The 72,089-nt window shown below is 37.6% G+C and overlaps 2 protein-coding genes across 4 annotated transcripts in view; one reads left to right on the top strand and one right to left on the bottom strand.

Annotated features, from left to right (window-relative positions):
• Positions 1–1,497, top strand: part of LOC149841965 (AP2-like ethylene-responsive transcription factor TOE3) — a 3,140-nt gene extending 1,643 nt beyond the window's left edge. Inside the window, exons 6-10 of one of the 2 annotated variants that reach the window (XM_089998809.1) lie at positions 115–159; positions 235–326; positions 403–563; positions 724–990; positions 1,081–1,497. In XM_089998809.1, coding sequence (XP_089854935.1) covers positions 115–159; positions 235–326; positions 403–563; positions 724–990; positions 1,081–1,305 — 790 coding nt within the window. In that variant the 3' untranslated portion in view covers positions 1,306–1,497. The remainder of the gene's footprint in view (positions 1–114; positions 160–234; positions 327–402; positions 564–723; positions 991–1,080) is intronic. The other variant, XM_089998810.1, reaches the window with a different exon arrangement.
• A 29,777-nt stretch (positions 1,498–31,274) lies between these two features.
• Positions 31,275–62,640, bottom strand: LOC149841964 (uncharacterized). Of its 2 annotated transcripts, none has more exons than XM_089998807.1 (6): positions 62,506–62,640; positions 62,237–62,416; positions 61,457–61,532; positions 45,571–46,227; positions 40,521–41,434; positions 31,275–31,874 (listed from the first exon to the last, which is right to left on the bottom strand). In XM_089998807.1, exons 1-5 carry the CDS (start codon positions 62,608–62,610, stop codon positions 40,521–40,523), a joined length of 1,932 nt encoding a protein of 643 aa, XP_089854933.1. In that variant the 5' UTR covers positions 62,611–62,640; the 3' UTR covers positions 31,275–31,874. The 2 variants fall into 2 exon arrangements, with proteins under 2 accessions (XP_089854933.1, XP_089854932.1); XM_089998806.1 differs by having other exon boundaries at positions 31,275–31,852.
• Positions 62,641–72,089: the final 9,449 nt, after the last annotated feature.

Here is a 72,089-nt window from a genome sequence, read left to right as displayed (position 1 = left end):
TATGCATCTCTTTATCTTTTTCTTTTTTCGACTATCTGTGTCTTAAATTAATCTTCTTGCTTGCACCTGGATGTATTTTTATTCGAAGTTTCTTTTTTTGCATCACCGAAATAGGTATGTCTACTTGGGTCTTTTTGACACTGAGGTGGAAGCAGCTAGGTATGTCTCCAAATTTAGAGAATACCCATGTTAGAAATTGGTTTGATTGTAAAACTTACAATTTTGAATACGCAGGGCTTATGACATAGCAGCAATTAAGTGTAATGGAAAAGATGCAGTCACCAATTATGATCCTAGCATTTATGAGAATGAGCTCACATCTGCGGGTAAGCAGGAGCATAAGAATTTTGCTGTTTCTAATCTTGCTGAAGTGATTCTTGAGTAATTCTGTTGCTTCTTCAGGTGGAGGTGGTCTTGAGCACAACCTAGACTTGTGCTTGGGGAATTCGAATTCGAAACGGTCAGGATCCGAATCAATGGATGGTGATCGATTGGGAGGTCTGGATTTGACGCCGTTGCCATTCCAGACAGATTGGAGAAGTGGGCCAAATTTTAAGTCTAAGGTATATACGGATGAATGCCTTGGCTTCTTGCTTAATCATCTTCTTGGTTGCTTTTCTTAATCAATCCATTTAAACGCCCCCAAGGGAGTGTGGCTTCCTTATAGTGATCATATGATCAAATCCATTACTCGGAACTCTTTTTCTTTCTTGTGTCAATCAGATGGATGAGGTACCAAAATTCACAGAGGAACGCCATGGAAGTCTCCTTCCTTATCCCCATCATCCCCAGCACCAACCCCCTGAGTTCTCCGCCCCACAGGCGCAAATATTTCTCAACCATCCGCAGTTTCAACCTCCATTCCCACTAAAACCAAATGAGCTACCGGGATTCGGTTTGTTCAAAGAAAGAGTGGAGCCCTCTCCGTCCATGGTTCACATAATTCGGCAGCAACTGAACCCCACTCCTCTTCTCGCCAAATCTCATAATGTCAGCGCTCCATTTCCTTCTCCTTGCGTCTTATTTGCATTTGAATTGCATAGAATTGGAAGCCTCTTAACCATTTGTAACAACTTTCAGATGCAGTATCCTAACTGCGATGCGCCAAGGATCGGAGGGCTCTCATTGGCAACGCCGGGCGAGCAAGAGACAGCTTGGTGGGGAAAACAGCAGGCTCACAAGAACACTAGCTGGGCTTCCTCCTCCCCACTCTTTGCAAACCCTGCAGCATCATCAGGATTCTCTCCACAGATCATACAACCAAATTGGCTGCAGAAGAATGGGTTCCATTCTCTAATGAGGTGAGAAAGGAAAACAGAAACAGAAAGGAATGTAGCATTCCCAACTCTTCATGCAATTCCAATGAATTACAATTCACCCCCATGCTTTTTTTATATAAAAGAAAATGGTGGGACTGGGAGGCAAAATTTTGTAATTCTACTAAGGTCATGTTGAGGTGCTAAAACTGCTTTATCAGAATACAATCAATTATCATTTCTTTTTTGTTTTCCGAGAGACATTGATCAACAGTCTTTATCTCCGGTGAGTTGTATTCAATCTAGTGAGATTGTGCACGTTGAGATATCCTCTTGATTGCTTTGTGGGGGTGTGATCTAAAATGTCTGAGGGCCGATGGCCTCAAACGGGAAACAAAGGGAGAGTCGAGGGAAGGTCCGAAGGTGAAAGGAGTGGAAAGATGACCGGCGGGTAGTGCGATACATCGCTTTCCTCAGTCTTGTGTGTGTCAGATCCCGGCAACAGACGTCAGAGAGGTGTCATAATTACAGAAATGGACGTTACCTAAGATCCATTGGAAGTTTTTAAAGAAAAAGCAAATAAAGCAATCATAAAGAAAAGGTGAAGACCTCCCTTCCTAGTTCAGTTTAAGAAAAAAGGTGGTATAGTGTGTTACTGTCTTAGATACCTCTCACCAAATAGTCTCCTACTTTTCTTTTTTCCCATACTCTTGCCTCTCTTTGGCTTCTTTTGTATAAAGAATAATGGTAAATATAAAAATCTATATGCTTTTTAACACAATGGTCGTACGATCCTTACACTGACCACATTCAAAGAGAGGTTCAGATCAGAATGGGTCTGAGTCGATGCTGTTGGCTAGGGTACGGTGCAGAGGTTTAAGGGGTAGCAATAGGATGCCCCTCCCGCTTTTCTCCCCCATCTCTCTTTTTTCTTTTTTACCATTATTCCCGGTTAAAAGCTTATTTTTAAATTGGTAAGTAAACTTGATGGGGGTATCTGGATTTCTACAATTTGATTAACTGGCGATGTTGGGTAGGCTAGATTTTGCAGGGATGTGAGTTCAGTCGTCCTAGATCTCTTGCAGGCAAGAGATCTACCTCCAAAGATACCACCCACCCTCTTTGCTTTGCTTGTATATATTGGCCTATTTACTGACTTTTTCTTTTTTTACCAAATCGCTAAATTTGGTGGGTATTGTGACAAACTGGGATGATCTTGAATGGTAGGGTGTTTGCTGCAGATGGTAACTTTGAGAGAGAGAGAGAGGTATGTGCGTGTCTTGTAAGGAAGGGAACGTGAGACTAATTGGCAAGGGAGTGATATACACGTACTGACAGACGTTTTCCTTTTCTAGGAAGGGAGGAGGAAGAGCTAAATCTAAGTCCGACCGTTTTGGCCACCTCTCCTTCAAAACTTTCTATTCAAAGTAAGGGTATCGAAAATATGCCCACATAAAAAACCAGGTGCCGTACTGTGATCTTTTTATTACTTTATTGTTTTATTCTTTGGAGTTTCTTCTTGGAGGGGATGAAACCTTCGGTCTTTTCTTTAAAAATAAATGAATGGGATATCAGGTCAAGCGTTAGGGTGGAGCAGAGTTTTTTTTTTTCTTTTTGATATTGAAAAAGCAACCCTCGTACGCAATCCATTGGGCCACATAATATCACGCCATACCCACCGAAAGATCCTGTGCTCATTATCCTGTGTCAATGTTTTTAACTCTTTTACAGAGAGAGAAGTCCTGCCTCCTGCCCCGTGAGTTTCTTAAATGACCATATCTCCACGTTACGTGTTTGGCTCTCTCTCTCTCTCTCTCTCTATATATATATATATATACATCCTTTATTTGAAAGCAGAAACGGTATAAAATGATGATCATTATGAAGTTAACCACAGTCCTTTCTTTAATGAGGCTTTTTTTTTCAGAACAGCAGTGATACAAACAAAAGTTGGCCTCTGGATGGAGGAAGGTGGTAGTTCACTCTTTTATCTGAACTGTGTTATCATGCCCTTTCATTACAGTGGTGCAGTATGCATCAGAGATGCATAAAGCGTGGGGTTCTTTTATTGTGGTTGGGCATCTAAACCATCATTAAGGTCATAGGACCCACATACGTAGGTGGAGCTGGATGCCCTGATCATCAGCAACAGTGGAGTTCTATGATTGTACAGTGGTCTCGGTCATGAGGGTCACCCATGGACATATATCATTCAATAGCTCCAAGGAACATAGACCATGTCGCTTCTTAAATTTGATGTACTAAAAACTGGGGCGACGGGAACGATGCGGGAATTTGTGGTCCCTCTCTCTCTCTCTCTAACATCCATAACCATGATTTTGGCTTGCTTTTTAAGAAAGGATTATAAACTTTCCTGTATGCAAGTGAATCCCATATGAAAATGAATTAATACTTTGAAATTCTATTAATCAGTTCGCTTTTCACTATGTAAAAATCATGCCCCCCTTCCCCTGAAAGGGAAGATCAGGTGAAATGTGATTGCACACTTTTCGTGTGCTGATCACCCACCATCTTTGGCATACAGTCAGTCTATCAGCTATAGAGGCCAACACTAGATGGTGGGTGATAAGGTGATCACATTGCACCTGATCTCCATATTTATCTGGGAAGTCGGTCAATTAATTATGGTGAGTGTCATAACATCTGGAGGGTCCAGATGCTATTAGTATGATTCAAAAAAATATATTATCCTATGACATGTGATGCCCTAGGATCCTATGTCACACCTAGCTGTCCAACTGATTTAAATTTTTTTTTTAAAGGCAAGCTGGGGTTAGACCGACCCCCTACCAGTTATAAAACGATATCAGTGGGATTTGAACTGGTGCACTAGCTGCTCCTACCAGACAAGAACAGCCCCGATGGTCCAACTAATATATCTATACAGCTAAGATTAGCCTACATTCCAGGTGGGATGAAGATTAATCATAGCCATTGGTTGGATAGTTAGGATTGACACAAGATAGATCTCGTCATATGTTGTATTGTATGATGGGATACACGTTCGTTTAATTCTCTCTAAGATTAAACTTAACCTTCAACGGGTATGGAGTGGCACTGTGGAGTCGATCCACTCTCTCGGGGTTTACCACTATTGTACTGGTAATTTGTCATGATTCCTTAAAAATCCTATAATTTTTTATATTCTTCTGATGTCCAAAATCACAAATATCTGACGTTAGGACTCTTCTACCTTTAACAACCGCGAATTTAGGCATTATTGCGATAAAATTATATCGTCCGTCGAGTCACAGGTTTTTTTACGTGAATTTCGACCTCACAAACTCGCATAAATTTATTTGCAAAATCTCGGTGAAACTTAAACCACCAAAATCGTAAATATCATAATCTTTGGCATATAATAAATATTTTTGCATAAAAATATTTGTGAAACATCTCTAGCAAATTACATACTTTCACATATATCCTGAAATCGCATAAATTTATGTGTAAAACTCTACTTAAAAGGAACCAACAAAATTGCAAATACGCTAGTTACATATTTGCAAAATTTTTATTATATGTGATTTTTATTAATAGTTGTGATTTTATAAAATCATATGTATATATATATTCATTTTTGTTCTAGGGTTTCTTCTTCTCATTTGTATTCGTAAAGAACTTCTAACTCTTGTGGTGATTTCTGCATTATGAGGAGGTCGCAGTATCATCATTGTGATCGACTTCCCCATCTACAGTTTTAGAAGATGAGTTTTATACAATATATACTTGTGTATCTTCATGTGTATTTCCTAGAAGGTTGTAGTATCGTCCTTATGATCGACTTTCATTTAGGGTTTACTATGTTTATAGTTTTTTTATAGAAATATATATTGTTGCACTTCAAGTTATCTAATTTCATTAATATTTGTTGCTCTTGTGTTGGTGTAATGGGGCTAAGGTTCACTATGTACAAGCATTAAATGGCTAAAGTACACTATCGTGTTTGTTGTAGGCAGTCAATGATGGCATCTAAAATGGTTAAAGTACACTACCATAGGTCTGATTACACTAATTAAAAATCTATAGTGGTCTCCAAAAATATTATCTTTAAAGAATTTGTGGCTTTGATGTCTCGTAAAACTGGATATGCGGCTTTGACCTCCCAGTATAGTTATTCTCCAAACAAACAAAAAATCTGGATAGATGTTGAGGAGCAGAATGATGTAAAATCAATGTTATTTAGTGGTGATGTTTAATTGAAAGTATACAAAGTTAATGAAGGAGCAGTTGACCAATGGAATGATGTGAATCCTGTGAAAAATGTGCATCTATCTTAGGCACCAAATATCGATCTGAGTCCTTTGTTAATTATTCAACTATCTCAAACAATGGATGATATTAATGTTTTACTTGATCAATAAATTACTATAAAGGATGTAGAACCACATGGGCATACCAGTGCCAATGATAATCATCTCAATAATTTGAATAACATGCAGCCTTTTCAAGCATATGACAATGCTAAGTACAAGTTGTGGTTAGATGTAGGTGTGATGATGAATATGATATTTTGATGGTTAATTTTAAATGTTGAAAATGCAATGATGATGCGTGCCTGAAAGTAAATGAAGTGATAGATACAATGAATTTTGATATAGTTGATGAAATCTAACAGTCAATTAGTAATAGCAATGATCATGTTGACAGTGCAGAATTAGATAATATCGATAATGATGAGTATATCATGTTGATAGGAGAGGGTGAAAGTGATGCACCAATAGCATTGGAGAATGTAAACCCTTGGTTCTCTTTCAATGGGTTCTCATATAATGAAGAACAATTTAAAATCATTGAAGTAGAGACATCGGATAAGTACGAGCAATTGCGTAATGAAAGGCTTAATGATTATAAATAATTTCAATGGCTATCAACACACTCAAACGATCTAAAAATTGCATTGAGCAAAAGGTTTAATGATCTCCATCACTGCCACGAGTTTTTGAAAAATTATGTGATCAGGAATAACTATAAAGCAAAAATTTTAAAGAGTTGTAATAACAGAGTCATTATCGTATGCACAAGGAAGAATGCCCATATGACGATTGATTGTTCTTGAAAGATCCATTGCACAAAGGTACGCACAACGAGTTTTTTTTAAGTGAAAATGTATGATAGCGAGCATATATGTGATGGCAAGGCAACTTTATAGTGAAGAAAGTAGATTTCAAGTGTTATTCACAAATGCATAGACGATAATCTAAAGATAACTTCAAGAGAAATTATAAATGACATCAATTACGAAGTAGGTGTGGAGATTACTTAAAAAAGTATGGCATGCACAAGAACACACTAAGGCTACATTATATGGTTCATTTGAATAGTCCTTCAAGATTCTTCTCGCCTATTTTGATCATTTAATGAATGCTAACTGAGGATCGCTAGGGTATATTAAGACCGATCAGAAAGATTGATTTATGTGAATGTTCTTATCCTTTCAGCAAAGGATCGATGGGTTTTTGAAATGATGCCCTCCAGCTCTTATGATAGATGGCACATTCTTAAAAAAAAGATATGCGGGTATATTATTATCAGCCCATAGTATTGATCATTGTAGTGGGTTATTTTCGGTATCATTTATAGTTGTTGATAAGGAATCTAAAGATTCATGGTCATGGATTTTTTAGGTATTAAAGCATAAATTCATACACTTTGATGAGTTTAGAGAAAGAGAAGTATTGACATTTATCTCAGATAGGCATCTAGGTTTAAAATATGTTATGCCTCACACACGACCTACATGTCATGTTGAATTTTGCCTAAAGCATTTGACGAAGAATTTTTTAAAGAAATTTGGTTCACCATTCAGTACACTTTGATGAAGTGCAACTTGAGCATCCAAAAAACAATAATGCAATTATTTTTTGACAAAATTAAGGAACAAAGCATAGACGCATATAATTATATTGCCACAAACGTACATCTAAAACATGGGGCTAACTATCACTTTCAAGCAAAAAGATATGGATGCTTAACATCTAACATAGAGGAGAGTTTCAATTCATGGATTCTTGTAATACGTGACACGCCCCTAATTTCACTTATTAAAAAAATATCTCATGTTGATGAAACTTTTTTAGAAAAGAAAGATTGTGAGGCAACATATGACAAATGTTGTGGTGTCAAAGGTCAAAGAAAATCTAGAGGAACTGAAGAAAAATGCACAACAAATACGTGTGTAAGTAGTGCATTGCCTTTGACAACGGTATGAAGCTTGCAATTGATCTCACGGTTATAGTGTTGATCTTCAGAGGCACTTGTGCTCTTATGAAGAGTGAAAGGTTAGCGAGATTCCTTGCGAACATATGATTGCATGCATTTTGTATGAGGGCAACTTACTGGAAGATTATTGTGATAAGAGGTTTAAAGTTAAATTGCATCAAACTACATATAATCAATATTCATTCTTCCCAATAGAGGATAATGTCTCACACATCGCTCCACCTACTCTTATAGTTGTCTATCCACTAAAAGTGGTTTGCAAAGCAGAGCGACCTAAAGTTAATAGATGGATAACAAAACACAGAGATGTTATGCCATACAAGTGTAGTGTATGTGGTGAGGTTGGCTACAACAAGGGACATCATGAATAACAGTATGTATATATATATAATATTGTTTAATAAATTGCTTTTTGTGTATACATCCAGTGTTTTTTAATTAATTGCTTCTTTGTGTTCATATCCAGTATTTTTTAATTAATTACTTATTTATGTGTATATCGAGTATTTTTTTAATTAATTACTTCTTTGTGTGCATATCTAGTGTTTTTTTAATTAATTTCTTTTTTATGTGTATATCCAAAATCTTTTAATTAGATGCTTCTTTATGTGTATATCTAGGTAGTTTGAGATGTATGGTCGTACACATTCTTACAAAAGAAGGGATTCAAACAGCTCTGAGTTTCGAAGAGCAAGGAATAGTCAGACGTACATGAGATATAAGCAATATCCTGAATCATGTGTGTATAATTGATAGTAATCGTATATAATTTATTTTGTTGTTAAGAATAGGTTAATGAGAAACAAAAATTTATATAAGACAATACCCCAGAGCCGAAAGAGTATGAATTTGGCAAAGAAAATCTCTTAGCAAGTGATGTAAGTGTTAGTTTTGCACGTTAATTTGTTTGTTTGTTTTTTATGTTTGCAGGTAATTTTATTTGTTCTTTTGTTACCACACTGAATTTACTATGTAGCATCTACCAAGATTCGTAAAAGAATCTAAGTGACTCAGAACAAAGACAGAGAAAGGGACAACTTGCTGAAAACTTTTTACTTTACCTCGTATTTCTCTATGAGTTATAAAAGTGATGTTTATATTTTGTTTTACTACTAATTAATAAAAACTAACTAGTAAACCTTATTTGTTCACAGCAAATGGTCGCAACTAAAAGCCAACGAGGTTGGGAAACTAACTATTTGAAAAGCAATGACTTGCCATATTATTTTTTTGATACTGATAAGGTATGTTTTTACGCAACTTTGCATACTTATAAATAAATTTTCATGTGCACAACGGCGTTACATTAGATTTATTTTGTAACTCTTAATTCCTTTCAACTGGGGCAATAAGCACTGGGCTCTTTGGAAAATGAATATGTAGAAAATTGACTTCACGTTATACAATTTCACGTTGAATACATATTTTGCAGATAAAAACCTTAAACAAATAGTATAATAACATAACTAACTCAATAATGTACTCACTTTTTTGTGTATTTTTGTTATTTTATTTTTTGTTTATTTCTGTTATCTCTTTTTTGTGCATATGTGTTGCAGGACATTTGTTTTTAGCACGATTTGGGTTTGACTGTTATAAAAATTGGACGGCGTAGAGGATAGAGGTTATTCTTTAACAAGAGAACAAGTCATTACTTTGTATTTGTTTGTTAATTTATTTTATACGTGTATATGTTTTTTACTTAGTATTTTATTATTTTATAGGTATGATTATGGTATATTTGCCATACAGTATATGCAGTACTTGGACAAAAACTGAAAATTAAACTTCACACATGTATGTATTTATATGTTAGTTGTTCACTAGTTTGAAATATTCATTGTAGTTAGTTGTTTGCTACTAAAGAATTATTTTCAGCAATATGTTACATATATAAGGAATTGTATGATCAAGTTCTTCAAGTACATGAAGGAAAGGGCTTCCAAAGGTGCGAAAGATAATGAAAAGATAGAGACATCTGTTATAGAAGTGTTGAAAGAGTCTGTCCGGCAGCTATGGATAATTTTGCATCTTTGTAATAGATCAAGTTAAACTTATATTTGTAATTTGATAGATTAAGTTAAATTTTGTAATTGAATGGATCAAGTTAAACTTTGACTATAACTTTGCAATGAAGCCCATATATTGAATGTAACTTTATAATTGTTAAACATCAAGTTATCTAATTTCGTGCAAACCAACAGTATTTAGTAATATGTTAATCATATTGATTGTTCAGTTTTTGCAATTGTTAATGCAAAAACTGTTTTGCAAAACTATCAAATTTTTGTCGATTATTAGTATTTTCGCAAATATACTTCACAAGATTTTAAAACATATATGCTAACAAGTATGATATATGCAAATGAGTTGAAAATAGTTGCCAGAATTAGTAGCTGAAAGGAAAGCATGTTGTTGACCACTGGTTAGGAAGAAAAGACAAAAAAATCCTAAATTATGCAAAAATAAGCAGGTATAGGGACCATAACGGGTTTCTATATGATTAGAGAAATTCATAAAAAAATAAAAATATTACATATTTGTCATAGTTTCGTAAATATTTAAGTATGATATTTGTGATATCTGGAGATTCGCAAATAACTTTATGTGAGAGCATGCAATATATGTGAAAATGTAAGCTATTTGTGAAATTTGTGGTAAGTGTTTCACACATAAGTTTATGCAATTTCAGGATATATGCGAAAGTATGTTATCTATGAGAGATGTTTCGCAAATATTTTTATACGAAAATATTTATTATATGCCAAAAGAATATGATATTTATAATTTTTGTGGTTTCAGTTTTACCGAGATTTCATAAATAAATTTATGCGAGTTCGAGAGGTCTAAATTCGCATAAAAAACTTGTGATTTTGGATTTAAGTGGGTATTATTGAACATATTTGATGGGCGGTACAATTTTATCGCAAAAATGCCTAAATTCACATTTGAAAAGGATCAAAAGGTCCTAACAACGTTGGATATTTACGATTTTGAACATTAGAAGAATATCAAAAATTATAAGATTTTTAAAGAATCGTGACAAATTACCCATAGAGTACTGTCATTTTTCAAAAAAAATACAAGTAAAATGAGGCGATTTAATGTGTCGAGTTTGTTTTCACTTAATAAGATGATAGATTAAACCAGTTAGAAATATTCATATCACGCCATGGAAGTGTGAAGTCAAATCCATGCAACATTCTGCAGCATGTAAACAAATAAACTGACCGAGCTTTAAGTGTTCAAGCTTGGCTCATTCTTGTGACAAGCCAAGCCAAGTTCGAGCCTAAAATAAACTCGAGTTAAGTAGCAAAGTTTGTTTATAAAAAAAATACATTGTTTTTAGAGCTGCAAGAAGTAGGTTTACAAAAAGATACATATAAAATATATCTAATATATATATATATATATACTACCTAACGAGCTTGTACAAGTCCAGCTTAGCCACTACCTATTGTTTATACTAAGCTTGTTGAGCCAGTTTTAGGAGTTCGAATAAGCTAAGTCGAACATGAGCCGAGCCACTTGGGGCTCGGTTTGTTTCCGAGCCCTATTCTGCAGTGTATGATTGGATCTTTGGTTCTGGCTGATATTGTTGGGTCTGAGTTGGTTTAACCCATTTAGAAACCATTTAAACCACTACCTACCATGTATAGGCATGGTGGATAAAAACCGAAAAAGTATCTGTGATTTTTTCTTCCTTTTTGGCATGGGCAGACAACCTACCTACAAAGACGAGATTCCTTATCTTCCTTTGTGGGAGTGTCCTTGCATTAAAAGCTTTCAAGTATTCCACATATGTGATTGTCTGTCTATACAAGGTAGAGCCCCATGGGAATTGCCAAAAACCACAATCTCCGAGTCATTTGACTTAAGGACCTTGTTTTTTGACATTGAATTTTAATCAAACTGCAAGATGCCCGGGATCATGGTGCTCTCTCTCTCTCTCTCTCTCTCTCTCTCTCTCTCTCTCTCTCTCTATATATATATATATAGAGAGAGAGAGAGAGAGAGAGAGAGAGAAATGGGTACTTGCTTCTCCCGCTATGTATATTATTTGCTTCTCTCTCTATGTATATACATACATAGAGAGAGAGAGAGAGAGAGATAAATGGGTACTTGCTAAATGGGTTTTTATGTTTTTTTGGTGTTTTTTTTTTTTGCAGTTTCAGTCCCATAAATGTGTTGAGATGGTCGATTTACAAGGAATCCACACCTGGATCATGTATTTTTGATGAAAAAATGATATTTGGAGCTTCAAAATTTTACAAAGATTTTGGACCGTTGATTTTTTAAACTTTATAAAAACTTACCCATGTGTCGGAATCGAACACTTCAAGAGCTGATCCCTATAAAATCAAGTACATAGATCACATCTGTATGGTCAGAATTTAAAAATAAACTTAAAAAAACCTGAAAAACTGATTTAGCATGTTTCATTTAACACGTACCCATTGAGTGAGGGAAACATGGTAAATGGGTTTTTGGGTGCTTGTTTTGTGATTTCAATGTCATAGATGTGTTAGATATAGACAATTTACTAAGAATTCAAACTGGTATCATGTATTTTTCATGAAAAAAATATATCTAGAGCCTAAAAAATTTACAAAGATTTTGCACCTTTGATTTTTTCAAACCTTACCATTGCATCAGAATCGAACCTTCCAAGAGCTAATCTTTATAAAATCGAGTAGGAGATCATATATGTATAGTCAAAATTTAAAAGTAAAACAAAAAAAATCTGAAAAACTCATTTAGTATTTAGCATATTTCATTTAGCATTTTTTCTCATATATAGGGAAATGAAAACTTACAAAATGGGCATGGTGTTAAATAAAACATGTTATTGGATTTTTGGTGTTTTTTCGAAGTTCTGACTATATAAATGTGATCTATATGCTTGTTTTTATAGGAATCACGTCTTAGTGAATTTAATTTCAATCCATGGATGGGTTTGTTATAAGGTTTTAAAAGTCAACAACCTACAATTTTCATAAATTTTTGAGGCTCTAAATACCATTTTTTTCATTCAAAATGCACAATCCAAGCAGGTTTCATTTAACACCATACCTATTTTGTATATATATATATATATATATATATATATATATATATATATATATATATATATATATATATATATATATATATATATATATATATATATATATATATATATGAGAACTGAACATATTAGGTCTCGTTTCCCGTTCTACCCTGTTGTGCCTTACAGATTTGAAGTATTTTATAATATATCTAAATCGTTAGATATGTTTAACATGCTCAATTTAATAAGAATTGACTCTAAGATCATGTTTTTCAATGAAAAAACATGTTTTTATGAGCCACGAAAAACTGGTACATTCATAGCCATCGATTTTAGATCATCCGAAAAACCTGTATATAGTTTAGATTCCGCTGATCCAAAAGCCAGTTCTCACTAAACAAAACCTATGGATCACATCTATTGTATTAGATGTGAGAAAAAATGCAAAAAAAGAAATATATGATTTTTGAGAGGGCAGAACGAGAAGGGGGAAGTAAGAGCGCTTTACTCTCTCTCTCTCTCTCTCTCTCTATATATATATATATATATATATATAATGTTTATTTATTTATGAGTCCGTTAGTAGGACAAAAGCGTTGGAACATTTTAAGTTTTTATGAAAAATGTAAAAATCTCCCATGCATCCAAATGCCATCAATTTGGATCATTAACACCCATCATATTTTACCCTCATTGATTGTCGATGAATCCTAGGTCTCAATATATGCTGAAGAAAACCATTAGATTTAAATTCAAAATTGAAGATTCCCATTTTAATTGTTGCTCTTTCAATGCAGCTGTTGGTCCAACTTTCCCAACAAAAATGGCTAAAAATTTTAATTCACTTTGCACCCATTATGGTAAAAAAAGTTATGAATCCCCTACGTCCACATATTGCAACAGAGCACTGCACATTCGATGTATTGTACCTCTGAAGAACTTACCTAAGGTTGGTAGAAATTTTGTAACTCATTAGACTTGGCCCACATATAGAGTAATGAAGATAACAAAAATATTCGCGCAGAAGTAATATAGGAGCTTACAAAGGCACAATCAAATCACAACACAAGGGTTTACGTGGTTCGGTCAACACGCCCTACATCCACGGGGCACGGAGAGAATAATCAACTATAATAAAAGTAGAGAGTACAATGTAGACAATACAACGTCCAATAGCTTGCCCAAAGCTAAAGAGAATAACAACAAAGAAATCACAGAAAGAGAGGGATACAAGATTATCTCTCGGGTGCACAACTCGAGTCAAAACCCACACTACAACCAACACCTCTCTTTGAGGATCAATGGGTGCTGACGAACCTTCTTCCTTCATCTTCTTTTTTTTACTCTCTCTCTTACTTCTTCTTTCTCTGCACGTTGCACACAACCACTCACTATAAGAAAAATGTCAATTAGCGACGGATAGTAGCGACGGCATTTTTCCGTCGCCAATTAGCGACGGCTTAGCGAGCGTCACTAATCCGTCGCTAAGTTTCGTGATATTCACAGATGTAGCGATGGAAAATGGTCTGTCGCTAAGTCGTCGCAACGTAGCGACGGCTTAGCGACGGACCATTTTTGGCGCAACAACACGCTGCGGTTAGCGACGGATTGGGCGACGGCATTTTTCCGTCGCTACTTAGCGACGTCGTTAGCGACGGACATATTCTGTCGCTAAGGAGTTGTATATATTTACGCCGGCTTAGCGACGGAATAATTCCGTCGCCAATCTGTCGCTAATTTTCGCGTAAATCTGATCAGAACCCTTTTCCCTCTTTTCTTGTTTCCTCTCTCCCGCCCTCCTTATGCAGCCCGACGCCTTCCTCCGTCGCCCGCCGCCTGTCGCCCCGCGTTCCGCCTGAGCCGTTGCCCCGCCGACCGACGCATTCACCGCCGGATACAGGTTCGCCTGCCCTACCTACGTGTTTCAAGCAGGGGTTAAACCCCCTGCCTTTCCGGCATGGGGGGTTGACCTCCTGCCGTGCCAGAAACGCAAGGGTTTAACCCCTGCATTTCCGGCATGGGGGGTTGACCCCCTGCCGGAAAGGCAGGGGGTTTAACCCTCTGCCGTGCCGGAAACGCAGGGGTTTAACCCCTGCGTTTCCGACATGGAGGGTCGACCCCCTGCCTTTCCGGCAGGGGGTTAACCCCATGCCGGAACATGCAGAGGGTTAACCCCTTGCGTTTCCGGCAGGGGGTCGACCCCCCCTGCCTTTTCGGCAGGTCGACCCCGGCAGGGGGTCGACTCACTGGCGGAAAGGCTGGGGTCAGTTAACCCCCTATGTTCCGTAAGGGGGTCGACCCTCTACCGGAACAGCAGGGGAGTCGACCCCTTGCCGAAACAGCTTCCTTTTTTTGTGGCGACTTTTTTTTAAAACTGCATTTTTTTGTGCAGATTTTTCAACGGAACCAGCTCGTGCTCAGCTACCTGTGGTAAGTAAGTGACAAAAACAATGCAAATCGGGTAAATACCCGTGGTGAGTAAGTGATGCAAGTGTATCACATGTTATTTAATTTATTAGATGTAACACTTTATTGTTCTCACACTCACTTAGTTGTTGATATCTAGGGTTGCTTTGTTGGAGTTCGGAGATCATGCTGAGCATGATTTTAATGTATGAATATGAAAGTGTTCTTATTTTTGGAGTATGGAGTCCAAGCTAAGCATGATAGTAGTTAATGAGATATTGAAGTGTGTTTGCTGCAAGTACATGTTTGCTATTTGTTTGATATGAATGATTACGATGTATTGCAATGTTTGATGTAATTGTATCCATGCTTGCATGTAGTTACTTTCAATTTGATTTTGACTTCCATGTAAAATTTTATAATAAAAGCATGCTTCAAATGATTGTATCGTGTCATTAATAGTTTGCACATGAAAATATTAAGTTATCAATGCATGGATCAAAATTCTTGTTATTGTTTGACATAGTATATTGCATGATAAATTTGATATTTTCTTCATTGTAGCATTCTGATTGTCTGCCTCTCAGGTATAATCACATATTCAATTTTTTGTCTGCCTTAGAACACATATGAGCATAATCGAATCACATATATAACTTTTTGTCTGCCTAAGAACACATATGAGCATGTTATAATCACATATTCAGTTTTTTGACTGCCTTAGAGCACATATGAGCATGTTATAATAACATATAGAGTTTTTTTATTGCCTTACAGTACATATGAGCATGCTATAATCACATATAAAGTTTTTTTGCCTGCCTAAGAACACATATGAGCATGATAGAATCACATATAAAGTTTTTTTGACTGCATTAGAACACATATGAGCATGCTATAATCACATATTCAGTTTTTTGACTGCCTAAGAACACATATGAGCATATTATAATCACATATTCAGTTTTTTGACTGCCTTAGCACACATATGAGCATGCTATAATAACATATAGAGTTTTTTTATTGCCTTAGAGCACATATGAGCATGCTATAATAACGTATAGAGTTTTTTTATTGCCTTAGAGCACATATGAGCATGTTATAATCACATATAAAGTTTTTTTGCCTGCCTTAGAACACATATGAGCATAATTGAATCACATATATAACTTTTTGCCTGCCTTAGAGCACATATGAGCATGATAGAATCACATATAAAGTTTTTTGCCTGCCTTAGAGCACATATGAGCATTCTATAATAACATATAGAGTTTTTTTATTGCCTTAGAGCACATATTAGCATGCTATAATCACATATAAAGTTTTTTTGCCTGCCTTAGAACACATATGAGCATAATCGAATCACATATATAACTTTTTGCCTGCCTTAGAGCACATATGAGCATGATAGAATCACATATATAGTTTTTTGCCTGCCTTAGAGCACATATGAGCATGCTATAATAACATATAGTGTGTTTTTATTGCCTTAGACCACATATGAGCATGCTATAATCACATATAAATTTTTTTGCCTGCCTTAGAGCACATATGAGCATGTTATAATCACATATTCAGTTTTTTGACTGCCTAAGAACACATATGAGTATGATAGAATCACATATAAAGTTTTTTTGACTGCATTAGAACACATATGAGAATGTTATAATCACATATTCAGTTTTTTGACTGCCTAAGAACACATATGAGCATGTTATAATCACATATTCAGTTTTTTGACTGTCTTAGCACACATATGAGCATGCACAAATCACATATAGAGTTTTTTTACTGCCTTAGAATATATATCATTTATAATAGAATCACATGTAAATTTTTTTGCTTTGCCTGCCTTAGAGCACATATGAGCATGCTATAATCACATATTCAATTTTTTGACTGCCTTAGCACACATACGAGCATGATCGAATCACATATATAGTTTTTTGCCTGCCTTAAAGCACATCTGAGCATGGTAGAATCACATATAGAGTTTTTCTAGATGCCTTAGAACACATATGAACATGCTATAATCACATATTCAATTTTTTGACTGCCTTAGCACACATATGAGCATGATAGAATCACATATATATATATATATATATAACTTTTTGTCTGCCTTAGAGCACACATGAGCATGATAGAATCACATATAGAGTTTTTTTATTGCCTTAGATCACACATGAGCACATGATAGAATCACATATAGTGTGTAATTTATTTCATTATATTTTGTTTATCAATACTGACTGTTCTTTTCTTGTGTAGGCTGCTAGCGATAATCAGCGTAGTGGAGCTGAAGGGACAGATAAAGACAATGAACAAGAAGACGCACAAAATCTTGGCAATGATTAGAGAACTGTGTTGAAGAAGTTCTATTTTTTTATGTTTCCTAATTGTAATTGTTGAATTGTAAATAATTAAACTTGTTAATTTTAAAGTGGAACGATTAATTGTTGTAGATTCTTGTTATATGAAATTTTTTTTGTGGTTTGTTTTTTATTTACAGGAAATATAAATTGTACAGGAAATATAAATTGTACAGTTCTCGGTATTTAATTTTCAAATAATTTTTTTTTAATTTTTTTTCGTGTTTGCGACGGATTAGCGACGGAACCATCCATCGCTATTCATATTAATCTAGCGACGGCATAGCGACAGAAGTAAATCTGTCGCCAAGCCGTGGTCGCCATTTAATACCGGAGGATTGGCGACGGAATATAGCGCTCGTTATTCGGTCACAATTAGCGACGGACCTGGCGACAGAATAATTCTGTCGCCAGTTAGCGTCAAAATATTCGCGACGTAAGCATACTGTCGCCTCGTTGTCGCTAATCCGTCGCTACCCATGTTAGCGACGGATTAGCGACGGAATGTGGTCGTCGCTAATCTACTGCTTTGTTGTAGTGACTCTACTCACAACACTCTGCTCTTTTCCCCCCCAGCACACAGCCTCTGCACTCCTATTTATAGATGGCATAGAGCCTTCTAGATGTGAACCTTCTAGATGTGAGCCTTCAAGACTCATTCCAAAAACTGAAGGGGTTTTGGCCCTTCAACTTCTCTTGCATTAATGAGAAGCAGTGGGTGGCTATTCCACTTCCCCATATCATTAATGAGGGATAGGGATGGACCCAATAATCTCCCCCTCCAGCCCAAGGAGTACTCCAATACATCTAATCAATTGGAGTCCATGTCGGCCAGCTGCCGACATGTATTTTGTTTCTCCATCGATAAGGCCTTTGTGAGCATATCTGCACCATTATCATTTGTGGAGATCTTTACAAGATGAAGCAAATTTTTCTCAAACACATCTCGGATCCAATGGTACTTGATATCTATATGCTTTGACTTTGAGTGAAAACTTGGATTCTTGACGAGATGAATGGCACTCTGACTGTCGCAGTACACCAAGTACTTGTCTTGCTCTAAACCCAACTCCTTCAAGAATCTTTTCATCCATAGCATATCTTTGCAAGCTTCTGTATGAGCAATGTACTTTGTCTCAGAAGTAGACAAAGCAATACACATTTGCAATTTTGACTATCATGGTACAGCTCCCCCTGTAAAAATGAGTACAAAACCTGATGTGGATTTCCTTGTATCAATATTTCCAGCCATATTTGCATTTGTGTAACCTGTCAAGACAGGTGGTCCACCCCCAAAGCTTAAACAAACTTCGGAGCTTCCTCTAAGATATCTAAAGATCCACTTTATTGCTGCTCAATGATCTTTTCTTGGATTTGTAAGAAATCTGCTAGCAACACCTACTGCATATGCGATGTCTGGTCTCGTACATACCATCGTGTACATCAAGTTTTTGACTGCTAAAACATAAGGAACTTTCTTCATTTTCTCCTTCTCCTCGTCACTTGATGGACTCTGCTCTAAGTTCAGCTTAAAGTGGCCTGTAAAAGGAGAACCAACTGGCTTTGCATTGTTCATACTGAACCTTTTCAACACCTTCTCGATGTACTTCTCCTGTGATAACCATATCTTCTTGATTTTTTTATCACAAAAGATCTACATGCCCAATATTTTCTTTGTTGGCCACATGTCTTTCATTGCAAAGGTCTTACTCAGTTCCTTCTTGAGCTTATCAATTATAGACATATCTTTTCCAAGGATAAGCATATCATTAACATATAACAAGAGAATAACAAAATTCTCACTGAACCATTTTATGTAGACACAATGATCTGAAGTTGATCTATTGTATCCATTTTCAGTCATAAATGAATCAAATTTCTTATACCAGTGTCTTGGAGTTTGCTTCAGCCCATACAAGCTCTTTTTCAACCTGCGGACAAGATTTTCTTTACCTTTGACTTTGAAGCCTTCTGGTTGCTCCATGTATATCTCCTCCTCCAAATCACCATGGAGGAAAGCAGTCTTCACATCTAGCTGCTCAATCTCTAAGTTCAGGCTAGCAGCAATACCTAGAGCAACACGAATAGAAGACATTTTAACAACATGAGAGAAAATCTCTTTAAAGTCAATACCTTGCTTTTGACCAAAGCTTTTCACAACCAATCTGACTTTGTACTTTGGTTGAGAACTTTGTTCTTGAGTCTTTAACCTGAAAACCCACTTGTTCTTCAAGGCCTTTCTGTCTTCTGGTAGTTCTACCAAGCCATAAGTGTAGTTCTTATGCAATGCATCTATCTCATCATGCATAGCTATTAGCCACTGCTCTTTCTGCTCACACTCATGTGCTTCCTGGTAACTCTTCGGTTCACCTGCATCAGTAAGCATCACATACTCATGTGGAAAATACCTTCTGGAAGGTTGTCACTCTCTGAAAGATCTTCTCAGCTGGGGTTCTGGAGGTGGTTGTTCTCCAACTTCTTCCGGCTCAACATGGCTTGCAGGTAAATCAACATCAGCCTCTGCATCATCTTCCTGCATTGCTCTTTCTTTAACTTATGCCACTGGAGGAATAACTGGATCCAAGTGGATAGATCTACCTGCAAAAGTCTAAATTGGCACCTCTTTCTTGATATCTTCAAGTGTCTGGTCTTCAAAGAATACCACGTCTTTGGATCTGAATACCTTCTGCTTCTCTGGATCCCGTATCCTGTAGTTGAATTTAGCATCACCATATCCCAGAAAAATGCATTGCCTTGCCTCATCTTATCATCAAGCTTGGACCTATCTTCCTTGGGGATATGTGCAAATGCCCTACATCCAAATACCCTCAGGTGCTTATAAGACACATCATTTTCTGACCACATCCTATCTGCAACATCATTTGCTAAGGCATGAGCAGGAGACAAGTTGATCACATCAACTATTGTCCTTAAAGCCTCGCCCCAAAATTTCTTTGGCAGCTTGGATTGTGCAAGCATACACTTGATTCTCTCTGTAATTGTACTAATCATCTTTTCTGCAACTGCATTGTGTTGTGGGGTACCTGGAACTGTCAACTCATGGCGAATTCCATAAATTTTATAATATTCATGTAATTGACCTGTGTACTCAACACCATTATCTGACTTGATGCATTTTAGTTGTTTTCTTATTTATCTCTCAACCATAGCATGAAATTGCTTGAATACATCAAGAACCTGATCTTTGGTTTTTAGAGGGTATGTCCAAACCTTCTTGGAGAAGTCATCTATAAAAGTAACAAAATAAAGTGCACCACTGAAAGTTTTCACATCAGTAAAACCATTAACAGTTTTTGTTCTTAAAGGACCACAAACATCAGTATAAACTCGTTCCAAAATATGAGATTTTTTGTGAAAGACATTTCTAGCAAAAGATACTCTATGTTGCTTACCAACTAAGCAACAAATACACGAGTTTAGATATGTGCCTTTTAACTCTGGAAGTTGCTCCCCCTTAGCAAGAATCTGCAAGCCCTTCTCACTCATGTGGCCTAATCGACTGTGTCACAAATCAATAGAAGAGTCATCAGCTGTATTAAATTGTCCCTTGTATACCTTGCCTTGCATCTTATAAAGAGTATAACACCTCTTTTCTCTAGCTTGAACCAATGATCCGCTGCTGAGTTTTCACTGTCGTTGGCTAAAAACACTGTTTTTGCCCTTTTCAACAAGCTTTCCTACTGAAAGCAAATTCAACCTTAAGTCTAGAGCATGTCTGACATCCTTGAGTACCAACATGTACCCAAGACTGGTCTAAAGATAAATATCTTCAATCCCTACAATTTCTGATGTTTTTGTGTTTCACATTCGGCCAACACCAAAATTATCAGTCATGTATGTACTGAAATACTCTCTCTGTGGTGTGCCATGGTACGAGACTCCTGTGTCTATGACCCAATCTGTATCCTGGTACACACAGATACATGGATCACTAGTAGTAGACAAAATCACAAGCTCACCTTCAACTATAGTTGTGGTATCTTCTTTGGTTTCTGATGTTTCTGTCTCTTTCTCTTTTTTCTGATTTTTCTTTGGCTCTTTGCTCTGATTCTAGAAGTGCTCTTTCTTTCCACAATTGTAGCAAGTGATGTCATTCCTTGACCTGAACTTGCTCCTATATCTGCGGTCATTTTTCCTGTCTTTTGACCGACCCCTGCCTTTGGATGAACTCACCATCAATCCTTCACCAGAATCCTCATTCGGTGATGGTCTTCTTCTAATTTTATTTGAAATGAGCGTACATGTGACCTCTTCCATATCCAATGTTTCTTTTTCATAAATTATAGTTGTCACAAGATGCTCATAAGATGGTGACAATGAGGTTAGTAACAACAAAGTTGTATCCTCATCTTCAAGTTTAACATCCAGACTAAACAAACCAACAATAATCTTATTAAACACACTAAGATGGTCAAGAATGGGAGTATCTTCCTTTATACAAAGACTATAAAGTTGTTTCTTGAGGTGTAACTTGTTGGACAAGTTCTTGATCATATAGAGGCTCGCTAGCCGCAACCATAATTTCGTCGTTGTTCTCTATTCCATCATGTTACATATGACTTCATCTGATAGACACAACTCAATCACACCGGCGGCCCTTAAGTCAAGATCATCTCATTCATCATCAGTCATGGTCTTCGACTTATTCGCCTTCCCAACAAGGGCCTTGTGCAACCGTTGTTGTGCAAGTAGAGCCTTCACCCTTCTTTGCCATAAGGAGAAGTTTTTTTTGCCATCAAACCTCTCCACCTCAAACTTGAAGCTAATTGACTTGGAAGACATGATTTTCCACGAACCTGATCTGATACCACTTGTTGAGTAATAAAGATAAAAAAATTATTTATGCAAAAGCAATATAGGATCTAACAAAAGCACAATCAAATCACAACACAAAGGTTTACGTGGTTCGATCAACACGGCCTACATCCACGGGGCACAGAGAATAATTCACTATAATAAGAGTAGAGAGTACAATGTAGACAATACAATGTCCAATAACTTGCCCAAAGCTAAAGAGAATAAGAACAAAGAAATCACAGAAAGAGAGGGATACAAGATTATCTCTCGAGTGCACAACCCGAGTCAAAACCCATACTACAACCAACACCACTCTTTGAGAATCAATGTGTGGTGACGAACCTTCTTCCTTCATCTTCTTCTCTTTACTCTCTCTCTTACTTCTTCTTTCTCTGCACGTTGCACACAGCCACTTTGCTCACAGCACTCTGCTCTTCTCCCCCCAGCACACAGCCTCTGCACTCCTATTTATAGATGGCATAGAACCTTTTAGATGTGAACCTTCTAGATGTGAGCCTTTAAGATTCATTCCAGAAACCGAAGGGGTTTCGGCCCTTCAACTTCTTCTGCATTAATGAGAAGCATTGGTGGCTATTCCACTTCCCCATATCATTAATGAGGGATAGGGCTGGACCCAATACCACATGGTTTGGATTGAGGACTCCTAACTCTGCTCTAGTTACCAAACAACAGTTTAAGGGAGTGTTTGGATGACACCTAAAACCACGTTTAACCGGTTTGGGTGTCGGCCAAGCCTAATTTTTGCAAAAAAATGAGTTTTACTTCGGTTTTGTGAAAACGAGTTGACCCCTAAGTTGATAATGCATATTGAAAACGAGATGTTATCCTGATCAAATATTGGATTCATGTTTGGCGTTTATACTTTTTATTTGGATCTTTAGCTTGTATATGGATATAGATCAAAGGTGTAGTGGTAAAGTGCTTGGGCTACCAATGAGAGATTATAGCTTCAAGTCCTAGTGCAGCCAGTTCTTTCTAAAGGTAGAAGGTTAGGATTGTCTCCAATCCGCCCCTCCCCAGCATCTTGGAACATAGGGCGGCATTGGGTATAGCCCATCTATGTATTTGATTTTTCGGAAATGAAAACCTACAAAATACAAAACCTACTAAATGAAACATGATAGTGGATTTTTGGTATTTTTTCAAAATTCTGCCCCCCCCCCCCCATAGATGTGTTCAATTGATTTACTAGAAATCGATACTTGGATCATGCATTTTGGATGAAAAAAATAGTATTTGGAGACTCGGAAATTTATAAAAATTGTAGGCTGTTGAATTTTTTAAGCTTATAAAAACATATGCATGCATTGGAATCAAATGTTCCAAAAAGTTATTCCTATAAAAACAAGCATATAGATCACATTGGTCAGAATTTCAAAAAAATACAAAAATTCTTGAAATCCAATAGAATGTTTCATTTAGTAGGTTTTGTATTTTGTAGGTTTTCATTTCCTTTTGATTTATATTTAGAATTTAAGTGTAGAAAAAGGAAGTTTAGCCTGATTAAAAAACTTACAAAAATTAGGATGTTTGAGTAAAAAAAGGAAGTTTATCCTAATTAGAAAGCTTACAAAAATTAAGATGTTTATGTCTATCAAAGTTAGAACCTCTCATCTATAAATAGATAAGAGGTGTACAATCATGTAGGCTGAATGATTTCTAGATATTGTTAGTTGTTACTTCTTAATTTCCCTAGGTAATTGAATTTATAGTTATTTTCGATTTTTTTTTAATATTCTAGAGCAATTTTGTTTTTTTATCGTATACATGAACTTCAAGAGCAGCCTTCTTGCAGCCTTGCATCGGGTGAGCAGCAAAAGTTGAAACCAAATCCAAAAAGTTTAGAATTTTAGATACTTCATGATAATCAAACTGATGAATAGCATCATCATTGGTGGCCATGACAATGGCTGTTGATTGATCATAACAATGGATGGTGAAGATGTTACAGCATTTTACGGTGATTCGGCAGATCACTTTATCTGCTCTTCACGGAGACAGGCATGACTACCATCAGTGCTTTCACCATGTTATCCTAATTAACCGAGGTTCTACACAAGGCTAAACTCAAGAATTGGCCAAACAACACCTGTCCGAGCCCCCAAAATGGTAGCTGGCTTGGGGAGAAGGTGTTGACTCTTTCGGCTCAGGTTCGACTTTCATCGATGTGTGAGTACCTTTAATTAACTGGTGGGCTCCGATCGAAAGGGCTTGGGCGTCAGTAACCTCGGGGTTTTTCTGGCAGCCGGACGAGACCATTAAGCCAGGTTTCCAGTTTTCAGAGAGGGTTCCTTGTCATCAAGAAAAGATTTGTCCAAACGACTGACTAAATCCTGACAAGTTCAACATGCCTACTTTCGAAACGAGACAAAACTCAATATAAAAGCACTATGGAACCAGTCCATTTTGCCGACAACTTAAAAGGACTTCATTAACACGTTTGGCTGTTTCATTAATTATGAGAACTGGACGACACCCTCTTACTTTTCTTCAGTTTTTTTTTTTTTTTTGAAAGACAAGCTGGGATTAGGTAGACCCCCACCCCCAACACCAGTTATTACTCAACGTACCACTGGGTTTTGAACCTGGAACATCCCACCACAAGGAGACGTGCACTGACAGCTCCTACTAACCACCCGTTGGTTCAGTTTTTGTTATTTGATAACTCGAAGAAGCCACCGTTACACGCTGACTGTGGCCCTGTTTTCATGTGTGCAGTGTAAAAAGTCCATGATTTCTCTTCCCTGCCCACCAGGAATAGTTTGCATTAGCTTTGACCTTGCGGCAAGGGACATGCATTGTAGGTATACTGCTCGTGACATTCTTCAATTTGGATGCCTTAAGCCGATCCAATTGTCATGTGTGTGGAGCCCTTGTGGGGACTGTTTTTTGAAGTCTTTCTTTTTCTTTTTTTATAGCAGAGAGTGCTACCTGTTATAGAAAGATACCACTGGGATTTGAACTTGCAACGTCCCAACACAAGATTACATGGAATAGCTGCTCATACTAGACAAGCGGAACCTCCCTTGGTTATTTTATGAAGTTTTACTCAATGAACATGTAAAAAACTCAAGCAAGCAAGGGCACACAGACACACATGCAAGCATTCTTTTGTTGGTATAGTTATTTTATTAGTTTAATGCTGCAGTTGTTGGGGTTGTAGCCTCATAACGAAAACCAAGGGAGAAAGAAATTTAATTTCGATATCAAGACTCTCTCTCTCTCTCTCTCTCTCTCTCTCTCTCTCTCTCTCTCTCTCTCGTTTTGGGAAGTTTTTCATAAAAGCATCACGTATGTAGCCTCGTCCATTGATAAAACAGCATAACAAAATGACAAATTTTAACCCTCCTCCCCCAAGGCTGCTCCTTTGCTTTGCCTACCCTCCGTAAATTGAAGAACCAACACCTCTCTCTCTCTCTCTCTCTCTCTCTCTCTCTCTCAGGGTGGTGACCCATTGCAATAAAGACCCCACCAACTTTACAATAAGTGGGACCATCCTGCAACCTATATAGTTTAGGTGTGGATGCAGACTTCTTGTTGGCTAATTTATCATGTTTCCAAATAGAGAAAATGGTTTTCGTTTGCGAATTCTTATTGACCCATATTTGGGTCTAAGCCTCATTTTTCTGACACTGACTTGTAGGTTTCATACTTGGAAATAACGGCCCCACAAACAATAAAGGCATCCATTAATTTTCGATTCCTGTAAAGCTATGTTCTTTTATTAGTTTCTCCTGTCTGCCTTTTGGTGAATTTTTTTATCTCCACAAATTTGACTGTTGGTTCCTCTTCCTGCCATTCTACCATCCATGTATATGTACCTACTGTTTCAACTACTAGTTTTTTTTTTCTTTTTTCCTTTTTTTTGAGTAATTTACATATAAGCACCTAAGGTATGACGAATTTATGCACTGCCTCAGTTTCCACATATTTAAGATAAATGTCAACCTTTTAAGACAATCTCCTGAGTTACTTCTTATATAACCTAACTCTAGTTATCTCTTTAAGAACGACACTTTTATCTTTTTTCTTTAAATTATTGAATGTTTTTTCATATATTTTCTAGCAAATAAGTAATTTTATATGGTAAAGGTGACAAAGCAGACATTTGAGCAACATAGGTAGGTTATTCCTCGTAGGGATGCTTCTCCCAATCAAAGTCGTTTGTTATGATGTCATTGGAGTTGCCCTAGAGCCTCAGATAAGGATAAAAAAATCTAACAGTCTAAGCTAGATAGAAATTTCTTGTTCACATATAGTCCCCTAACATGTGAGAAATTTACATTTAGATGCCTCAGTTTTCAAATATTTAAGATAAACACCTACATTTTCAAAAGAATTGCTCAGATTAGATGACAGACCGAGTTACACATTTATATTATCTTGCTCTAGTTAACTCTATAAAATGGCACTCTTAACCTTTCCTTTCCTTTTTGAATGACACTATTGTAGCCCTTATACATACATATATATATATATATATATATATATATGAGAGGGAGAGAGGACCTTTATATGCTATGGTCGCCCTTACCTACAATGCCTTTTTATTTTTTCCATTTTTTGGTCATTTTTCATAAAAATAACCTTACAAATGTGATCTACATGTTTCACTTTGTAAGAATTGGCTCCTGAATCGTCCCATTATGACATTTAGGATTTTATAAGACTTTAAAAATCAAAGGTATACAATGTGTGATACTTTCTTGGATCATAAAATTGTGTATTTCATTGAAAAAACAAGATACAAAAATCGGTTCTCACTATTTTGAACATGTTGAATCCATTCATGAGGTTGGATTTTTTCAAAACAACATGTGCATAGAAGATCCAAATTTAATTGTACATATTCACACCATTACTAAAACATTACCCATATATATAAATATATATGGGCATTGGGCCAGCCCAAGCCCGTTAAGAGCTCGGCCCATCGAGTTTTAAGTGTGGCCCGGCCCATTTATTAATGGCCCAGGTTTTGGCTCGGTTCTTAATAGGCTAGGGTTTGAAGAATAGCCCATTTGCTCAATGGACCAATATTCAACTGGTCAGTCCAGTCCGACCCAAACGCATTTCTTGGTTAATTTTGAATAAAGTACATAAATTAATTCTTATAATACCAAAAGTAATGAATTAAATGAAAGATTAATGCACGCATCTAATTATCTTTATATTTCTCATATAATCAATGCAACTAATGAGGTAAATTGTAATAGTTATCAAGTTACTATGCAACCAGCTACTAAAAAATTAATTACGTAGCTCAGGCTCATCGGGTTGGCCCGGTAGCCCACTGGGCTGACCTGGGCCAGGCCTATGTATGACCTACACCCGTCCCATTGCCCATCCCTATATATATCACTGAAGTGATTAAAAGTAATTAAATTCACTATACATTAGCTGCCTATGTGAAAATTACCCATCTTTATATTATCATTTCTCTCTTTTTGGATCCAAAACTTTATGTAAGGACCAATTATTGACATGGGCGATTAGTTATCTGCCAAAAGCAGGAAAATAACAAAAGAAGCAAGATGCCAAGTAGAAAATGCACAAGCCAACCTTCATAAGATCTGTCAATAAAAGTAAATAGAGAAATATCCAACCACATTGACCTGATCTAAAAATGACATGGATGCAGAATGACCGATTTCTGATTTCTGATCACCAACTAGCATCCACTCAATTTAATTTAGCTGGAGAACTCAAGATCTATCTTTATCTCTAGCAGTAATATTTGTCAAGTATGGACAAGAATCACCCAGTTGTGGGACAATGCCTATATCATGTCATCATCCTTTTTAATACAAGAAAGATGAGTCCAACCGACATAAAAATTCTGACAGTTGTTGGGTGAGGTCAAATCGAGAGAGAGAGAGAGAGAGAGTATCGATATACGGATAAAGAGTGGATATAAAAATTCTAGTACCGTCTTTAGGTTTTCCAAGCAACATTAATTACATAAGAGAAGAAAAATAAGTCTATCACAGTTTGGAAGTGTAATATGGATTATGCAGACTATGAATTTACCATTGAGGGCAAGAGAATGGATTTTGTGTAATGATAAGAAAATATTAGAATGAATTACAAAACTTAATGAGTACATCTCGAATTATCATGTGCAAAACTCGAAGAATAGTTATTTTTTTATGTAGATATGGGGTCATCAAAATGGTCTATTATTAATGGGGAGTTTTTATTAGAAAACTTTCAAACTCATATTTGCAGGTGTTTTTCGCTTGATATAAGTCAGTAAATGTGTTAATCATAGTTTATTCAGCTGAAAACATGTATTAAATTAGGCAACTTTCAGCCTCATATGTATTTTTAGGAAAAGAAAAAAACAACAGCTGAGATCGCACCTAAACTTAATAATATATTCAAGTTTTTCCATTAAATCAATTCGATCCAAAAGATGTTTGGTAAATAATGACATATTTTTATTGGTTCAGATGAAACAAAAAACACTTGCAACTATGATTTTTGAAGGGTCCTAACAAGTGACCTAACTTTTTGGGGGTATGATGATCCATGCACTCTGCAATGCAACTCTCATAATGCATATAGAGTTTAGTATTGGTGTTGACCTAATGGTTTTATTAACAAAAGTTGATACATAACCACTTTTTAATTTTTCACCATTTCCTGACATGAGGGATAAAAAAAATCAAGATTTGCTACAAATAACTCTAATAAACTATAATGACAATTATATTTATATTCCCATGGTAATTTTGCTTTTATGCTTAATTCATCTGTAGACCCTGACGAGAGAGAGAGAGAGAGAAATAGAGATTTTGGACAGTAATGTAACATTGCAATCCCCAATAATATCCCTACATTCTCCTTATTCTCTCACCTTTTTATTTTATCCCAACTTTTAGAGAATTGATAAAGTGAAATACACTCTTGATATTAGATATCCTTCTACTTCGGTGTCTTGTCTAAATGGGCAAGCAAAGTTTATAGTGTAGAACAAGTGGCCATACCCTTCATGGAAAGTCAAGACAAAGTTGGTGGTCAAATCAAGAAACAAGTTTGAAAAAGTTGTATTTCTTGATGCGGATATTGGATCAAGATGCATTGAAAAGCATATTAGGACATTATGAGGTGCTAAAGGATTTGAAGGACATTATGCCATTTAAAACCTTCGATTGTTATTTTTTCTAGGGCCGAAATTTATTTTTAAAGTGTTATTTATTTCTTTAATAGTTTGTGGTTTTGAGTAGTTTGGTAAATTAAGAAGTTTACTCTAGGTTTTTGGTTTTCTTTTAATGCAAAAAAAAATGTGATTTAAGAGTTTTATTTGTTGGTTAAGTTTCCTGTTCAAATTAATAGTTGAAGTCTATATACGTGGGTGTAATAAACTTCCTTATAACCAATCCATTTTTAAATGCGTAGGGATAGGGGGTCCTAACACTAGCCCAACTGTAGTCTTCTTTTTCACTGGGGTGCAATTAAAACCACAGTTGGGGCTAAAGTGAGAATGCTAAGGGTGAATCGGAATACTCATAGGAAAGGCTTGCCCTCTCTCTCTCTCTCTCTCTCTCTCTCTCTCTCTCTCTCTCTCTCTCTCTCTCTCTCTCTCTCTCTCTCTCGTTTGGATAGGTGAAAAGAAAAACACTGATTTTCTGATTTCCAGCTCACAATCAGTTGCCCTAAAGGGGTTAGGCATAGTGGGATGGGACTTAGGCTGCTAGGCAGATGGTTTAGATTCAAATCCCATGGTGTCACCCTTTGCACAAGCAGAAGCGCGGCAACTCCCTGGGGGCAAGGGGTAAGCCAACGGAAGTTTTAAGGTGACTGAACAATGATCATAAGTAAGGCGGAGTCTGATTCTATGGGCGGTTTTTCTTTGTAAAAGAATACAATCTTTTTTTTAATGAGGAACAGGGAAACCACCTCATGATCACCTAGTCGCCAGCTTACAGTCAGTTGACTCAGACCTTTTTTGCAGCATCAGTTAGCGTAAAACCCAATATCCACTCAGTACGCCCACTTTGGCCTTGCTGCGAGAGAAATGCATTGCACGTTTTGAACTCGTGATGTCTCTTTAACTTGGTGATTTCACAAACCACACCACCTAGCCAAATGAGCAGAGCCCTCATGGGCCTTTTTCACATTCTCCTTAAAAGCATTTGGTGCATATTAAAGCCATTCACAACAGGCAACAAACAAAATGAGATGACCCGTTAATGAAATGAACGGAGAGAGAGAGAGAGAGGCCTATGAGCAAACTCCTTGAACAAGATACCTCACACGACACACTTGGTGGAGCATTTCACCCATCAGTTTGAAGAATAACTTAAAATTCAAACCAGGAGAAGAAAATGTTATAAACAGCCAAATTTCTTGGCTTTACAAATGTTTGTAACATAGATGCAAGATGGGCAAAGCAACCAGGTCACAGATGAACAAGGTCTGACAAGAACCAGATCAGATAAATTGGACGCCATGAAACCACTTGATTCCTGCCTCTGCAAATTACAACCACAACTTACTCGTGCTTAGTGAAACTTGAGAAAAATGCAAGTCAGTGAAACACGAGAAAAATGTATCACTTGTAACTCACTTGAGAATGATTCTCCCTAGAATCCTATCAAGTAGGTCTCTAAACTGACCATGCGACCAACAATTACAGCTTTTGGATTCTCGACTACGATTGCTCATGGCACATGTGACTGAAGCAAACACACCACCCAAACCATACTCTGATAAGATTTATGTGCTCAGCCAGTCATCCTTCAGCAAATGGTTGCTTCAGCTTTTAACACCGCCCCCCTTCTGTGCTTACCTCTCCCGATAGACATCTCCAGCTTTCTCCTCCAAACATTATTCCTTATTTTTCATTTGTATTTCGTTTCATAGATCTGATAAGCACTATACCTGAGCGTGTACCCTTGGCAGATAAAACTTATATTTGTTTTAGTTAAAAATTAGCTACGACATCTTCATTCTTTTATTTTCAGTTCTAACAAAATGCCAAAATACAATTTCATTATTGTTTGATATCAAATATAGGTATACAACCTTTTCCTGCATAAAAAAACACCATGAGAGTCGAGTCGAGTCCACAAACAACTCATGGTAATGATAAAAATAGTGATGTTAATAATAATCAAGAAGTTTTTTTTAATGAAATAATAATCAAGAAGTCAAGTTCGAAATTAAGCTTGTACGATACAAAGATCAGAAGCAAAAACAAGCCAAACTTGGTAGGCTAAGCTCAAGGTAAGCTGGAACTCGAGCTTGAACTTGATATTTCTTAACAAACCAAGTCTGAACCACCAAAAATTTGATTCAGATCCACTCCTTTGCACGGTTGAATCTGTCAAGGAGAGCATGCTTCGGTGCAGATAGGAAAGTCTGTACCAAACAGCTGCAGCATAACCCACATGAAGAACCTTCTTGAGTCACCAGCCCATGGACCACAAATGGCCAACAGAAGATGCATCAAGAGCATGGCACGGTTTCTGCATAGAACGATCAGAGGCTGTGGCCTATTTCAAACTTTCTGACATATCTCTGGCACGTCCTAAACCTGTGAGTTGCTTCCATGTAGCAGCCACATCATTTCCATACAAAACAGTAAGCGCAGGCATGCTGAGATCACTTGACAACAGTAGGAAGAACTGTTTTATGTTTCACCTCATCATCGCTTACAAACCTGAAACCAGCATCTTCCACTGCCACAACAAAACATTCAAGCTGCAAATAAAATTGAAGCATTTACACAATAAACCAAAGGATTCAAAGTTAAACTTAAGAACATTGGAATTTGTAATCAAGGTGGTAAAGAAATCAATAAAGGTTGATCAAGATCGTCAAGTACACTATACAACACCTTTGAAGTAGTTGTGCTTCCTTCTCAACCAGCAAGCACATAGTGAAACCTCATATCAAACCCAACTACAAAGACATTTTGTGAGAACCACCCTTTACTATTGCAAAACCACGCTTACACATCTCTTGGTACATGTGCAGGAATGTGTAACATCAGGGCTTGTTTGATGGAACATCCCGGGCATCGCGCGGGATGCTGCTGCCATCAAACAAAGGAAGCGGCGGACCCACACAATGCATGTCCGCCGCCGCGTCTCAAGAACGTATATTCACCATTCCACCCCCAACCCCTTATTACGAAAGTAACAGGGACGGGAGGAACAAAAAAGCAAAAAAGAAAATCGGGGGGAGTTACCCCCCAACACTTTGTTCAAAGTCTCGCTGCCTCACCCTTGACCCCGGAACTCCGCTCTCTCTCTCGCCTCTCTTACCCCCGACCAAGGAGCTCCCCTACGATGGTCCCTAAGATGAGTGACGCCTCCCAACGAGCCTGTCTCCAACGACCCTCTTGAAAAGAAGTCTTTTTTGGTTCTCTAATCTAAGTCGGGTCTGGACCCGATTTCTGTAATGGATCGGATCCAGATCCAATGTGATGAATGTCTGTTGTAAATATGTATATTATTAGAGGGTATTTTAGTACCCTAAAAAGGTTATGTATTAGTTATATATTAAACCTCTAATAGAATGAAAAACATGCTGGAATCGATTGACGTGTTTTGCAGCCTCTTCTTCTCGTTTTCTCTTTCCTGCACAGGTGAATGCAGAGGTCTTCACTTTCCAACATGGTATCAGAGCAGCGTTGAATGTTGGGCCTGAGATTGCTTTCCAGAAAGATTGCCCCTATCCAACTCTGCGTGAACTCTGTGTGCATCTTCTTCCTTTCCTCCCTATTCTACTTCGGCCCTGGTAAGAACCCGACTTCCTTTCAGATCTGGTAACCCGACCTCTGGGTACGTCTCCTCCTTTTCAAATCTGGTAACCCGACCTCTGGGTATGTTTTCTTCTCCTTTTCAAATCTGGTAAACCTCTCAGCGTGCGTTCTCTTATCTTCCTTTCTGTTCTGTCGATGTGTGATTATCTTCTTCAGAACTGATTGTCCTATAATCAGTTAACTGATCCCAGAGGTGTTCACTTAAATCTGCATATTCAATCGTTAAGATTAATGCTTGTGGTGTTTCTTTCTTTTTTTTGAATTATTAATTGTCCTATTTCATGTTTATCAGATCTGAAACCACTTCCACGTTTTGATATTCATTATTGAAATGCTTTAAGTCTGGATACTATACATTTAAAGATCAATATTGTGCTGCCACAGTTTGCAATATTCTGTTTCACTTTTTCATATTCCTCTGTGCGATTTTCATGTCGTGTCTCGAAAACTGTTTAATCAGTTACCTATCTGGTCATACCCGAGTATAATAAGTCTGTTTTAAAAAAAAAGGGGGGGGGGGGGCAGGATACTCGGGTGACTGAATTTTGTTTGATTCAGACTGTTCTTTTCATTTTCTTTACCAATGGACTCAACCTTCCCACAGTCAGGCCTTTCCTCCAACTTCCTTAGCCAATTGGTCTCTGAAAAGCTGAATAATTCCAACTTCTTGACTTGGAAAAGGCAGATTGTTCCTTTTATAAGGAGCCAGGATCTCTCTGGTCATCTGGATGGATCAGTCTCAATCCCTCCAGAATTCACCTCGCAAAAAAAGACAGACGATAAAGGGGCACAATCCATCGTTCTTCTCAAAAATCCAGATTATGTCGCTTGGATGAAAAGGGATCAAGCATTAGTGGCATACATCACATCAACACTCTCACAGGAAGTTCTTGTTGCCATTCCCGATGATTGTTCAGCCAAAGAGTTGTGGGACAAGTTAGTTCAGACATATTCACAGATCTCTAAAGCAAGAATTGTGTTTCTCAAGCGAGAATTTCAAATGTTGAAGAAAGATTCGATGTCTATTATGGAGTACCTGAATAAAATGAAAGGCATTACAGATCAGTTGGCTATTGTGGGATGTCTCGTCAGTGATAAAGACAAAGTGCAGCAGACCTTGAGTGGATTAGGGTCGGACTATCATGTTCTGGTGACATCCTTGTTGTGTCTCCCGGAACTTCCAAAAATTGAAGATCTTCGTGCAAAACTACTACAGTATGAAATGACCCTAAAAGGGTTCTCTGAGGACACCCATGTTCATTCAGGAACTCAAGATGTGCTGGCCACGGGACTGACTTATGGCAGAGGCAGAGGAGGAAATTCTGTTCGAGGAAAGGGAGGACAAGGGAGAAATGTCTTTAGTGGTCGTGGTATCCTTCCAACGCCCAATATACAAGGACAAAGGCCTATTCCTACCTGCTTCCTATGCAATAAGAAAGGACATATTAAGGCAAATTGTTGGTTCAATCCTCAAAATAATGGAAAAACTCCACAAACAGAGGCTAAGAAGGATGGAGAAGTAAAAGAGTTGTTATTGGCAGCCTTAGCAGGCTTAAATATGAAACAAAATGATAAAGGCATTTGGTACGTCGATTCCGGAGCAGCGACACACGTCTCAGGTGATGCGGGTAAACTCTTAAATCTTAACCCTTATGTTGGTAAGAGTAGCATAGTCACAGGAGATGGTTCTCATCACTCCATCTCGCATATTGGAAATGCCATTATACCCATGTCCAAGTCTTCTCTTAATCTTTCAAATGTTATTCATGCTCCTAATATCCAAAAGAACATTGTTTCTGTCTCAAAACTTGTTGATGATGTTAATGCCTCAGTTGAATTTACTCTCTCTTCTGTTTATGTCAAGGATCTTCGCACGAGGGAGACATTCGCTGAAGGAAAAAGACGAGGCAACATGTACATCTTCCAAGAAAATCCTTCCTTCGTTGTTCATTCTGTTGATTCATCCTTAAAGCCTCAATATTCGTCTTTTTTTTCTTCCAAATATGTGTTTGCCATATCTGAATGTAATAAGTCAACTCTTTGGCATAGTCGTTTGGGTCAGTGTGGTCGTCATTTTATTGAAAAACTTGTCTCGAATAATTTCATTCCTAAGTCCAGTATGGGTTCAGAAGCCAGTGAAATAAAATGTCTTAGTTGTCATTTATGTAAGAGTCATGTTTTGTATTTCAATTTAATTAATAAGAGAGCTTCAAGGCCTTTTGAGACCATATGTTCTGATGTTTGGGGCCCTGCCCCATTTGCTTCTGTTTCTGGTAGCAAATATTATCTCATTTTCATTGATAGTTATTCCCGCTATACTTGGATATTCTTCATGAAACATAAATCAGAAGTTTTTGGATTGTTCCAAAATTTTCATTCCTTGATCAAAAATCATTTCTCTACCAATATACTCAATTTCTAATGCGATGGAGGAGGGAATTCTCTTCCAGTGATTTTGTTAGTTTCCTTCAACATAATGGGATAAAGAGAAGAGTGTCTTGCCCACATACACCTCAACAGAATGGAATTGCAAAGAGAAAGCATCGACATATTGTTGAGAGTGCAATGAGCATGATGCACGGGACTAATTTACCTATCACTCTATGGACAAAAGCTTTTCACTCCACAGTTCATGTGATAAATCGATTGCCCATGACCATTTTAGAAAATAAGTCTCCTTTCTTCTCTTTATTTGGAATACATCCTGACTACCATGAATTACGTGTGTTTGGATGTGTTTGCTATGTTCACGTTGACAACTCATTGAGAAATAAGTTTCAGGACAAAGCATTGAAATGCAGGTTCGTGTGATATGTTGAAGACTATAAGGGGTATAGGTGTTATGATTCATTGAGCAAACGCGTCAAAATATCGAGGAATGTCGTTTTTGACGAGATGAACTTTGACAATCAGCCCGTTGATCCAAGTTCCCATATTGCTAGTTCAGGTCCAAGTGTTGAGGTGTACGATCCATGGTTAAATTCAGAACTCTTCTCTAATGCTAGAGAAGATTGTCCTGCATATTGCAGCCAGAAGGAAATATGCCAGGAGTCATCAAATATATCCCAAACAGAAGAGGTTACCACACAAAACTTGGAGCCCGTAAAGTATAAAGGTATTGTATACACACGGCGAGAAAAGGAGCAAGAGCCTTCATCCTCTTCTTGTGATAATGATTCTGGTCCTTCTACTTCTGCTCCACATATGTTGGACAACATCAGAAGATCCACGCGGGCCCGACATCCGCTTGACAGGTGGGCTAGTTATAAAAAAATTTCATTGGATTTTCAATTGTTCCTAACATCCATAAATAAAGAGGATGAGCCCCTCACTTTTTATCAAGCTGCCAACTCTAGAAGATGGATCGAAGCAATGAATGAAGAGATGGAAGCTTTACATGAATGTGGTACCTGGGAAATTGTGCCTAGACCACTAGATAGGAATGTAGTTGGGTCGAGATGGGTATACAAGATAAAATATAAACTAGAAGACGGCGGCAGAAGGTCGCCGACCTCCTCCCTCCCCTCTCCCAGGTGCGTTGACCGAGTCTATAAAGTGGACGGGCTCAACCCAAGTGTGTTGACCGAGTCCGACACTCATTGACCAAGTTTGCCCCGTGTCTGAAGCTGCACCCGTGTCGGGGCGTGTCGACGCGAATGTGTCGACCCTCTAGCCGAGTCCGTGTGACATAGCTTGGGGGCTATGGATGAAACACATATTCCAATAAACGTATCAAGGGAGAACAAATGAAGTTTCGAAATAGAAAAGGGTCACAAAATGTCCTTGTTGTGGTGGGGTTTGACATGCGATTTCACAATGTGTTTGCTGGGTGGAAAGGAAGCGCAACTGATGCAAAAGTGTTGTACAGTGCAATTGATGATCTTGACCAGCCTCTAATAATACCCAAAGGTAAGTAAATACAGAATATGTGCATAAATTACATTGATTAAGAATTTTTTAATACATGATAAACCAAATATTTGTATGTAGGCAAATATTATCTGGAAGATTCTTAATACCCAAATATTATTGGGTTTTTTATTCCACACAAAGGATATATTTATCACTTGTCAAAATTTAATGCATATGGTGCAAAACCAATCGAGAAACCACAAGAGTTATACAACCATAGATACTCCTCATTGCAAACAACAGTAGAACGTGTTTTTGGCTTGCTAAAAGCACGGTTCCCAAATTTAAAATTGTTCATTTCTCACTCTGGTTAAAATTGTTCATGTGGCATGCATAATACATAATTTTCTATTAGAAAATAACTTAGATGCCGAACAATTCACATTTGATAATGATAATGATATCATACTTGAACCTGAATTTGAGGAGAAAAATTTCACACTAGTTAATTGTGGTAGCGATAGTGACAAACGTTTTTATTGGCAAAATCTTGTTTTTCAAAAACTCGTGAGAAATTGAAAAAAAATCATAAATCTCGCATTTTTTCGGCAAAATCTTGGCAATAAAAAAATAAATTTAAAAACATAAAAAAAAATTATAAGAAAATATTAATAAAAGTATACGATAAATAGTCGTTTAAAACGTAAATATCACATTTAAATCACGGTATTTATGTTTTTTTCATAAATCTCGCGAGAAATTGTCGTTTTAAACTTTCAGGCAATGTCTCACAATATTATCGCGAGATTTTCATAAATCCCGCGATATTTGTCACTATGGTGGTAGCAACAAGGATCTAAGAGACACAATAACTCAAATGTAGAATGATTGGTCACACAGTAAGTATATTTGATAACTTTATTAATTATTACATAAGTTTCATAATTGCAATTGCATGATTAGCAAAAGTGTTTTATGTGTACTTGATTGATAACATCATATCTTTAATTTATTATCGGTCTTGAAGAGTTGAGATGATGATGCCTCATCGTAGATATTACATTGTATTCGAGGAGAGGGCTAAGAGGCATCTACGACTCTTGAGAGACATCCTAACCACAGGTTCTCAGATATAGTGGGTCAGTGTACAGATCATTCACCAGCTTTGAAGAAGTTACTAGCCAGTTGCAGGAGTACAAGGCGAAGACAAGGTGGGTGCAACAGCGAGAAGTGCACCAAGGAGTAACCAAATGATGTTCAAGAGGACTCCGCATTTTTTGTTGTTATGTTACTCTTCTTGGGTTTTTTACTTTTTTTTAGTATCTTGATCTATTTTCCTGACGGAGGAATGTACACTTTTTTGGGGCTTGAGTGGATGGTTGACATACTATTATACTCTCTTACATACTATTGTTGTATTGCTTCATTAATAACATTTTGGATTTACGTATAATATGATACTCTCTTGCAGGAGTACATGTATTTACAAGTTTATTTTGGATTGAATGACATGAATGAATGAATGATATTTTCTTGCGGGTTGATTTTTTAATAAATGGAATGCATGTATTTATGAGCATGTTGATTTTTGAATGAATGGAATGAATGTATTTATGAGCATGTTGATTTTTGAATGAATGGAATGAATGTATTTATGAGCAGGTTGATTTTTTAATGAATGAAATGAATGTATTTATGAGTAGGTTGTTTTTTAATGAATGGATGAATGTATGTATGAGCAGGTTGATTTTTAAATGAATGGAATGAATGGAATGAATGGAATGAATGGAATGAATGTATGTATGAACAGGTTGATTTTTGAATGAATTGAATGAATGTATGTATGTTCAGGTTGATTTTTGAATAAATGTATTTATGAGCATGTTCATTTTTCAATGAATGGAATCAATGTATGTATGAACACGTTGAATTTTGAATGAATAGACTGAATTTATTTATGAACAGGTTCATTTTTTTAATGAATGAAATAAATGTTTGTATGAGAAGGTTGATTTTTGAATGAATAGAATGAATGTATGTATGAACAAGTTAATTTTTGAATGAATTGAATTAATGTATGTATGAGCAGGTTGATTTTTGAATGAATGTATGAACAGGTTGAATTTTGAATGAATAGACTGAATTTATTTATGAGCAGGATCATTTTTTAATGAATAGAATGAATGTATGAGCAGGTTCATTTTTTAATGGAATGAATGTATGCATGAATAGGTTGATTTTTGAATAAATAGAATGAATGTATAAATGAGCATGTTGATTGATTTTTGAATGAATGGAAAGAATGTATGCATGAGCAGATTATTTTTTAATGAATGGAATGAATGTATGTATAAACAAGTTGATTTTTTAATGAATATAATGAATTTATTTATGAGCAGGTTCATTTTTTGAATGAATGTATGAACAGATTGATTTTTGAATGGTTGCGTATTTTTTAACATAAGTTTCATATTGTCTTGTGATTTGGATCCAATTCGAGTTCCATATTCGGAGCAAAAATCTGTGATTTTAGATATATATTCATAATTGGATCCAATATGATATCAATTATAATGTTGGGATATCGAAAAAAGGTTGCATATTTGTTTTACATAAGTTTTATATTATTTTGGTATTTGGATCCAATTCGAGAAAATTTATAACATTTATATATCAAAAATATGGTTTGCGTATTTGTTTTACATAAGTTTTATTTTTTTCGTATTTGGATCTAATTCGAGATCCATATCCAAGGTTAAAATCCATAATAAACTTGATAAAACATGGATAATGGTGGGTGGATCGGGTAGTACGATACAAAACGAAATAATCTAACCAATTATCTATGTCTGTCGAAGTTGTCCACACATCATAATCAAACAACGGACATTTGGAACTCAGCTTTCCTGTACGGTCGAAACAAAGGTTGGAGTTGGTACAGTTGTTACAGAACTTGTGTTTTGTCCATTTTGTTCATTCATTCCGTCCAATCCTGAACAAGACATCAAACAAGCCCTCATAGCCTACAAACAAAATCTATATAAACAATATCAATATAAGTTTATATATATATATATATATATATGTGTGTGTGTGTGTGTGTGTGTTTTGAAGACACTTTCTCATACAAGTGATGAAGTTGCATGATTACCTTGAAATATGAGCACAATCTCGGTTCTCTCCTAATTTTTGTCAAGGTATCATCACTATGTCTGCCTAGTAATGGTGACCAATGCTACAAATTCCTTGGAGCACCAAACTGAAATATTGCTAATTGTTTGGCCCGAGCATTGGATTACATATTGCAGTGCTCGATTTCGCTTATTATGACCCACAGTTAAGAGAAAATTTGCAATGTTCTTCAACCCCTACATAATGAGCATCATGCAATAATCCTCTACCGCATATAGTGTTGCATAATGTTAAGTCTGTTTCTTGTTCCATATAAAAGAGGTCGAAACAATTGTAATTGCACTTCTGCATACACAAATAGGTAACAAACATAATCATACCATAACGTGAAAAAACATGCCACAAATTATGAAAATTGGATATCATATAGTAAGATAAACATACATGTCATCAGCTACATATGCCTATTATATGATAGATATTTTACCTACATTCATACATCCACAATTGAAGCACATAATGATAACAATCATCAATCAACATAATGATAGCATTCAACAAACAATAATGTGTAAAGGATTAAGAGAGATGCATACCTAAACTCTGGGTGTGAGTTTGTTGTCCAACCACTCGACCCTCAAATCTGGCTCTAAGCATAAGAATACAGTCGCATTACTGGGGACTGTCAATAAATCCAATGCCTTCATGCGCAATTTTGCATCAATCTGTCCATTCTCCACCATTTCTTTTAGGAGAGTGTTGCATTTAGTTATCAGGTTGTATGGTGAAGCATCGCTGATATTCTGCACATAATTGCAAATGCTGCCTAGCATGTCTGAAAACTGGCTTTTACCTAATGATTTACGCTTCCTCCTAGTTGTTGGCCTCGCAGATGATGATGGCTCACTGCGGGGTGGACTGTTCAGTGGGGTCTCATTGCAAGGGATGTAACTATATGATGCCCTCTCCTCAAGCCCTTCCACTTGGACACCATGCCCCGTTGTTTCTCGTGGTGGTGGTGGTGGTGGTGGTGGTGGTGGTGGTGGTAGTGGTGGTTGATGAGATAGAGGACCCGTGTATTCACCTACAGTAGTGGATTCCCCAAAGATTTCAAGGCCATGTTCATAGTACCTCCATTTTTCTGGATTCTTATATCTCTTCCTATCTGGGTATTTCTTTACATACTCGGCCCATACTTTATCATCCACGACAACCATTTTTTTTTCAGCATTCCATCCAAACCCACTAGTGTTCAACATGTGATTCAACACAGACATGTTAGGTCTAGCACGCTTCAACTTATTTTTTATTTTGTCTAACGTAAACTCGGGACCAAACTTTTCGAGCATTCTCTTCTCCACCACCTTCATGGCTTTATCCTTCAAACCTCCACTTGTTTTAGTTCCAGGTAATCGAGCTTGTTCTAGCATGCAATCCAACAAGTAGTCTGCTTGATATGCCTCCCATGAAAGTTTGTCAGTGGAGGGTTGCACTTCATCATCTCCCATCACTGATGAACATGTGCATTCAAATATACAATGACACATTGACAACACACAGGAATCAAGCTACAAAGCAATTAAGAAATGCAGAATAGTGCTACAAGCTCCACATATCTTGAACAAACCGTATATGTTTCCACCCACGTATTGAATTGAATGCCAAAATTTTAACACACAAAAGACCCTACAATCCATTTATCTTCACCAAACATTACATCAAAAGGGCAGGCCAACACACTTTGCATGCATATAAGTAATAGAATGCGAAAAAATTAACAAATACACAAAAGCCCCCTACTTCAAGCCCTACAATCCATTTCTCTCCACCAAACACTACATCGAAAGGGTTGGCCAACATATTTTAGCATGCATATATGTAATAGAATGCCAAAACATTAACAAACACAGAAAAGCCCCTTCAAGCCCTATAATCCATTTATCTTCACCAAACATTACATCAAAAGGGTCGGCCAACACATTTTTGTACGCATATAAGTAATAGAATGCCAAAAAATTAACAGACACAAAGGTCCCTAACTTCAAGCCCTACAATCCATTTATCTTCACCAAACACCACATCAAAAGGGTCAGCCAACACATTTTTGCATGCATATATGTAATAGAATGCCAAAAAAAATAACAAGTACAAAAAATCCCGTAATTTAAAGCCCTAAAATCCATTTATCTTCACCACACTATGTCAAAAGGGTCAGCCAACACATTTTTTCATGTATATACGCAATAGAATGTCAAAAACTTAGCAAACACACAAAAGAATGCCAGAATATTAACAAACAGAAAAAAACCTAATTAAAGCCCTAAAATCCATTTATCTTCACCAATCACTAGATCAAAAGGATCAGCACACACATGTTTGCATGCATACACGTAATAGAATGCCAAAAACTAACAAACACACAAAAGCCCCTAACTTGAAGCCCTAAAATTTATTTATCTTCCCTAAACACTACATCAAAAGGGTCGGCCAACATATTTTTGCATGCATATATGTACCTACTTAAAACATAGCAAAAGAATGCAAAAATACCAAAAAAAAAACTAAAATGAAACCCTTTAAATCTACTCATTGTGGGTATACCCTAACTCAAAGGGTCGGTTAACAGAAAAGAAAGAGGGAGACGGAGAGAGACAGAGTGATAGAGAACATTTGAGAGTCAGAGCAACATCGAGAGAGAGAGAGGGCTCACTGTCGAGAAGAGGTGTGGCCACCGCTACAGAGGAGTCATCACTGGCAGGGAGAAGAAATTAGAGGGGGGAGAAGAGGGGTAGGCTGTCGGGCATGAGGGGGGAGGACAAATGAGAGGGAGTGTCCAGAATTACCCCTGATTCCCTTTTTTTTTAACCATTCCACCCATCCCAGACAATGTTGGTCTGAGGGGTGATTATATATACACACACACACACACACAAAATAAAAAAATAAAAAACAACCAAGCTAACCATCATGTGAGTGTGTGCACACACACACACACACAAGCTAATCATGTGAGTGTGGTGATATTCCACATGTATCCATTCAGCTTGAAACCCAAGCAAACTCCGATAAATTAGGTGTTAAACAGAAACTGAAAAGGTAGATGAGATCATAGTTACATATGAAAGAAGAGGAAATAATCATGCAGACAGAAAAAATAACTAAAAAAGTAGTTAACATCTTCATTTACCAACAAAAGCAGGACTGTCTGATGAAGTGAAGGGAAGCATGCATAAGCACAGGAGAACCAATAGAAAAATGACCTGGAAATTGAAATACAGACAAAAATCTGTCCACAAAAAGAGGAAGCCATATATCATGAAGAATTTTAATATGCATTTTTGAAGGTCACCCTGAGCAAGAGTGGCTGATGACAAAAATGAGACAACCAAATTGCAGTTTTGATTTCCCTTCATCAAACTTGTACTTAGGTTCAATTTTAGACCCAAGACCACACCGATTTAAATCAGGTTCAATGCAAAGTTCAAGACATAAATTTCACCATCATACAGGTCATCAGAACCAGAGTTACTTGGTTCTCTAACTTTGGGATACAAACCACAACCCATAATTCCAGGCACACCAAAATGCATATTTAGTACAAATGATCTCACCCTAGCATATCAGGTCTTTGCACTTTGGCAACCTATGACCACAAGAAAAGATTCGGATCACTGTAATTGGGTCAACCAGGCCAGGGTCTATATCAGGTTGAGTGCATAATCAGCCATATTTATGTTGCGCCGGGTTTATAACATAACCAGGTGCCAGACAGAATGGGCCTATAACAGGCTGGCTCTATTTAGATTTGAAGATGGACGCAAGAGGCTGTGTGTGTGTGTGTGCTTCAGTTTGTGAGATGGGAGTCATGGCACATGCTTGAATCAGGTGCAGTTCAATTTGAAATTTTATAGAACCAACTGGGTTAGATTTTGTATCAAGATCTACAGGTCCATCCAACTAAGCACCAGTTGAACCAACTATGTCAGATTGTACGCTCGAGGGCTAGCAATCTTATTCATCAGAACCATCAACATATTGATCCCCAGGATAGAAACTTGGTGGTGATCTTACAGCTAATTTATTGAGCAGACAAACTGAATCGGTGAAACCCCAAGTACTGTCAGCACTATAAGCGGGTGTTTGTTACAAGGCACCATGATGGAATGCCCTCTGCCATGAAAGGGAGACTGGATGAAAAGTTATTCCCCAAGGGCGGGGGGAGAGAGGTGAGACTTGATTTTGACTAGAAAATGGCTATCTGCCATTTAATAGGTGTGTCCCACCACCAAATTCTCAAAGGGGTGTTTGTTTCACCCCTGGTGAGAAAGAGGCACCCTTTCCTCCAAAAGAGGGCTTCTTTCACATGCAGTGGGGTAAAATAAACACCCCACAATAGAATCCAAATATTTCATGATCACGTCCACCAAGAGAAGTATTTGTTCAACCAAAACTTGTGTAGATAGAGTTAACACTTAGGGTACATTTGGTTGTCTTTGAAAAGTAAAAATACTGTTCAAAAGAGATTTACTTTCAAAATCTCATGAGGCCTCATGAGAAAGTGCATCTCACACAAATGAGATTCACTTTTTAATTCTCACTTTTGGGTTGTGCAAACTCACTTTTTATGAGGATTTGGTTGCTTTTGGAGGTACTGTTCAAATGAGATTCACTTTCTTAAGTGTATTAGGAAGTGAATCTCATGTGATCGAACCAAACATACCCTTAACAGCCAACATTTATGTGTTAAAAAAAAAAGAGTTGAAGAAAAAGCTCATGCTTCCGGTAAGACCCAACTCCTCAACACTCCAAAACTGATTCTTCAGAACTCAAAGATTCCAATAGGATGAAAAAACTCTAATGCAACCAAGAAACCTCTTTCTACCCTAGCTTGCATGATCAAAGTATGACCACCAGGAGCATAAGCCAAAGCAGTACCAGACCAGAGCATCCAATTTTCAATGTCACAAAGCAAATGATATAGGCAGCGGAAGCAATTTCAAAAAAGGAGAATCAGTTGAATGACCATAGATCAAAACACCCAGCTTTTATCAAAAGCGTATCTCAGGAGTTTTCAAATGCAAGTGCTGACCGGCTATTTATCTAGCTCCAAGCTTATTAAAATTCTGTCAACTATACCATCAATAATTGACTGCACAGTATCCAAAAAGTCAGCATTCGAACAACTTTTGCAGCAAGAAAACAAGAAAAAAAGAATCCAACATTTACTCTTTCTCTATGTGTCTCATAAACAGATATGCAAGCACACATCATGTACATTTACATACACACACAAACATGCATACATGCAAACAACCCCATGCATACACAAAAGTACGGAGGAGGAGACAACTCTTCAGTATTACAACTTGGCTGGAGGAAGTGAGAAGCCGAAAAATTAAAGGGACTTGATCTTTCAGCTGAAACATAAATAAATAAGTACAACAGGATTTAACATGGCCAATCTCATGTAGATGAGAGAAGCTTATCAACAAAATAAACAACAATGATGGTATGTGCACAACAGCGTGCATATGCATATTACCATTACAGATAAAGACTAGACTAAATAAGGTTGTTGGGATGCATCACTGATATTCTGCACATAATTGCAAATGCTACCTAGCATGCCTGAAAACTGGCTTTTACCTAATGATTTACGCTTTCTCCTAGCTGCTGGCCTCGCAGATGATGATGGCTCACTGGGGGGTGGACTGTTCACTGGGGTCTCATAACAAGGGATGTCACTATAAGATGCCCTCTCCTCAAGCACTTCCACTTGCAGACCCTGCCCTGTTGTTTCTCGTGGTGGTGATGGTGATGGTGGCGGTGGTGGAAGAGATAGAGGACCTGTATGTTCACCTACAGTAGTGGATTCCGCAAAGATTTCAAGGCCATGTTCATAGTACCTCCATTTTTCTGGATTCTTATATATCTTCCTATCTGGGTATTTCTTTACATACTCGGCCCATACTTTATCAACCACAACAACCATTTTTTTTTCAGGATTCCAACCAAACCCACTAGTGTTCAACATGTGATTCAACACAGACATGTTAGGTCTAGCACGCTTCAACTTGTTTTTTATTTTTTCTAATGTAAACTCGGGACCAAACTTTGCAATCATTCTCTTCTCCACCACCTTCATGGCTTTATCCCTCAAACCCCCACTTGTTTTCATTCCAGGTATTCGAGCTTGTTCTAGCATACAATCGAACAAGTAGTCTGCTTGATATGCCTCCCATGAAAGTTTGTCTGTGGAGGGTTGCACTTCTTGCACTTCTTGCACTTCATCATCTCCCGTCACTGATGAACATGTGCAATCAAATGTACAAGGACGTAAATTGGCAACACAAAAATCAAGCTACAATGAAATAAAAAAAAATGCAGAAACGCACTACAAGCTCAACTTATCTTGACCGAACCCTACAATTTTTGCATGCACATATGTAACAGGATGCCGAAAAATTAACACACAAAACCCCCTAACTTCAAGCTGTACAATCCATTTATCTTCACCAAACACTACATCAAAAAGGGTTGGACAACACATTTGCATGCATATACATAATAGAATGCCAAAAAATTAACAAACACACAAAAGCCCCTAACTTCAAGCTGTACAATCCATTTATCTTCACCAAACACTACATCAAAAAGGGTTGGACAACACATTTGCATGCATATACATAATAGAATGCCAAAAAATTAACAAACACACAAAAGCCCCTAACTTCAAGCCCTACATTCCATTTATCTTCACCAAACACTACATCAAAAGGGTCAGCCAACACATTTTTGCATGCATATACTTAATAGAGTAACAAAAAATTAACACGCACACAAGACCCCGTAACTTCAAGCCGAAAAATTCACTTATCTTCACCAAGCACTGAATCAAAAGGGTCAGCCAACACATTTTTGCATGCATATACGTAATAGAATGCCAAAGAAAATAACAAACATGCAAAAGCCCCTAACTTCAAGCCCTACAATCCATTTATCTTCACCAAACACTACATCAAAAGGGGTCAGCCAACACATTTTTGCATGCATATACATAATAGAATGCCAAAAAAGTTAACAAACACACAAGAGCCCCCAATTTAAAGACCTAAAATCCATTTATCTTCACCAAACACTATATCAAAAGGTCGTTTTTGCATGCATATACGTAATAGAATGCCAAAAATTAGCAAACACACAAAAGCTGCTAATTTAAAGCCCTAAAATCCATTTATCTTCACCAAACACTACATCAAAAGGATCGGCACACATATTTTTGCATGAATACACGTAATAGAATGCCAAAAAATTAAAAACACACAAACCCCTAATTTAAAGCCCTAAAATCCATTTATCTTCACCAAACACTACATCAAAAGGGTCAGCCAACACATTTTTGCATGCATATGCATCTACTTAAAACAAAGCAAAAGAATGCAAAAATGCCTAAAATGAAACCCTGAAAATGCACTCATTTTGTCTATACCTTAATTCAAAGGGTTAGTTAACAGAAAAAAAAGGGAGACGGAGAGAGACGGGGCGATGAGAACATTTGAGAGAGAGAGAGGACTCGCTGCCGGGAAGAGATGTGGAAAACACTAGAGAGGAGCCGACATTGTGAGGGGAGGAGAAATGCGAGGGGGAGAAGAGGGGTAGGTTGTCAGGAGTAAGGGGGGAGGCCAAATGAGAAAGGGCATTGAGTAAACCGGCGATGCCCTTTTTTTTGCATGTTTCACTTGTCCCGGATGTTGTTCGTCGAGGGGTAATTTTAGGTGGTGTTTGATCATGCATCTCGTTGGACGCCGTGATGATCAAATGTTGGATGTGATAGATGCGCGAAAGGCGCATTCATGGAACGATGAAACATCGTTCCACCCTCCCCTTGTTACGTCAAGAACCGAACGGCGAGGATGCTCAAAAAAATCGAGCAGGATCTCTCTCTCTCTCTCTCTCTCTCTCTCTCTCTTTTCTTGTTTCTCTCCCCCTTTTCTTCTTTATTCCTCTTATTCATTCCTCTCTCTCCCTTCCCCTTCTTCTTCGCATCTTCTGATTAGGGTTTTAACGAGGGCTTTGATTAGGGATTTTTTCATTGATTAGGGATTTTTTCATTGATTAGGGCTTTGAATCAAATAGGGCTTTCCTTTGATTTGATTAGGCCTTTTTTTATTTGATTTTCTTTGATTAGGGATTTGAATCAATATCTTTAATTAGGTCTGTTGATATTGATATTTAATTTGATTAGGAAATTTCTTTGATTTGATTAGGGTGTTTTTCTTTGATTTTCTTTGATTAGGGCTTTTCTTGTATTTGATTAGGGTTGTTTTTCTTTTATTTTCTTTGATTAGGGTTTGAATTAAGGCTTTTTACATTTAATTATACGGTTTATTTATGATTTCTTTGATTTTATGGTATATTTTTCTTGTAGTTAGGTTTTTTTATTTATGGTTTATTTATGGTTTATTTATGATTTATGTTCTTGCATTTTAGGGCTTTATGATTTATTTATGGTTTTTGCATTTGTATATAAAAATATGAATTCTTATTTTTCTTAAATTACCCAAAATTTAATCATGTTTCATACTTGGATCCAATTTAACATCCATATTTGGTGCTAAAATCCATACTTTTTTTATAAACTTTCATAATTGGAGCCAATGTGGCATTGATTAAAGTATTTATATATCAAAAAATATCAATTTTTATTTTTTCTCAAATTATCCAAATTTTAAACATTTTTTGCTTCTTAGATGCATATCCAGAGCTAAAATCCATAATAAACATGTTAAAACACTCGTATGGTTGTGCCGATCGAGTCATACAATCCAAAATGAAGTTATCCGACCCATTATCCATATGTATCCAAGTTGTATGCACAGCGTAAAAATCAAACACCAGGCACAAAGAACACAACTTTTTGTCCAATTGAAACAAATGTTGGGCGTAGTACAGTTATTACAGAATAGACAGAACATATGTTTTGTTGCTCCATCTAATCATGGACAAGCATTAAAAACACACCCTTACACACACACACACACACACACCAAAACAGACAGGCTAATCATCATGTGAGTTTATGGTGATATTCCACATGTATCCATTTAGCTTGAAACCCAAGCAAACTCCAATAAATTAGGTGTTAAACAGAAATTGTAAAGACCAATGAGATCACAATTACGTATCAAAGAACAGTAAATAATCATGCAGACTGAAAAAATAACCAAAAAACTAGTTAAGACATCTTCATTTACCAATAAAAGTAGGGCTATCTGGTGAAGGGAAGGGAAGCCTACATGAGTACAGGACAACCAATGGAAAAATGCCGTGGAAATTGAAATACAGACAAAAATCTGTCTGCAAAAAGGAGAAGCCATAGATCATGAAGAATTTTAATATGCATTTTTGAAACTCACCATGAGCAAGAGTAGCTGAGGACAAAAATGATAAATTGCAACTTTGATTCCCCTTGATCAAACTTGTAACTGGGCTCAGATTTCGACCCAAGACCACACCAATTTAAATCAGATCCAACGCAAAGCTCGAGACATAAATTCCACCATCACGCAGGTCATCAGACCCACAGTTACTTAGTTCTCTAACTTTGGGCAGCAAACCACAACCCACAATTCCAGGCACACCAAAATATCCTTTTAGTTCAAATGATCTCACCCTAGCATATTAGGTCTTCACACTTTGGCAACCCCATTACCACAAGAAAACATCAGTATCACTGTAATTGGGTCAAACATGCCTGGATCCATATCAGGTTGAGTCCATAACCAGCCATATCTATGTTGGGACAGGTTTATAACATATACAGGTCCCAGACAGAATGAGCCTATAACAGGCTGGCTCTATTTAGATTTGAAGATGGACATTTTGGATTATGCAAGAGTCTATATGTGTGTGTGCATGTATGTGCTTTTGTGCTTGTGTTTTTGAGATGGAAGTCATGGGGCATGCTTGAATCAGGTGCAGTTCAATTTGAAATTTTATAGAACTAATTGGGTTAGATTTTGTATCAAGATCCACAGGCCCACCCAACTAATCTCCAGTTGATCCAACTATGTCAGATTGAGTAAACCCATAAAATCTTATTCAGAACCATCAACATATTGATCCCGGCGGGTAGAAACTTGGTGGTGATCTTACAATAAACCAATTCATTCAACAGACAAACTGAATCGATGAAACCCCAAATACTGTCAGCACCATAATGGGGTGTTTGTTACAAGGCACCATGATGGAATGCCTTTTGCTATGAAAGGGGGACTTTGGATGAAAATAATGAAACGTGATAATGGATCTGGATCCAGATTCACGTCATCAAGTCATCCAGATTCATGACCTTTCATGTCTTTTATAATATTGTGTGTTTCCTGTTTTGTCCCTTAGTTAAATATTGTGTTGTATATTAATGTAAGGGGTAATCTTGTACTTGTATCAAATCAGTTATACTTTATTAAAAGGAAATCCCCCACATGCCCAAAAATGGGGAATCGTGCAGTGGATTTGTGCAGTCCTTTTTCTTCTCTATCTCTTCATCTCCTTCTCCTCTTCTCTGGTGGTGCAGATCTGAATTTACATGGTATCATAGCAGGTTCGGTCCTGATTTATTCATCAAGGTGAGTTCTAAAAGTCTTGGCTACTTCCTTTTCCCATCTTCATTCTTGACTTTCTTCTTTTTTGGTTTCCCTTTCTTGAAAAACCCTAAACCAAACCTTGTGCCTGGATTTCTTCTTCATTTGATCTTGCTAGACCTCTAATCTGGAAGTTTTTCTGCATAACATCTTTGTAACGCTGTGATTCTTGCAGCGTATTTGACTTTCTCATTGATACCCTATTTCCTCTTCCCGTTGATACCCTTGACTGCTGTTCATATCTTTAATTCAGTTATTGTTTCCTGATCTGCAAAAAATGTGCAGATCTGTGTATCGTTAAGGACTGATTTTCTGAAGTATATTTTCAGTTCTGAACTGTTATCAGCAGCAACCTGTTTGAGAAAGAAAGCATCTTTTCCTACAATTATTGTCTTCTTGAAAATCATGAAATCCTTCTTAAAAGGTTTCTAAGATGCATTATGGTGCGATTTTTGCAAACGGTTATTTTAAAACAAGAACTGTACACCAAATAATAAGACATAATATTTCACTTGAAAACCTCACTTTATTAACACTTCAAAAGAAAATAAAAGCATTACACTATTTCTGCAATTACAATGTGATAAAAGTAAACACGATTAAACTGAAGGCAAATCTTAAACTAAGCTCGGGACTCTCTCTCTCTTCGGGCTCAATTAAAGAGGCAATGATAGATATCCTCCTCCGCAAGTAGCAACTTCTAAGAGAAAATACCTGCAAAACAAAATAGCACAACTATACCTATACTAACAAGACTATTATTAAAATAACCAGGAAGCCCGCGGGACTAGCAATGAAAAAAAAAGCTAACTAAATTTGAGAACTACTAAAAGGAAATCAAATAATCAATAATAAATCTATCTAATTTAACACTACTCAAAAACTAAAACAAAAACAAAAAGATTATACTACCGGTCACAACTAAAAAGAACACTAAATAAAAACACCTTTGTTTTTCTTGACAAAAATCAACGCACACACATGGATCAGACATAACTAACACTAATATATTGAATAACATAAAGCAACACCCGAAAATAATAAAAAAAACTAAATTATTCTACCCGATTTGCAAATAAAGAAAACCCAAACTCGGCAAGACCTGTCAACTTTGGACAGAAGATGGGCAGGGTCAAAACAGATCAGAATCTCCTCAAATTTGGCATAGACCTAGCCAATATCCTCTAGTTACGTGTTTGCCTTGTTCCTTTACGAAACTCTACAAAAACTCACATGAAATGACGAGCTAAAACGTGAAATTCACTTTACCGATTTCTATTCTTAATGATAAAGCAATTAAAAATTAATTAAAACAATGCAATTCAATCTAATTAAATACTAATCAGAATGCCGACTAGACTAAAATCAATTCTAAACTAAGAAATAATCACTAACTTGATGACAAAATGCTGAAAATTAATTAAAAATACAAAAAGAAACTAAACCACACGATATAATCACCTACCGCTAACGTGAACAAGAACTCGACCAATATCGACTAAATTAATCCTAAAAATGATGATAATGACAGAATCTAATGCAAAACAGCAAGATGAAAATAAATTTTAATCTAACTAATATAGAATTAAAATTAATAAACGACCGAAATTAACTATGACACGTCAAAACCGCAGGACACGCTAACGTCGATTGATGTTATTCAATTAATCTATTCTACGTTAATTCTAATCAGTTTAATCTCATTAAAAATTCTAAAAAAAACTGAAAAACAACTTAATGAATAAATCAATTTAATAAACTAACAAAAAACTATACACTAAATCTACTTAAATCTATTTTATACCTAACTACAAGCAGTGGGTGAGAAGACTTACCTCAAGGGCTATCCGACGAGTTTTAGAAAGAAGAGAGCGGTTCACCTTTCTTCAAACTGCATACCCACGTTTTCCTCTTGCTGCAACGTTGATATCATTTTGCTACACATGTCCCGGAGCTAAGTCTACAAAAGGGAAGATCGATGGAGAAGAAAGGATGGTCAGCGGTTGCTAGACGGGATTCTCGGCCGCCGGCAATGAAGGTAATTGGTGTTTTCACGCCAAATCCGATTTAAAGCTTCAAAAGATTGTACATGCAGCGATTAGATACAAAATACAGCAAGAATAATAAAGAGAACGCGAAGAACGTGAAAAGAATCACGGAGAAAACCAAAAAGAAAAGGAAGAAAAGAAGAGAAAAATGATAGAGAAGAAAAGAGGAAGAAGAAAACGTGAAGAAGAAAAGAGGATGGCATGGCTTCCAAGGCTACGGGACAAGTTTTAGGGTTGTTGTAGCTTTCTCTTTATATAAAAAATTTACCCTATTTCCTAAAACAGCCCTTAGTTCAGGCTATTTTCAAGAACCACCTTCAACTTATTAAAATTTGCAAGTTACCTCTAGGCGGCATCTTTGAGGGTAATTCAATCTTTTCTCACCTTAAATCTTTGAATCTTGGATGGTTCGAGTATGAATCTGATCCAAGGTCCATGGTGAAGGCTTTGGGTCAGATCTGGATCCAAATCTCCTCGAAAACTAATCCCATGACCTTGAAATAGCTCTATCTCTCTCATTTTAACTCGGTTTCAAGCAAACTTCTAACTGAAACCTCTTTGCACCAAAAACATCACAAACATGGATACTTAAGCCATAAAACAACATTAAATGCATGAATGTATGATAAAATGATATGCATTTCATGCATTATCACATTATTCCTCTTTCTTGCTTCCTAATGGATTTTTTTTTCGCTCTCTATTAGTTTCCTCAATCAACTTGTATCTGGAAAATTAACAAATTCTAATTTTTTTACCTGGAAAAAGACAAATTATTCCTTTCATTCATAGTCAAGATCTTTCGAGTTACCAAGATGGGTCGGTAAAGATACCACCAGAATTTATTTTACGGGAAGAAAATGAAGAAAAAAGGGTTGTTGTTCCAGCATCTCACATTCAGAATCCAAATTACATACTCTGGATGAAACGTAATCAAGCACTTGTTGCTTACATCACATCCACATTATCTCAAGAAGTTTTGATATGCATTAATAATGACTACACCGCTATGGAACTCTAGGCCAAACTGGTAGCAAACATATTCTGAGGTCTCAGAAGCGAGAATCATATTTTTAAAGAGAGAATTTCATAATCTCAAAAAGGGCTCCATGACAATTATGAAGTACATTAACAAGATGAAAGAGATCACTGACCAACTTGCCATGGTTGGGTGTGAGATTTCGGGTCAGGATAAAGTGTAGCAGGCTCTCAATGGGCTTGGGCTAGAGTATAATGTTCTCTACACCACCTTGTCATGATTTCTTTTGTTGCTCTCCTTTGAAGCAGTGCGTCCCAAACTACTTCAGTTTGAGATGAATTTATCTGGCACAACAGAAAGCTCTTCAGTTGCAGCAGAGAGCCATAATGTTCTTATTTCTAGAATGCAATATGAAAGAGGTTGAGGAGGCATGCAATAAGGACGAGGATGTGGACGTTCAGAAAACCAAGGAGGTCATGGACTATTTCTTCTTCCAAACATTCTTCCCTTCGCCAATCAAGGTAAAAAGGTCCCTACTTGTTTTATCTGCAAAAAGTGTGTCAAAGCCAACAGCTAGTTCAAGGATGATTTGAAGTACAACACTGAGGCAAGCATGTAGGGAAAACCTCAAAAAAATAAGCCAGGAGGATCAGGAGCAGAGTCACAGTTATCAGTGGATAAGCAACTTTTATTGGTTGCCATTGCAAGGCTGAATTTCAAGCAAAACGATCAGAGAGTTCAGTATGTAGACAGAGGAGCAACAAATCATATCATCTGGGACGAAGGTAAATTCAAGAACTTGATCCCTTATTTTGGAAAAGATAGGGTTATCATTGGAGATGGTACTCACCACCCCATCACACACTGAAAAAGTTTTTATTCTTAAGTCTAATTCTAGTTTTCAGTTATCCAATGTCTTTTTTGTTTCCAACATTAAAAAAAAAAAACCTTGTCTTTGTTTCTAAACTTGATGATACCAATTCGTGTGTTATTCTTACTCATTTTGTTTATGTGAAGGATCTTCACATGATGAGGACGTTCGTTGAAGGAGATAGACGAAGAAACATGCACCTTTTTAAAGAAGATCCATATGTAGAAGTCAAGAACAAGTTCGTCGAAGATTCTACAAGTTCTCCTTATTGCTTCATTAATAAGTCTTAGTCAAATAAGTCATGTGTCTGGCACAGTCGTCTTGCACATTGTAATAAAGCTTTTATTGAAAAGCTTGTTTCTAGCAATTTGATTCCAAAGTTGAGTTTGAGTCAAGAGTAGGATAGTCATGTTTGTCCAAGTTGTCAGATGTCTAAGAGTCATGTATTACATTTTTCTTCCATTAATAAAAGAGCTTCCAAAGAAGGCGAGAAGGATATTTATAGGCTTGCAAAGATGAAAGATAGGAAATCGAAGAATCTGGGTATGGTTAGATGTATCAAAGATGAAACGCAAAGGGTTTTAGTCAAAGATGAGGAGATTAAGGAGAGATGGAAAGATTATTTTGATAAGCTATTTAATGATAGTCATGCTCAGGATCTTGGAGACTTCTCCATTCCTTTTCATGAGATAAATCGTGACTTCATGCACAAGATTCAAAAGAAAGAAATTGCAGAGGCTTTGAAGAAAATGAAATCAAGAAGGGCAGTTGGCCCAGATGGTATACCTATCGAGGCTTGGAAATGCTTGGGAGAGAAAGGTTTAGAATGGTTGACAAATCTTTTTAATTTGATTTGGCGAACAAATAAGATGCCTAATGAGTGGAGGAAGAGTACTTTGGTGCCTTTATATAAGAATAAGGGTGATATACAAGATTGCACAAACTATCGGGGTATAAAACTCATGAGTCATACTATGAAACTTTGGGAGAGGGTGATTGAGTCTAGGTTGAGGAAGGTTGTCACGATATCGGAGAATCAATTTGGTTTTATGCCTGGAAGATCAACTATGGAAGCTATACATCTTCTTAGACAACTTATTGAAAGATATAGAGAGAGGAACAAAGATTTGCATATGGTTTTTATTGATTTAGAGAAGGCATACGATAGAGTACCTAGGGACGTTCTCTGGTGGACAATGATGAAGAAAGGTGTTTCTCTCAAGTACATTAGTATAATTAAAGATATGTATGAAGGAGTAGTAACCAATGTCTGCACTTGTGGAGGGGTGACAACCAATTTTCCGATAACGGTTGGGTTACATCAAGGATCTGCTTTAAGCCCTTTCCTATTTGCGATAGTGATGGATGAGCTTACGAGATCAATTCAAGAAAATGTACCGTGGTGTATGTTGTTTGCTGATGATATTGTTTTGATTGATGAGTCTAGAGCTGGGGTTAATGCTAAGTTAGAATTATGGAGACAGACATTGGAAGCTAGAGGTTTTAAGTTGAGTAAGAGTAAGACAGAATACATGGAATGTCGATTTAGTAAGCAACGAAATAGAGATGAGAGTGTAGTGAAGCTTGGTGAGCAAGAAATACCGGTGAATGATTATTTCAAATATTTGGGATCCATTATTCAAAAGTATGGAGAAATTGATGGAGATGCAAATCATAGGATAAAGGTTGGGTGGATGAAATGGAAAAGTGCAACTGGAGTGTTGTGCGATCGTAGAATGCCATTGCGGTTGAAGGAAAAGTTTTATAAGACGACTATTAGACCCGCTTTACTATATGGTACGGAATGTTGGGCTACCAAGAGACATCATATTCAAAAAATAAGTGTAGCTGAGATGCGGATGCTTAGATGGATGTGTGGAAATACAATAAAAGATAAGATTCGGAACGAGGAGATACGTAAGAAGGTAGGTGTTGCACCCATTGAAAGTAAGATGCGAGAGAATCGTTTACGGTGGTTTGGACATATTCGGCGAAGGCCTAATGATGCTCCAGTTAGAAGGTTGGAGAAATGGGAAAATATATTAGTTAAAAGAGATCGGGGTAGGCCGAGAAAGACTTGGATGGAGATGATAGGAAAGGATATGAATGCTTTGAACCTCACCGAGGACGTGGCATTGGATAGAAATGATTGGAGGAAAAGGATTCATGTGGAAGACCCAAAATGAATTTCTTTTTTGGTTCATATCGCTGACCCCAATTGTTTTGGGATGAAGGCGTAGTTGTTGTTGTTTGTTGTTGTAATAAAAGAGCTTCCAAGTTATTTGAAATTGTTCATTTCAATGTATGGGGATCATCTCCCAATGCTTCTTTGGGGAGTTGATATGATGTTACTTTTATTGATAATTACTCATAGTATACCTGAATATATTTCATGAAACACAAACATGAGGTTTTTTAAATCTTTAAAAACTTATGCTTTGATTCATAATCATTTTTCTCTCCCTATTCACAACTTTCAGTGTGATGGTGGGGGTAAATACTCTTCGAATGATTTTATTTACCTCAAGGAAAATGGGATCAATCGAAGAGTATCTTGTCACCGGACGCCTCAGCAAAATGAACTTGTTGAGAGAAAGTATAGGCACATTGTTGAAAGTGCTCTAGCCATGATGCATGAAGGGCATGTTCCTTTATCGCTTTGGACAGAAGCTTTCCATACCGCAATTCACATCATCAACATGCCTATGAAAATACTTCAGGACAAATCACCACATTATGAGTTGTTTGGAAAGTATCATGATTATGATTTCTTGGAAGCATATGGATGTAATTGTTATGTTCACATTAATGCCTTTTTGAGAAACAAGTTTGATAAGAAAGCATATCTTTGCAAATTTGTTGAATATGCTGACAATTATAAAGGGTATAGATGTTATGATATTGAGAACTTGTGCATTCGAATTTCAAGGAATGTTGCCTTCGATGAGTTGAGTTTTGAGCCCAAGGACAGCAATCACCAAGGGATTCAGCCTCAACCACTTCAAGTCTATCAGCCATGGAAGTGACAGTCTATTATGAATGGAACTCAATACATTCAGCGAGCAGCACAATGAAGAAATTGTAAGTGAAGAGTATGAAATTCAGGGACAGCATAATACAGGGCAACAAGACAGCAGCATGGCTCCAGAGATGGCAGATTCAAAGGGCTTGTGTATAGCCGCAGAAATAGAGAGACTCCTGACATTAACTTACAGCAGAAAAATTCAGCATCTCAGGATGATCAAACGATTCAAATAACAACGAGATCTGGTAAGATTTGACATCCTATTGAGAAATGAGTGAGCTATGAGAACTTTAACATAGAACATCAAGCATTTCTTATTATTGTTTCAGGACAAGAGGAACCCAAAGCATACAACCAACCATCCAAATCCAATAGATGAATTGAAGTCATGAATGAGGAGATGAAAGCTTTGTATGAATGTCAAACATGAGACATTGTTCGAAGGCCTTTAGATAAGAATGTTGTTGGATCAAAATGGGTATTAAAATCAAGTATAAACCAGATAGCAGCATAGAAAGATATAAAACTCGGCTTGTAGCGAAGGGGTTCACTCAGGAACATGAGCTGGATTATGAGAAAAATTTTAGTTCAATGGTGAAGATGAGAACAATTTGAATCATCCTTTCCCTCGTTGTAGATCATGCCTGGATTTTAAATCAATTAGACGTTAAAAATACATTTTTTCATGGAGATCTCAAAGAGGAAGTTTATATGGAGCAACCACAAGGGTAAAGTGAGAAAGACTTCAGCAGTTATGTATGCAAGCTGAATAGGGCAATATATGGCCTAGAACACGCCTCCAGATCGTGGTTCAAAAGTTTTTCCTTTGAAATCCAAAAGCATGGTTTCTATAGATCTCATCTTGATCACTCACTCTTTATTTATAAAGGTGAAGGCTGGATAACCACATTGTTAAATTATGTAGATGACATAATAGTTGCAGAAAATTTAAAGGAACACATTGCTAAAGTTAAGGAAGTCTTGAGTCACAAATTCAAAATGAAAGTCCTAGGGAGGTTGAAATACTTCCTAGGAGTGGAGGCTGATAGGGGAAAGGACACTAATATTGACTCAGCACAAGTTAAGGCTGGAAGGATTGCAAACCATTGTTAGCACCCAACTCATTGCATCAAAAACTTAGTTGCAATGAGGGAGAAGTATATGATGATCCTACTGAATACATAAGTGTTGTAGGTATGCTCTAATACCTTACATTCACTCGACATATGTTGTTTAAGTTGTGAATCAAGTTTCACAATCCATGCATTGTCCACGAACAACTCATGTTGAAGTTGTTAAAATAATTCTTAAATATTTAAAAGGTACCCTTGGAGATGGACATTGCTATAAGAAAAGCAATAGAAATGAAGATATGCTTATTGTAATAACTTTCTCATATGCAGATTGGTTTGGAGATCCAAATGAATGAAGGTCAATTTCATGGTATTGTATTTTTATTGGAAGAAATCTTGTTTCGTGAAGCAATCAGAAACAAAAAGCAGTTGCCCGTTATAGTATAGAAGTTGAGGACCGAGCCATAGTTGTAGCTTCATCAGAAGTAACCTGGATTATATACTTGTTGAGTGATTTGAATCAGCAAATACTGAGTTCCATTTTATTCTGTGATAATCAAAGTGTGGTTAAGATTTCTCTTAATCCAATTTAGCATGGAAGGACAAAGTATATTGAGGGAGACCATCATTTCATCATGAGAGAGAAAATGGTGGAATTGAAGCCAAATTTATTGGGACAAAAGAAAAAGCGGCAGACATGTTCACAAAAGAATTGAGCAAACATCAATTTTGATACTAGAAAAGCAAGTTGTCCATGATTCTCACCATATACAACATGAGGGAGGCTAATGAGACATTATAATGGATCTGGATCCAGGTCCACGTCTGGATCCATATTCATGTCATCAAGTCATCCAGATTCACGGCCCTTCATGTCTTTTATAATATTCTATGATTCATGTTTTACCCCTTAGTTAAATATTGTGTTGTATATTTAATGTAAGGGGTAATCTTGTACTTATACCAAATCAGTTATACTTTATTAAAAGGAAATCCCCCACATGCCGCACATTGGGAAATTGTGCAATGGGTTTGTGCAACCCTTCTTTCTTCTTCTCTATCTCTTCCTCTCCTTCTCTTCTCTGGTGGTGCAGATCTGAATTTACAGAAAAGAAATTTCCCCAGGGGAGGAGGTGTGACTTGATTTTGACTAGAAAATGGATAGCTGCTATTTAATCGATGTGTCCCACTACCGAATTCTCGTAGGAATGTCTGTTTCAACCCTGGCGAGAAAGAGGCACACTTTCCTCTGAAAGAGGGCCTCTTTCACATGAAGTGGGGTGAAACGAACACCCCTTAACCTATGTCACAGGGACTCGGCCAACTAGGTGCCGCACCCGCGTCAATGCGACGCGGATGCGCGTGCAGCACCCGGTGTCGGTCAACCTGACCCTGGGTGTGGTCAACGCACCTAGTGTCATTTATGTCCAACTTTTGGACTTTATATATATCATTTTTTATGTTTTTGCGGCACCCTTGCACCCAAGTTTTTTGAAAGTGCCGCACACCCGCACCCGCACCCATGTGACATAGCCCCTAACATAATCAAAAGGAGGGAACTCAAAAAAAGATATTTACACGTCCACCAAGAGAAGTATTTGTCCAACAAAAACTTATTTGTTTAGATGGAGTTAACAGCCAACATTTCTGCTTAAAAAAAAAAAGTTGAAGACAAAGTTCACGGCTTACGGTAAGACCAAAGTCCCCAACACTCCAAAACTGATTCTTCAAAACTCAAAGATTCCAATAGGATGAAAAAACTCTGATGTAACCAAGAAAACTCTTTCTACCCTAGCTTACATGACCAAATTATGACCACCAGGAGCATAGACCAAAGCAGTACCAGACCAGAGCATCCAAGTTGTCAATGTCACACAAGAAGTGCTATAGGGAGTGGAAGCAATTTCAAAAAAGGAGAATCAGTTGAATGACCATAGGTCAAAACACTCAGTTTTTATCAAAATCATATCTCAGGATTTTTCACCTGCAAGTGTTCTTTGGGCTATTTATCTTGCTCTAAACTTATTAAAAACCTAGGTCTACTATACCAGCAATAATTGACTGCACAGTGTCCAAAAAGTCAGCATTCGAACAACTTTTGCAGCAAGAAACAAGGTAAAAAAAAGGAAGCCCACTATTTCTCTGTGTCTCATACACGCAAGCACACATCATGTGCATTCACACACACAGCATGCATACATGTGAAACAAGTAACCCCATGCATACACAAAAGTACAGAGGAGGGAGACAACTCTTCAGTATTACAACTTGGCTGGAGGCAGTGAGAAGCAGGAAAATTATAAAGGGACTTGAGCTTCAGGCTGAGACATAAATGAATAAGTACAACAGGACTTAACACGGCAAATCTCATGTGGATGAGAGAAGCTTATCAACAAAATAAACAACAACGATGATGGTATGTGCACATCAGGGAGCATGTGCATATTACTGTTACAGATAAAAGCTAGACTAAATAAGTTCAAAATGTTCCCCCAAAAAAAAAAATCTTATCTAATCTTTGTCTCTTCAAAGTTAAAATTCTCAATAAGTTCATTTAATATTGCCATACAATTTATCCTCCTCTCTACAGTTTCTAAATTAACAAAAGTCATCCCGTGAAAACCCCAAAAAGGTTAGCCAAGAAGCACTCATTTCTTATCCATCTTCTCATAAGCCATTTTCACATCACAAGAGCAATAACAAAAACATGTACATACACGAATATCCACTTAATAATTATGATATGTTTTCTCAAGAGCAGTTCTACTTGGCAAGCTAGCTAGCTTTCAAATTCAACAAACCCCAAAAAGCAAAAAGTTATTTGAACCAGATGTTCCATAGAGCTGAAGAAACTCTCCAAATAAAGCAATAAAGTTGAATTTTGATAACATACCTCTCTTCAAAAATAGATCCTTCTTTGCCATCTCAGTATGCAAAACTGACTTTGTCTCATTATCGAAAACCATGTCCTGACACATACAACACAAGGAAAATATAATTGTTCAATTATTAGACTCTTAGCAATACGACCATCATTTAGAGTCATATGATCTAGCACATGGTACACGTTGTAACACTATAAACATATCGAAAAAAGTGAAATCTCGCAATGCTGTAGCCATTTATACAAACTAATAGAAAAAAAAAAACAAATCGCAGAAAACCTAGTTCCCCCGAAACTTGCTCATCTATATGAAAGTTTTTTTCCAACACAAACACCAATGACCCAGTGAGAATATGGGCAAGACTAGAGCGTAAATTTGGACAGAATATCTAACAATTGGCCTTTCAACAAATAGGTTGTTTTTCAATATCCTCATTCTCACAACTGAAATAATCAGATATACGAACAAACAAACGTAGACTAACCAAATCCACAAAATACAACCCCAATGACTCATTGTAGATTATTCGTGTGCAATTGCATATAAGGTACGTTCCATCGGTTTCTTGAATTGATTCAGCGTCTTTGAACTCGAATTCAGCAACCAGATTAGCGGCGACTTGGCTGCAACACTAAGCCCTAACATATAAACGATAATCCGACACACATCCTCGCGCAATTAACCAGAGTTTACAGGAGGAGCAAAATGCTCAATCAAGAATCAGAAGCGACGGGGCGATCAACAGCGGAACGCATCGAACGGGGAAGCTCGGAATCGGTCCAGCGTACCTTAAGGGAGTCTTGGGCGGCCATCGCAAGCTGAGGAGTGGAGAAGAGGGCGAAGCCCGTGGGCTGCTCGCCCTTGGAGTCGATATGGGAGGCCTCGTAGCCCGGCAGAAACCGCAGCAGGTTCTGGAGCTCCCGCTCCTTCACACCCTCGGGGAGACCCGATATGAGGATGGTCCTCACCTGAACAACGCAGCGAGCAAGAAACACCCTCGATCGGGAACCCTATGAGAAGCAGGATAGGGAAGGAAAGAGAGGTTAGGGTTTCGCACCTCGTCGTGGGTGGTCTGGGATCGCGCAGGATTCTCCGGCTGGGTTGTCCGTGCCGGCGACGGAGCCCATCGCAGCGGGTACGGAGGCGTTCGCTCTCCCGCCATCGTCCCCCACAAACCCTAGAGAGAGAGAGTTGGCGCGTCTGCTTCTCTCTGTACGTTGCAAATGTACAGGCTGCCTGGGTGCGGGTTACCGGTGCAGATGGGCCGGATTCTGTCGGACCTCAGATCCGATCCAATATATAGTTATAGGATATTGGACTCAGTATAAGATCCGGATTAGGTTTTTTAGCTTTGGAATTGTGTCAGTACTTTATCTTGGGGCTACATTCATATCCGAACCAAATCCATCTGTTTGAGCGTTTGGGAGCTGGTTTGTGTAGCATGAGAAAAAATAGTGGAAAAATATTAGAAAAAATGAGAGAGTGGAGGAGGAGGAGGGTGGTGGTGTGTGGTGGGGATTATTAAAAAAATATATTTCACTTTGTAGGAAACATTCATCCACCTCTGAGAGAAATGTTTACTATCAAAAATTGTACCTTTTAGAAAAACTCTCTCGGTGAAAAAGCTTCTCATGTTTGGAAGGGTCGGGAAATCCATACAGTTTTTTCATTTTGCATCACTTTTCCTACATTTTTTTTTCTTCCAAACACGCCCTCAAAGAAGTGGTCCATAATAGTTGTTCTATACCCAACCATGCTGGTCAGTGCTTAATCTCTCTATCAAATTCAATACACTAAAGCCTTGTATTTGAGTGGAGAATAAAGAGGCTTTTATGAATCTCTTCAAGATCTTTATCAAGCTGAGGTGAGGACAAGTCCCCAAGTGCAAGTGCTACTACAATCATCAATTGTGCCCATTAAAGCAAAATCTAGCAGCCATTGAGAATGCAATAAGACACTTAGTGGAGTTACATATGAAACAAATTTTTTTTTCTTACGACAAAAAATCACTCATAATATGGCTAACAGAGTGTGATAATAATACCAAATTCTTCAATATTGTAGTACAGTACAATAGGAAGAGGAGCCTGATCGCTAAAATTAGTGATGAGCAAGAGCATTAAGCTTATAATGATCATGAGGCCATTCAAAAGCACACTCGTAATTACTATCAAACATTCTCAATAGAAAATACAAGGGCGTTAAACATCAATTCAATCAGTTAAATAAAGGGGATAATAGTAGGTTAGTGCATGATGCTTATATGTGAAAAGCAGTCCCGAAAGCAATAAAGGAATGCATTTTCCTTTTATGCCGAAGAGAACAATATTGTAAGAGGTTGAGATTAGGGCTGGCAATCGGGTCTGGTCGGCGGGTTGGCGGGTCGGGTTAATGGGTTGGCGGGTCAGAATACCTCAATACGAATGGATGTGGCAAACACGACTCGTTTATTAAACGGGTAACCCGACACAACACGGTGACCTGACACGAACACGACCCATTTATCAAAAAATGAGGTGCCTTCAGCGGGAGAGACGAAACATTGGGCTTGCTTTGCTTGGGTGCCAAACCAAGAGGAGGAACAAGAGGGAGGAGAGAAGAGGGTGGTGGTGTGCGCCTGTGCAGTGATGGCAACGAAGTGGAGAGGAGAGGTCTCGGGCTCTCGACTGCAGCTGGGTAGGAAGGAGTTAGGTGGGTGACTAAAGTGTAAAGTTAGGAGTTAGGGTTAGATAAGTTAATATATATACATATATATATATATATATATATATATATATATATATATATATATATATATATAAACGGGTTGCGGGTTGACGGGTTCGTGTAAACGGGTTGACCCGCCCGCCTAACCCGTTTATTAAACGGGTTTGCATACCCCTAACACAAACATGACCCATTTAGTAAACGGGTTAGGTGGGTCGACCCGTTTATCACACAAACCCGTTTAAGCCAAACCCTAACCCGGCTAAGAAGCGGGTTGGCGGATAGGGTCAGATTTTGCCACCCCTAGTTTGAGATTACGAACTTGGCAACAACTCGAGCCTCATGGGTCTCCAACTCTGCCTATTGCTTTCACCTTCATATCTGACTTATGATTTGATTCATAAAGAAAAACAAAAGCAAACTATAAGGAGAACGGAGAAGATAACTCTGTCAGACTCTATGTCTCAACAGAATTCGAGCAACCAGCAAAAACACAAACAATTTGACTTGGCTTATGAAATATTTGATTGACGCATAACACACCTGCCTCTTGATAGAGATAGTGTTGCATATTAGATTGGATCAACAACTAGACTTCTTTGTTGGTGATTTAGATAAATGGTTGTGAGTTCTTAACAGCCCCATGGCCTTTTATTGGATTAGATGTTTTTTATTGCATGGTGACAACTTGCTAGTTTTAACTTTGCTTGTTAGATTAGGCATTGAAACAAAAAAGCACTATACAACCCCGACTTGAGTGTTTTGAATGCACCTTGAGTTGTTGATGAGGTGTTTGCATATCCTATGAAGAACTAAATTCATTATTTTTATTAATAACAACAGGTTTTTAAAGTTTGAAGATGCATGTGGGAGTTGGGTTATGATTAGGGGTGGCAATTTCTGACACGACCCGCCAACCCGCCTCTTAGGCGGGTTCGGGTTGGGCTTAAGCCAACCCATTTAATAAACGGGTCGACCCGCGTAACCCGTTTATTAAACAGGTCAGGTTCGGGTTGGGGGTATGCCAACCCGCCAACCCGTTTAATAAACGGGTTAGGCGGGTGGGTCAACCCGCCAACCCGACCCGCCAACCCGTCTGCCAACCCACCAACCCGTCAACCCGACCCGCCAACCTGACTACCTGCCAACCCAATCCGTCAACCCGCCAACCTGAAAACCCGTTTACCCGACCCAACCCATTTATTAAATGGGTTGGCGGGTCGTGTCGAGTTACCCGTTTATTAAACGGGTCGGGTTCGTGTTTGCCACAGTCGACCCGTTTAATAAACGGGTCGGGTTCGGGTTCGGGTTGAGGTATGCTAACACGCCAACCCGACCCGATTGCCACCCCTAGTTATGATTGACCTTACACCATTGACAACACTATGCTTTGCTCTTCTATCAAGTGTGAGTACTGGGATGGTAGTAAATTCATGTTATAAGCTGCATTGCCAATCCTTTTCAAGTTTTTTAAACAATTGACATATCTTGGATTGAGTCTATCCTTTTTTGACAAAATGAAATATGCTCTTAGTATGAGAATTCTTGATGAACATAGAGTCATTTACTTCAAAGGTAAGCTCTTTGCAATGACGATCAACGTAGCTCTTTTGACAACTATGTGTTGTATATAAACGATCATGAATAATCTGAACCTGATCAATGTAGTGTTGAACTGCAATAGGTGAGTCTACACTTCTAATGTCAATATTATCCCACTAAATGATTGATCTACATAACTTCTCATAGAGTGTCGCATCTGGTGTCATGATAATTATCGCATGATAATTATTATTATATGCAAACTTTGCAAGAATCACGTGACTATCACAATCGCTTTTCCAATCCAAGGCATAAGCTCAAAGCATATCCTGGAGGGTCTGAATGATCATCTCATATTAATCATCCGTCTGAGGGAGAAAAGTTATGTTAAACTTTAACTTTATGCCCAAATCATGCTTAATTTGGCTTCAAAATCGTGAAGTAAGATGAGTGTCATAATTAGATATGATCAAAACAGGTAAACCACACAAACAAACCACCTCCATTATATAAAGTTCTGCAAGAGTTTTAAGGCTTTGCATAACTCGGGTAGGTAAGAAATATGTTGATTCAGTCAATCTATCCATGATTACTCATATGACATCGTGTTGACGATGAGTTATTTGTAGCCCCACAATAAAATTCATATTTATGTACTCCCATCTCTATTGAGGGGTCTTAATAGATTGCATTAGACCACTAGGTTTCTAATGCTTGATCTTGACTTGTTGGCAAGTTAGACACTTGAAAACATAAACGATGACATTTTTCTTTATGTCATTCCACCAATACTTTTGTTGAAGGTCTTTGAACATCTTTGTACTACCTGGGTGAATGGTATATCGAGATTTGTGAGATTCATATAGAAGTTATTGCGTCAACTTGAGATCATTAGATACCTAAATACAATCATTCATACAAATACCTCAATGCACCATTTAAGGGCATGTTTGAAAGCAAGGAAAAATCCCATATGAAAATAAAATTTTGCATATAAGAAGTTTTGATATTATCATATTTTAAAATAAAAAATTTCACTTGTTTATGTAACATGAGAAAAATAAAATAATTTTTTTGTTTGCCTCTCCTTCATGACCCTCCTCGTTGCATGCATCGAGGAGGTGCAACTCACAAAGGTGTCAAAGCTCTTCCTCTGCATCCCCTCTTATTACCCCAAGGTCTCGCCAGACAACGCTTTCTACGAGATCCTCGCAAAAGCCCTTGGCGATATGGGTTCAACGAAGAGGGACTTCACCCTCTTATAGGAAATAGAGAACAAGGGAATCGAGATCACCGATGTGATTTACATAGCAATTCTCAACAACTTATATAAGAAGAATGATGCCGAGAGGACCAACAAATTTGGGATCTTATGCATAAACAAGGTCATTCTTTAATCGATTTGACAGTCTTTCATGTAAAAAAACATGCATCCTGCTCATCAGGGAACACCAAAGGAGGTTCTAGCGGTGTTTGATGAAATGGGTCACCTTGGAATCAAGTTGGATGCCCTTTGTTATAACTTTCCCCTCACTTGCTACTGCAATAAAGGGATGCTTAAAGAGGGCAAGAAGGTCCATAGGGAATTGAGGGCAAAGGGTGTTTCCTGAATGCAAAAACACTTATGAGTTAGGTGTTCTATATGAGCAAGAATGGTGAGTTTGGGCTGGTTGTGCAGGCCTAAAAAGAGTGCATCAACATGAACGGGGTTCCTCATTTTGAAACAGTGACAATGGTGGTGGTGGTGAGATGGGGTTGGAAGATGAACAACAATAGCAACATTGGTAGTGGGTGGTGGTGGTGGAAAGATGATGTTAACTTAACTTTTATTTTGGTAGGAAACATTCCTCCATGCCCTAGGTAGAGGAATGTTTCTTATAAAAAATTATACTTAAAAAAATGCTCTATTTGTTTAATATGATAAAAAAATATGTACGTCTTTCAGTATAAAAATTACTTTTCCTACATCTTTCTCACTTTCAAAAGTACTCGAGAAAGACATAGGAAAAGATGTATAATGAAAGATCCGATAGGATTTTTTGACTCCTAAACAAGAGAAACGTTCTCTCTGAGATATTTTTTCTAGAAAGTACATTTGTTATAGGAAACATTCCTCGAGAGGATAGAAAAATGTTTCATATGAAAAAAAAAACGACTCTTATACTCCCCACCACCCATCTCACCACCACCACCATTTATCCATCTTACCTGCGCCACCACCAGCACCACCATCAGTCGATCATGGGATGCCAGTGACCACCCACCGACAGAATCTCAGCATGTTGTGGGCAGTGGTTGCTGCCACCTATGGTGAACGATAAAAGGGGATGAAGATAGAGAAAGTGGACAAGGGTCGGGTGACTCATTAGCTGACGACCAACCATGAAGATGGTGGTAGGCCACCAGGATGGGTCTAAACTACAACCCCATCCTCTTCAACGGACCTTGTATTTGGCCAATAGCAGGGATTGCCAAGGGCCATACCTTGCACACGAGGGAGGCAATGTTTGGGAGTGGGTACAAGGTGATAAGGATAATCATTTGCAGAAAAAAATTCTAATTGTTTCCAATATTAAAGGAGAGATTTGCTCTATGTGCGGGCCATCAAACTCATCATCCAATAGTAGTCTCTTAACAAATAAAGTATGCCAACGATAGTCTTCAACTGTTACCTTAATTATCTGTATCAATCCTTATCTATGATTCTGTAAACTTGTCACCTTAATACAGAAATATAAATGTATATAAATGTGCTTGTCCCTCTTGATTGGATAGGAAAAGAGGGAAACGAGAATTGTTTCAACACTGTGTATTCTTATTCTTCTCATAGTATCAGATCCATTGTGATTTCTGTGATAGTGTTTCTATGGCATCATCAACCCAGTGGAATGTGATTGCTAGCTTGGTCTCTGTGAAACTGAATAGAGACAATTACTTACTATGGATAAGTCAACTTGAATATGTCATGTTGAGCCAAAACTTGCTTAAGCATGTTGATGGCTCAAGCCTGACTCCATCGTAGTTTATTTATTAGAATTGAAGGAAAACAGGATGCCAATCCAGACTTTCTGTCGTGGCCTCAAGCAGATCAGCTAGTGTTGTCCTGGATTAAAGCTACTGTTTCAGAATCCGTCCTTAGACAAATATTGAGGGCAAGTACAGCCAAAGAAGCCTGGGTTTCGTTGAAGAAAGCATATGATTCTCAGTCTCCTCTGAGAATCATGATGCTAAAGAAAGACTTAAACTTCATCAAAAAGGAAAGCATGGAGATGGTGGCCTACCTAGAGAAAAATTAATTTTTTAGCTCACACTCTTGCCATTGCAGGTCATACTGTGAATTGTGAAGATCTGATTCAAATAACTCTCAATGGGTTACCATCTGAATACGAAAGCTTCATCACCACGATTACTACGGGTTCAATTTTTGCAGATCTTACATTTCCGATATATATGATCTCTTGATTAATCAGGAAAAATGAGTGCTACTGTTGCATCCCAAGCAACCTGAAATTACTGAGTCTACTCAAGTAACTTTCAATGCATTTCGTGGAAGAGGCCGAGGCAGAAGCTCTTACCGAGGTCGCGGAAGAGAACAAGGCTGGAACAATCAGCAGTATAGTCAAAATTCTTTAACCAGAAGTAATGCAGGATCCGGTCACAACAATATGATTAGTTCAAATAATACTGACTCTAACTCTTCTAAACCTCCACTGGTCTGTCAATATTGTGGTAGAAAGGACCATACAACTAAAATTTGCTATGACATTCCCAAAGCCTTCTCAGCAATGTCTCCGCAACAAACAAGTGAGGATTACTGGTACCCAGACACCGGTGCAACCAATCACATCACAATGGACGACCAGCCGGTGACAAATAAAACCTCTTATCAAGGTGGTGAAGGTATTATGCTAGGAAATGGTCCCTTTCTACCTGTTTCAAATACAGGCGATCTGTCATTAGTCACAAAAACTTATATGTTTCACCTTAAAAATGTTTTCCATGTTCCCTCCATTGCCAATAATCTTATCTCTGTGGGAAAGTTTACCTCCGAAAATGACTGTGTATTTGAATTCTCTCCATCTGGATTCTGTGTTAAGGATCGGCAGACAGGGCAAGTTTGGCTTCGGGGACAAAAAAACAGCATGGGTCTCTACCCAATTAAAGTTTAAAATCTTGGTGCTGCGTGGATGGCCGATCTCTCTCAATGTCATACATCTTATGAAGATTGGGACAAACGGCTATGTCATGCAAGCAAGAAAATTATTATTTTTTCTTAATTCAAATAAGCTTATTGCAGTAAAAAACATTAGAAATCACAATAGATTGTGTGAACATTGCATGGTGGGAAAAGCACACAAGTTGCCATTTCAGCCTTCAGTAACTTATACAAGTCGACCTCTTGAGATCATTCATGCTGATGTATGGGGCCCAACACCCATTACATCTCGAGAAGGTTTTAAGTTCTATTTGTTATTAGTCGATGAATTTTCCCAGTTTTCTTGGCTATTTCCTATAAACAATAGATCAGATGTGCATGAGTGCTTTGTGAAGTTTAAATTTATTATTGAAAAACAATTGGGTGTTGATATCAAAATCTTCCAGTCTGATAATGGAGGAGAGTTTACTGGGCATTCTTTTGAAAATTTTCTACAAAAGTAATGGAATACTTCATCGATTTTCTTGCCCTCATACACCTGAACAGAATGGTCTTGTGGAGCGAAAGCATCGTCATGTAGTAGAGACCGGGCTCAGCTTGCTTCATGATGCAAAACTATCGTATCACTTTTGGGTTGATGCTTTTCACACAACTATTTATGTGATAAATTGTTTGCCTACTCAGGTGATTGGTAAAAAATCTTCATATGAAAAGCTCTTTAATTCTGTTCCAGATTACTCTCATTTGCGTGTTTTTGGAACCACTTGTTATCCGTTGTTAACCCCTTACACTTCTACAAAGTTTCAACCAAAAACCAAATAGTGTATTCTTTTGGGTTATGGAACTCGGCATAAGGGGTATGTATCCTATGATCAAACCACTGGTCGGATCTACATCTCCCGCCATGTATTTTTTGATGAATGTGCTGCCTCACAACTCTCCTCTCCACGCATGCCAGAACCTGATCTTAGTCAGTGGGGACTTGTGTTACCCGTAGTCCCACCAGACCAAGACTCGAATAGTCATGTGCAAAGTCCAGCATTCTTATTGTCTTCCTCTCAACCTGAGTCACCAAGCTTACCCGATGAACCTCCTGTTGATGTAGTTCAATTTCACCTATGTTGTCATTACCCAATAACCCTAGTGACTATCTTTCTTTTACTTAAATCAAATCACCCAATCTCGTTTCAACCTAGCGTGAACCCCCTGTATCTCCCCAACCAGACAGAGCATCTGCAACCATCTCTACTCCTACACCTATACCCAATCCATACCCTACTCATGTGCATCCTATGATCACCCGTTCTATGACTGGATCCCTTAAACCCAAGGTGTTTCATTGTACCAAACATCCTTTGAACTTAATGTGTTTTAGTTCAGCCTTGCTTGAACCTGAACCTACAACTTATAAACAAGCAGTGAGTTCTCCTCATTGGCGTGCAACCATGGACTTGAAATATCAAGCTCTTGTTCACAATCATACTTGGACCCTTGTTCCCAACATTCCAAACTATAATATTGCCGGGTCTAAATGGGTATATCGCACAAAACACAATGCAGATGGCACCATTGCCCGCTACAAGGCCAGGCTGGTAGCCAAAGGATATCATCAAGAAGCAGGTCTGGATTATCATGAGACCTTCAGCCCGGTCATCAACCTGACTATCATTCAAATGGGTTCTACGACAACTTGACTTCAATAATGCTTTTCTTAATGGATTTTTATCAGAATCTGTCTACATGACTCAACCTCAAGGATATGAAAATCCTTTATTTCCTCAGCATGTATGCAAGCTCAATCAAGCTATTTGTGGTCTGAAACAGGCTCCCCGGGCCTGGTATTATCACCTTAGTAGGTTTTTGATAGACAAGGGTTTTCTTGCTCTCAATCGGATGCATCTCTGTTTATATTTAAATTATTTGTTGTGCGCGTATATATCCTTGTTTATGTTGATGACATCATCATCACTGGCACTTCCATACATCATATCAATCACATTATTAAAGATCTTGGTTGCACCTTTCTGTTAAAGATCTTGGACGTTTGGCATATTTTCTTGGCATTGAGGTTCTCCTTGATTCTACTGGGCTCGTTCTAAGTCAGCGCAACTATGCCTTGTCCCTTCTCAAGCACACTCGAATGGTCGACGCCAAACCAACAACTACTCCCGTGAGTTCTTCTACAAAATTATCTAAGGATAGTAGCTCCATGTTCCCATATGTGACCTTATACCGCA

Source organism: Nuphar pumila, chromosome 3 (genome assembly GCF_984573655.1).
Source record: "Nuphar pumila chromosome 3, dmNupPumi1.hap1.1, whole genome shotgun sequence".
Taxonomy (NCBI): domain Eukaryota; kingdom Viridiplantae; phylum Streptophyta; class Magnoliopsida; order Nymphaeales; family Nymphaeaceae; genus Nuphar; species Nuphar pumila.
Note: the sequence above shows the minus strand (reverse complement) of the source record. Positions and strands in the feature narration are given on the sequence as shown.

What these genes read in the sequence shown, in the direction of transcription:
- LOC149841964 (XM_089998807.1), bottom strand. Translation starts at nt 62,610, where the DNA reads ATGGCGGGAGAGCGAACGCCTCCGTACCCGCTGCGATGGGCTCCGTCG. An exon ending in GGATCTATTTTTGAAGAGAG is followed by an intron (nt 46,228 to 61,456) that starts GTATGTTATCAA and finishes CATGTTCATCAG; the next exon opens with TGACGGGAGATGATGAAGTG. An exon ending in GAGAAAGCGTAAATCATTAG is followed by an intron (nt 41,435 to 45,570) that starts GTAAAAGCCAGT and finishes CATGTTCATCAG; the next exon opens with TGATGGGAGATGATGAAGTG.